At 41.2% G+C, this 71,303-nt stretch overlaps 5 protein-coding genes across 6 annotated transcripts; 2 read left to right on the top strand and 3 right to left on the bottom strand.

The window, feature by feature from the left end:
* Positions 1–1,015: 1,015 nt before the first annotated feature.
* On the bottom strand, positions 1,016–2,424 carry cskmt (citrate synthase lysine methyltransferase). Of its 2 annotated transcripts, none has more exons than XM_015940534.3 (2): positions 2,231–2,424; positions 1,016–1,740 (listed from the first exon to the last, which is right to left on the bottom strand). In XM_015940534.3, the coding sequence occupies exons 1-2, from the start codon at positions 2,346–2,348 to the stop codon at positions 1,064–1,066; spliced, it is 795 nt and encodes a 264-aa protein (XP_015796020.1). In that variant the 5' UTR covers positions 2,349–2,424; the 3' UTR covers positions 1,016–1,063. The 2 variants fall into 2 exon arrangements, with proteins under 2 accessions (XP_015796020.1, XP_015796021.1); XM_015940535.3 differs by lacking the exon at positions 2,231–2,424 and adding an exon at positions 2,062–2,202.
* A 16,994-nt stretch (positions 2,425–19,418) lies between these two features.
* Positions 19,419–37,825, top strand: LOC107372328 (V-set and immunoglobulin domain-containing protein 1). The gene is made up of 6 exons (XM_015940538.3): positions 19,419–20,588; positions 20,681–21,382; positions 21,977–22,093; positions 30,185–30,228; positions 30,313–37,620; positions 37,735–37,825. Exons 1-5 carry the CDS (start codon positions 20,534–20,536, stop codon positions 30,427–30,429), a joined length of 1,035 nt encoding a protein of 344 aa, XP_015796024.1. The 5' UTR covers positions 19,419–20,533; the 3' UTR covers positions 30,430–37,620; positions 37,735–37,825.
* LOC107372327 (uncharacterized) lies at positions 37,628–44,049 on the top strand. The gene is made up of 4 exons (XM_015940537.3): positions 37,628–38,430; positions 38,523–38,630; positions 38,702–38,739; positions 43,886–44,049. Exons 1-4 carry the CDS (start codon positions 37,893–37,895, stop codon positions 44,012–44,014), a joined length of 813 nt encoding a protein of 270 aa, XP_015796023.2. The 5' UTR covers positions 37,628–37,892; the 3' UTR covers positions 44,015–44,049.
* A 1,171-nt stretch (positions 44,050–45,220) lies between these two features.
* LOC107372326 (uncharacterized) lies at positions 45,221–48,656 on the bottom strand. The gene is made up of 3 exons (XM_015940536.3): positions 48,473–48,656; positions 48,033–48,386; positions 45,221–47,514 (listed from the first exon to the last, which is right to left on the bottom strand). The coding sequence occupies exons 1-3, from the start codon at positions 48,501–48,503 to the stop codon at positions 47,090–47,092; spliced, it is 810 nt and encodes a 269-aa protein (XP_015796022.1). The 5' UTR covers positions 48,504–48,656; the 3' UTR covers positions 45,221–47,089.
* A 6,871-nt stretch (positions 48,657–55,527) lies between these two features.
* On the bottom strand, positions 55,528–58,098 carry LOC107372329 (uncharacterized). Its single transcript, XM_070549806.1, has 5 exons — positions 58,054–58,098; positions 57,263–57,382; positions 56,684–56,696; positions 55,750–56,451; positions 55,528–55,667 (listed from the first exon to the last, which is right to left on the bottom strand). The coding sequence occupies exons 1-5, from the start codon at positions 58,096–58,098 to the stop codon at positions 55,528–55,530; spliced, it is 1,020 nt and encodes a 339-aa protein (XP_070405907.1).
* Between the last annotated feature and the right edge of the window lie 13,205 nt (positions 58,099–71,303).

The following is a 71,303-nucleotide window of genomic DNA, read 5'->3' as shown; positions in this document are numbered from 1 at the left end:
GTAAATGGCCTGTACTTGTATAGCACTTCTTAAGAGAACCAGTTCACTGAACTACCAACCAAACATGAGTCTTTGGGCTGAATATTCACTTTAAACACGCTGTAAGCAGTTTAAATCAGTAAATAATCATTTAGAGCTCAGTCTTCCTGCTGCTGCTCATCTTTTATTTTGATTAGAGACATGTTCTTTATCATTTTACTTTTACTGAAATGGTTTAAAGTGTATCCCTGGATCTGTGGCTTAAATCATTAAAGGTTAGAAACTGGAAACCATCCTGAGAAGACAGCCTGTTCACCGTTTGATCGCTGAAGAACTGGAAATAAAAAAATTCATTTCCTTTTCTTTGTTTTTAAATCTGATTTTATTCATGACTAATTAAACAGAGACTGATCTGTTTAATCTTCTAATCTGAAATAAGTCCAGAGAGAGAAAGTCCTGGCTGATCAGAAATCAGCTGTTGGCTCAAACTAGACAACTGTTGATAATCACTCAGACCTTTGATTTAATTTGTATCCCAACTCTTCCCGTGTGTTCCGACAAACTGAATAATACATTCTGATTGTAAGATTGTCTTGTTACTGATGTTAAATAATCGTTTTACACACAGGGTCGGCTCACGGCAGCGATGTAACAAAACCCAAAGTTTTAAATCACAGCAGGAAGTATAAACACGCTGGGGTCTAGTTCTGCTGTCACTTCTCTCTGAGCTTCTTAGGAATTTGTTTTTTAATCAACATATTTATTTTGGGTTTTTACTCTACAGAACAGCGACACCCAACTCTGGTCCTCATAGGCCACCATCCAGCCCGTTTTAGTTGTTTCTCTGCTCACGTACACCTGGCTGAATCACCTGTTCAGCAGCTGTGCAGAATCCTGTTATTTACCAATTGATTACAAACAGCTGTACTGCAGCAGAGGTAGCCCTGGAGGGACCAGTGAGCCCAGTAAGATGAAACACACCATCTGGCCACTAGGTGGCAGCAGATAGGCATTAATGAGACAGCACCACATCAGATTATTCATGAGAACCAATACCTTCTGTTTAATATCAATGACATTAATATCAATGCTGCCCAACAGGATGGGGGGTCACATGGTAGCAGTAGTAAAAAACTCCCCTGAGCTCTCCGACCTCCTGAAACCCGACAGCTGCTGCTCCCTGCTCCTTCACAGCTGCTTCAAGCCACAAAAGTCTGACATCTGGATCCTCATCTGAGAACTGGAGCAGAGATCCAGAACTCTGCAGCACCTTTAAACACTGCTTCAGGACCAGGGCAGCCTTCCCCTTTCCCTCCCTGGACCTCAACAAGGCGTCTGTGGTTCCCTTGTCAATGATGAGGTCCAGACTGTGAGAACCGAAGTACCTGTCCAGCTGTGTACAGTCAAGCTCCACGAACTCCACACGAGAAGAATGATGCCGAGCTTTGATGGCTTTATGTCGAATGTTCTCCTGCATCAGCTGCACAGCTACGGGGGACACGTCAGCACAGGTAACTCGGACTGGGACAGAGGACTCGCTGTAAACAGACAAGCCCAATGCAGACGTGCCACAGCCCAGATCAAGTACCTGGAGCAGAACATCTTGATGGTGCCCAGTCTGCAAAAGGGGCATGATGAAGTCCTTGACAGAATCAAAACCAAAGAACCACTCGAAGTTCTTAAAGGTGGAAGCTCTGTTGTTGTTCTCGGTGTAGAACCGGTCCCAGGTGGACTTCTGATCCATATTTTCCATCAGCTCAGCTAAACACAGATGAAATATGATCAGCAGACGAACAATCACGAGTGTCTTAAGAACTTTATATTAATCATTAATGATAAATGGCCCGCACTTGTATAGCGCCTCTCAGAGTAAGGACTCCAAAGCGCTTTACACTACAGTGAATCATTCATCCATTCACACACACATTGATGGTGATGAGCTACGATGTAGCCACAGCTGCCCTGGGGCGCGCAGACAGAGGCGATGATTTATAATAGTGATTTATAGACTTTTATTTTCAACTGAAAATTATTCTGTCAGGTTTAAACTTGCGAAGTTTAGAAATGCAAACATAGCCTCACCTTTTCTCATATTTTAGTGTGTCGTATTGTTATTTTATGCCTCTTTTCTTTTTGTGAACTGGACCAAGAGTCCGCAATAAATTCTTTCACTTGACTTTAGCTTGGTAGCCTACCTAGCTAGCTAGCTAGCTACTAGTGTGACAGAAACACATCCCAGCGTTAACCCTACTTGTTACAGATGAATGGCGTCTTGGACTACGGGCATTCAAAAAGCAATGTCTTTGCCCTAAACTCCCGGTAAACAATCTTCTTCCTGCCAGGATAAACGGGTTGGAAAGCGGAGACATGTCGGCTTGTTCGTGTTATTAAAAAAATCTTTATTGAAGAATAATCGGTTAACAAACCAGGCACCCAATAGTCGCTGCAGACCCGGAGGCGTCATTTGGAATTGTAGGATTTCCAAGGAAGGTCCCGCCTTTCTCGCCTCTGATTGGCTGGAAGGGCTCTTCTCTTCTACGATTGGTTATTTCGTGTAAGAGGAAATAGTTTTTTCCCTAGCTGCAGGTTTTTATGTTTACAGCAGATCTTGAGGAGTTTTATTTTGAAGAAAATGTGAACTCATCGCTATAATAAACATCCTTTCCTGTTTAGCAACAAACCAGGTTCAGTTTCTTTCATAAAAGAGCCTGAAAATCACCAAATGTGAACGTCTAATAATTCTTGTAGCATTTCACTGTAGACTGACTTAGTATCTGTTGGCTCTACTGGGGTTATCTCATTACTTCTTTATTAGGCTATCCTGCTTTACAAGGCTGTTTACAAGTTAGAGCACATCTCTCATCATCCGATTAAATGTAGCTCATCCCCACCAGTGTGTGAATGGGTGTGTGAATGGGTGAATGACTGGTTGTGTTGTAAAGTGCCTTGAGGGGTTCCAGGACTCTAGAAGACGCTATATCAAATACAGGCCATTTACAATTAGACTTCAAACTGAGACCAGACACCAGCAGCTGGCAGAGCGACCCACAGGAGGAGTCAGACCCTCACAGCTAAAGTGATGTCAGCACTTTATAATTCATCAATATCTGATTATCAATGAATTGTCTTCATACGTCAGTGGCCAAAGGGGTTTGAAATGATGCAAACTTCTTTGTAGTGTTACTCTCTAAAAAACCTTTGGCCTGAACATTTCTCTATTTTAATCCACTGATGCTTCGCAGTAAAACACAAAATGTGGTATTTGATTTGTCTATTTCAAAGCTTCCTTTTAAGTTTTAGTTCACCATCAGTGTACAATTTTATTGTCACGGGTGCCTTGAAAAGTGCTATATCGATTTATTATTAATGTTATTATCGTTGCTGTTGATATAAATATTCAGTGTTTCATAGCAATCTCAACTTGACTCGATTTGGATCAGAACAATCAGCTCTGTGCAGTTACATTTCTGGCCATCAGAGGGCAGCAGCAGACCGGACAGCATGAATCACCTCATGACCTTACAGGACCCCGAGATCTTTACTGAAATCCCCACACAACACTAAGATGTGGCCGTGTCCCCAAAGTAACGAGTGCACTAAGGCCCGTGATTTGAAACAAACATCACGCCGAGAGAAGACGTGAATCTAAACACTTCGAAGACCAAAGCTGGTCAGGTGCATCCTGTGTTGAGCTGATGAGGCCTTCTACAGGAGTTTCCCAACCCTGGGCCTCTGGGCACACTGTCTTGCATGCTTTCCATGTTGCCCTTAAGGCTAATTTTCATGCTGAGCTGGTTCTGTATCTTGGAGTGATGATGACAAAGTTTAGAATAAAAAGATAACAAGTTTGTTATAATCCAGTCCATGTCCGTAAAGATTCATTCATGCATCTGGAGGCGATCCCGGTCCAATCCGGTCTCCCGCCGACCAACGCCCAAAGCACACGTTTGTCCTCTGAGGAAACTGTCCCCTCCCATAAAGGGAGATGAGGAACTGCATCTCCTCAGAGTCGCTAACCAGTGGCTCGTGGTGTCATATTATCTTTAAGAACTGAGGCTCATTCGCTTCCATATAAGGTGAACTTCCTGCACGCGCCACGTCTTTCTGCATCATAGTTGCTGTGACAGCCAGAGCTGATCATCTGACCACGTAAACAGGTTCGGCATCTGCAGCATTTTATATACATTACATTTGGTTTGGAAAGCACCAGATGCTTGCTGTCTGCATGTGCCTCTGAGGTCAAAGGTTATCCTGAGAGGAAAACAATGTCCTCCTGTTGTCATACCAGACTGAAATACTTCATGTGTCTCACATTATCCTTGTAATTCTAAACTAAATACAGAAATACAATATCACACGATGTACTTTCGTAGATGCATTTTAAATTGTTTACAGCAGACACCACCTGTTTAAACACCAGTGTGTCTCTGCTGCCACACACCTGACTTCAGCGAGTGAGTGATTAACAGACATCTGCAGGACTTGATGTCCCCCTGAGGAGCCGGTGTAAATCAGGTGTGCTGAAGCAGAGACGTGGCAAACATGCAGGGCAGTGGTCCCTGAGGACCAGGGTTGGGAAACACTAGTGTTCAAGTGCTTGTGGTCAACTGACACAAAACGTTTGTCTCTGCTCAAGGGAACCAGAACTACATTAAAGGGGCAAATTATGACTTTTAATAGGGCTAAGGTCTATCCAAAACTGTTAATGTCACAGTCGTCGTGTCCTTGGCAAGACACTTCTCACTCCTTTCCTCATCACCATCAGAGTGTGAATGGGTGAATGACTGTTGTGTTGTAAATCACCCCAGGGAGTGGTGGTTCTGACTCTATAAAGCTTGGTTTATGTCCGCGAGGTTCGCACGGCAAAATTGCCTCATTTTAACAACCACGCCCCTCCACCGCACTTCCGCACGGCCCAAATTTTCCGCATCGCGCACCTAGGAAATTGTCTAACCACGCGGACGGTCTAACAGGGAAAAACATGGCGGACCGGCAAGAACTAGTATGGCAGAGGTTCGTAAATACAGACATTTGTATGATTCAGCTCTCAGAGATCACCGTGATCAACATGTTGTTAATAATTCTTGGAGCGAAATAGCTCGCACTGTCGGAAAAGACGAGGACGCTGTTAAAAATACCATAATGCCATGTTGTAAACAGTAATTTCTACTTCTACTATGGTGTAGTGTTGGATGCATGCCGTAGAGCTCCATGCTGCCCCCTACAGTTTGGGAGAATATTTGTTTACCAAGGTTTATGCTTGACACGTTTACTTTCCGCTTGGTGATGCGGCTCGCGGATGGAACGCGCTTCACAACTCGCAGCGTTTATGGTTCATGCGGCTTGTCTCTGGACAAGGCTGAAATAATACCTCAACTGAAGCCACAAATCCCAAATGAGCAAAAACGCAAGAAGCGTGGGTGCAGAGCGGGAGCAAAACGGAGACAGAGAAAGAGGAAATTCAAACCATCTCTTCCATCGATCATAACGGGCAATGTGAGATCACTGGCCAACAAGATGGAGGAACTCCAAGCCCTTTCAAGGACTCAGCCAGAGTTTCGGCAGTTTCAGAACCGCTGGAGGAGATGATGCAAAGAAGGATTCTCCAGAGAATCAAGAAAATGATGGACAACCCTGAGCATTCTCTTCACGAGACTGTCCGACAACGGAAGAGTGTCTTCAGTCAGAGGCTTCTTCAGTTTGGCTGCAACACTGACCGCTACTGGAGATCCTTCCTGCCAACAGCCATTGTAATATACAACACCTCTTTGATGACTTGATTATTATTATTATTCTGAGCTACTACAGCAATCAATTTCCCTCTGGGATTAATAAAGTATTTTTGAAGTGAATTGAATTGAATTGAATAAGCATACTGAGATGTTTTGGCCCACAGAGCAGAGAGATGTTTTTATGTGTGCAGCCGCCTGACTAATAAGAAAACAAGCAGTTCTCTCTGCTGAGTTCCTGTTCTGGTCAAGCTTGCTCACATCCACCTCAGCCTCCTGTGGCTCCGTCAGCACCTCCTCTCCTCTGTCATGACAGGATGTCTATGTGGTCGTTGCTCTGGTGATGGTCGTTTGTTCTTGTTGTTTCACAGTAACACCTCTGTCTTGTTATTCTTATATACACGCTACAGTTTTACTAACTAGATGCTATTACCCTCACATAAAACATCTGTGGTGGAGCTGTAATGATTTAAATTACATGTTATTTAATAAGCCGGATTCCATAGGATATATGAAATCACCCTTATGGATCTGTTGGGTTATTTTAAACCAGAAGATCGGAACTTTTTACTGCAGAGATTAGTTAACAGCTTCGTATTAATTCAGAGACAACAGAAGAGAGAGAGAGTCAAGTTTAAAAGTTTAAAGATTTATTACTAAACAAATTAAACTAGACTAACTTTAACACTAAATGTATGGTGTAACTAAGGTGAATGAGACAGAAAATGGTGTAGTGTGGAATGTTGTTCAGAACCAGCAAATCCGAAGAAGCGATTAGTTCTGATGGGAAATGAAGGTGATGTCTTCGCGCTAAGCTTTGATTTGGAGATTCATAAACACATTCAACGCCATTTGTCGGTCTGCATACCCTTAGCGGAAGTCCCCGTTAGATCAGGAGGTGTAAAGGTCCAGCTTGACCTTGTAGAGCCGGAGTCTGTAGAAGCAGCTGCGGCAGCCGACCACCAGTCTGTGAGATACTTCCGGATCACGACAATTTAGTTGGCATCTGGTGAGACCGAAAACTGGGTCGTGTGGTTCAGCTTTTATTCTGAAAGGAACCGTTGCAGCAGGTGGAACAGCAACAGATTTTATCCAGCGTGTCGTTGGTTCTTTCGGCTGAAGAGGAAAGTTACGGATTTGAACTGGTGTTAAAGATGACGTGGGCATAGTTTTATACTTCGGATGTTTTGGTTTATGGTCGAATGAAAAGATGACAGATTTACCAAACACCACCAAAACCACGCCTCCGTCAGATCTGGCAGATTCTGATTGGATCAGTGAAAGCAATGTGTCATGTCTTAACGCTACGTGAGATCAGTCCTAGTGGAAACATTTAAAGTCATATTACTTATTATATTCTATAGGATTATAATAAAGTAATTAATATTTTGATTTCACAGATTTGTTACATCTTATTATTGACTAACACTTTGTTTGATTAGCTTTATTAAAATAGAGTTATTTGATTTATTAAAAGGAGAGAGTCCATTCTTCATTCTTCTGTTGAACTGGAAAGAAGCAGTTCATAACAAATGCACGAGACCTTGAGACCATATCTCATGCAGACTAGTTCTGTGTCAGAGGAGAGGGGGAAATGACTTTTGGTGGAAAACAGTGATTTTGTTACAGAGCTGAGAACGGAAAGGAAAGAGAGGACCAGCTTCCCAAGTGTGACGTTGGTCTAACTTTACAGCACAGAACTATGTTTAAATGACCTGAATTCACCTCATTAAAAGTAGAAGCACAGTTTTAACTCTGTTCATTCAAGATGGAAGCTCTTCATGTTTTTAATTTATCTCCATAAAATGAAAGAAAGTGTCATAGATGCTAAAAGAACAGAGCAAAAGTTAAAAATCATAATGACGTTAGAGAAACCACTGCTAACTCTAGCCCTAACTATAACAAAACAACATAAAACCAAAATTACTGACAATAGTTTGTTTTAGTGTAAAAGTGCAGAGAAACATAGTGTGTAAAGAGTCTGCTTTTAAAGATCAGCTCAGGGTCCTTCGACTGCCGATGACATCAAAGTACGGCAAACCCACTCGGACAAAATACCCTACACATCTTTATACTGTTGGAAAGAATTTAGCAGTTTCATTATTAAAATAATGTTTCTTACGACGTAAGTTTGTGTTTATAATGATATTTGTAAAATAAAACACTATATTGTATTCATAATGTCGAACTCCTCTTTGAGCACATCCCTTGAAGGATCATAGGTATTAGCAACACCTGTGAAATTGTATTTGCAGGAAAGAAGTGTGTCCTGTTTATTGAAGTATTTTGTGTTTAGAGTTTTTGACGTCTTGTCCATGCGTAGTTCAGTTACGCTCATAGCTGCTAGCCAAAACTCTGGAGTTAAAAGTTTTCTGGCTTTACTAAAATACCTGTCTGTACTTATTTGATTGATGATAGTTTTACTTTCTATTAGACTCCAAATGTAATCATTTGGCACGTTTCTAATTCATAATTTGTAAGAATGTAATCGGTGATATTAGCATTAGCATTCCTATGGGTTTTTCCATGTATATTAGCATTGCGCTAACGACTCGCTGCCAAAATGCAGCCTTTGCGATTATAAAATCTCCTTTTGTCACATCGCAATTTAATTGCACATGCAGTTAATCGTTCAGCCCTAATATACATGCAGCTCTATGCTAAAAGTGTATTTTCAAAGAGATAATGATGGATTTCTTTGTAAAAGTTGTCCATCTTTCCAACAGAAAAATTTGCCTGGACCAACGTAACGTGATTACATAACTTCCGTAAGGTTCATGTTCAGCCAATCAACTACTTTGACGTCATCAGCCGTCGAAGGACCCCGAGCCGATCTTGCACCCGAGCAGATCCTGTACCGACACCGGCACAGTTTTTTTTTTTACACCAGACTGCTGTTTCTGAACATCTGTAGCTTTTATATCAATCAAATGTGAAAAAACAGTGTTTTTGTTTCACTTTAATTCAGTAAGACATGTTTACATTGTGTGAAAACAAAGTGAATGAGTTATGAAGTTAAACTCATTTAAATGAAAATTCTTATAAAACTTCAGAGAACATTACATTTGATTAAAGAGTGGCCAGCATTCACTAGCAGCTACAGATATTCGGGTTGTTTCTTTCGATTGTAAGTTGCAAGCAAATTTAATTTTAGAAGAACCCACTTGAAAACAAGAAGGTTCATCTGAAGTGGTTTCCATCCTCTGAAAATACACCGAACAAAAATATAAACACTTTTGTTTTTGCTGCCATTTTTCATTTCATCTGAAAATGTGTCTACATACGCAAAAGACCCACGATGGGCCACTCATTCCACAACCCTGACATCAGCAAACCGCTCTTTTCTCACTCCTCTGTTTAAGTGTATTAAAAGCCTAAAATTCTGTATAATTAATGAGCATCAGACCCCCGTGGACGCAGAGCTAGCTCCGGGGAAAGGCCTCGCCTGAAAACTTGCGCCATTTTCAGTCTCTCAACTTAGACCATTAGTTGTAGCGTTTGTGCGTTCTTTATGGATATTATTTGTGCAATTGTTGGACAAAATGACTTGCTGTGGCATTAATTGCACTAATAGAGCATCCAAGGAGTCTCCACTTCATTTTTTTCGGTAAGTAAAATTAAATTTAGGGATGAGCGAGTACACCACTATCTGTATCTGTATCTGTTCAACCAACTAAATTTTCTGTATCTGTACTCGGAATGGGCGTGGCATAACCCGGAAGTGGGCGTGGTTTAACCGGAAGTGGGTGTGGTTTACATCAATATATGATTTTTAGTCTGAAATTGATATGGAATGATCAGAAGTTGATATGTGTATTGTTTATTTGAAAACTATTTACAGAGCAGCCTCAGAATTAAGATTAAATATTTTTGATCACAATAGTAAAGAAATTATTACAGAACGAGTTTTTCAATAAAATCAGAACATTAATATTTGAGTGCATGAATTAATACATCTGAACTCATGCAGTAGGAACTAGGAAATATGAAATGCTAGAACCAGACACAACTTTATACATATTTTTTACTTTTAATTTGATTAAACAGATTTTTTTCTTAACGTTCTTGGCATTTTCCCACACAAAGTGAAACAAAACAATGTTGATTAATGTGTGTGTGTGTGTGTGTGTGTGTGTGTGTGTGTGTGAGAGATAGAGAGATAGAGAGGGAGAGAGGGAGTTCAAAAAAATAAAAAAAAAAACAACCGGAGCGGAGGTAGTGACTGACGCAGCACGTCAGCTCTGTCTTGTCAAATGCACCACGTAAGTTACGAAAAAAGTCACTTTAAATATTCAACCGAAAAAGAGGCGAGCTGAAGAAAACCTAGGGAAAACTGAAGAAACGTGAGCAACAGTGAAGCAATCACAGCGAGATCCGCTGTCTGTGTGTGTGTGCGTGGATGAACCGGACGCACTGCGCTCCCGGCCGGCTGCAGTTTTGTGTGTAGGGAGGGGCGGGCGCTCTATGTGACTGGCCAATCACAGAGCGTGAAGACAGTCAGTTAACCAATGAGGATTTTCCTTCAGCACGATTACAGATATTGACTCGTTTAACTCGTTTCATGCTCGCATTAGTCAAAAATGCTTTATCCGTGGCTCACCCCAATTATATTTATGTATTTTAGGTCACTGCCGAGCTGAGCTTAGATTTTAACATGTACTGTTTAACCATGAAATTTAAATGTAATAGGGTAAAACCCAGTGCATTTAACATAATGCTGCATTTTTGAAAATGGGTTGAAATATAACATGTTGGTGGAGCTGGGCTCCGACTACCGGTATGGTCCCCTCCTCTCAGTGGCAGCTCGGGCTGTGGAGCTCTCGGAGGGAAACCTCTGAGTTCCACCTGGTTCTCCCCAGCGGTCAGCCCGGCGCATCTCTGACCGCAATGCCTGTCTGCTGCGCGGGCTGACCGCTTGTGGAGCACTCGGACTCGGAGAGAGACCTGACCACAGAAATACTGCAGCTCGTTGGGTTGGTGCTTGATGTTAGTCTCCAGAAGTCTATATGCCATCAGATAAACTCACTAGTTTTTAAAAATGTGTGCATAATTGTAAAATAGTGGTGGTGTGGTGGTGGGGGGGGACTAATTTACTAATAACTAATTTGTCCACAAAGACTGGCCACCGGGTGCCGTGTTCTCATGAGAACTAGTGCTGTTTAATAAAATGGAACCTCCGTTAGCTTCGCGCCCACCTCCACGTTAGCTTTGGGTTAGCTTGTAGCAACATTGCTTCAGTTCGACGGTTGTCGTCATTTGATCCCAGCCTTTCAGCCCCACCAGTGGCAGCTCCAGAAATGTTTTTCTGCAGGTGATATGAAGGAGCTAGTCTTTTTATAGGGCAGCAGTAGCTCAACAGGTTGAGCGGGTTGTCCAGTAATCGGAAGCTTGCAGGTTCGATCCCGGCTCCGGACGGAGAATTCTGCTGTTGTGTCCTTGGGCCAGACAATTAACCCACCTTGCCTGCTGGTGGTGGTCGGAGGGTCCGGTGGCGCCTGTGCTCGGCAGTCTCGCCTCTCATCCCCACCAGTGTATGAATGTGTGTGTGAATGGATGAATGATACACTGTAGTGTAAAGCGCTTTGGAGTTCTTACTCTGAGAGGCGCTATACAAGTGCGGGTCATTTATCATTTATCATTTTTATTGAGGGTGCTATGAAGGAAGTGGTCATGCGTACCTATTGTTCTCTAAAACACCTTCAAAACTAGCAGATACACATGCGTGCACAAAACCTCAACAACACCTGAAACAATCATTAATATACATCATAAACATATAAACAATCGCTGACTTGTCCATGAAATCATAAACACATACAGCCACACAGAAAACCATCTATAGAGCTCCGGGAGTTGACGTCACTTCTCCCGGCATGCAACAGTTCAAATCGAAACAGCGCCATCTTGGCAGGCAGAAGCCCCCAGCTGGACTATTTGTTATTGTCAGAAAACTCAGTCAAACGGGAAATATGGTAGATTCCTGTTGTGCCCCAGGATGCCAAAACAGACGCGGATGACATAAGGAATGAGCCATCTACAGGATTCCCCAAGATCCGGAACGCCGCAAACTTTGGATCATTGTAATAAAACGCGCTAGTGACCGGGCTAAAATGAAACTGTGGGATCCCGAGAGTAAAGGTTTTCACTTATGCAGCGACCGCTTCATATCAGGTACTTAAATCAATGTTTCCTCAACTGTGTATGGTATTTATTTTAAATGCTTTTATTACGATTCTTAGTGGGCTTCCTAAACTTATTTTGGCGTGGCTTTTTCTGTCTTATTACTCATAGCAACGAGTAAACCTCACGTAAAACGTTGCCTCGTGATTTCTGCGTGCTGCCATTTACGTGTTTTATGATCACAGCAATCAACCGGCTAAGCTGTATTTAATTTTTAAGCAATTGGTTGATCAATTGTCAGATCACACATAAAAAGCACTTTGGATTGCTATTATCTGTCTCACCGAGACAGATCTCAGACAGATCCTGAGACGCTCCTGCCTGACATTTTTATTTTATTCACGGAACAAAATCAGACTAGTGATTTTTCTTGGCTTTCAGTTTATACATTCAAACAGCACAGCACTCTATTTAAACTACTTACATGTAAATCTATGTTATTTGTGTTTTTGTTAAATTAGTTTTATAAATTATAAATGTCAGGGCATCTCAAATCTGGTAGGAGGTCCGCTCCGACAGCTTCTGGCGTTTTTAAAAAGTATCCCAGGGACACGGTAAGGGTTGGAGATGTTTAGTCTATTTAATTTCTGACTATATAAAACGATTTCTTAGGTTTTAAAGTGTGAAGTAAACTCCGACAAAGTAAAATCCAAGCCGATCCCGTTCTTTTTGTTTACCTTTGTTGCCTGCCAACATGGCGTCTACTCGGAGAGTCACGTGACGTCCAGTCAGATTCTTTATTGTTTGAAATATTTAATGTAAAAATCAGGAACCCTTTTTGGAGACACAATTGTAAAAATGTCCCCGTGTAATAATGGAACAAATGGAATTGGATACTGTTGAGATGATTTAATGTTAACGGGTTTCCACGACCAACCAGTGAGTGGCTTTGTGATGAGTGCTTGGAGTAGATGGGTGTCATTGAGTTCTCCCTCTTCTCCATTTTCAAGAGAACACTTTTGTACCATCTAGATTTCTTTTATCACCTGCTTTATAAGGTACATTTCCCAATAAGTAGAAGCCACAATATACGTATGAGTCAAAACACAATGATTTGTTTGTTTTATTTGCATGCCACTGAAACAGCAACACAGCCTGGAAAGCTTGATATTTTTGTACGTACAAAAAGCAACCGAAGGCAAATATAGACACAGCAGCTTCATAAAAGTCCCCTTTCATTCTATTAATATCGTTGTCAGAGGAGCTCACATCTGCAGTGAACTTGACTGTTTATCCTTTGCTCGTGTGGTTATGGTGGTGTGAACTACACAGAAGTTTCCACTGGTGGAAACATACGGTACATTCTTGCTGAATTTAACACAGGAAGGCTTGCTCAAAGCCTGCAGCCACAGCAACTTGTACCTGATCAGACCATGGCCGTGCAGGACGTGCTGTTCACACACGCATGAAAAGCAAAGGCGGGGCTTGTCATGTCATTTTGAAACGTTTATTTCCTTCAAATATATCTGACGGAGTCTGACCTGAAACAAGTTCACTCTGGAATGGATCAACACCATCAGAATATGTTATGAGAAGGCTCAAAGCAAAATTAAGAATGAAAAATCAAGAAAAATGTTTAAAATCATTTTAAAAAATCGAATGAAAATGAATTCAAGAGCTTCTTCTGTTTCCAGACCAGTGCTTAACCAGCTTTATTCTGTAGTTCAAGCGCTGCTGATTAGGGAGGTTTTGAGGTAAAAACATTAAATTCCTAATGCAATATTTTCATGTAGCAGTTGCTGGGCAGATATTCCTCTAAGTGTTCAACAGAATTACAGCTTGAAGCTTCTTCTACTGTTCCAAGGGACCCTTCTACTATTTTACATTGGTAGCTTGTGCTAATCTTCAGAGACAGTGAAAATGGCCGCAGATTGATTTGACATTGTTTTGTGTTCCTGTGTCTGTTTCAAAATAAGGTCTCAACAAAGAAAATGGAACAAAGGTACACCAGAGTACATGTGGAGCTCTTCTAGCCACCCATTTGCTGGGAAAACACATCAACATGAATAAAGATGGATGAAGCATCTCACACTCCTTTCACTGTCAGCATCTGGTTTGCCGAAAATTTGTCATTTTTATTAAAACGTGAATATGTCAACTCATAGAAAAACAATAAGAATTATGAATCAGTGAGTCAAGATCCGAAAAAACAAACAAACAAACAAAAAACAAAAAATCTGAGGTGTATTTATGTTTTTAAAATTCCTTAAGGGGTGGTGCTTCAAACCTAAATGCAGCCAGCTTTGATTCCTGACCTCTTCCTATGTCTGGTCGTAAATGTTTATGGAGAGATCAACTCGTTAGTGCATGAAATCCCGTGCTCACGTAACTGTTACAGAAACAAAAACAGCAGAAATTACATTTTCATATGTTTGTTTATATGCAAATGACTAGGACATGATCATTTCAGCAAGAAACCACTACATGAAGATAAAAGAGCAGTTTTTCTAAACATGAGTCATTGCTTGAAATATTTTAAATATTAAAGATGACTTATTTTTTCTGAAACTATGACCTCTCTCAGAATTATTGATGACACGTGTCACTTTCGTTTTTGCTCCCAATTTTTAGGAGCGGAACTCAAAAATCTGAAACTTTTACTAAATACACAAAAGACCCATTACTGTCAAATATAGTTCACTAAGCACTAAGCTGTGAGTGAGCACTTCTCCTTTGATAATCCATCCCACTTGTGTGTGCGCGCGCGTGTGTGTGTGTATCCGGTGGTCATGTTGGTCCACTCCTCTTAATAATTGTGTGACGTTGGTGAATATTAGCAGGAACCGTCGTCTACGCCGAGCAACCCAATTCTGCTCAGCTTTTGAAGAGGAGTGGACCAACGTTCCACATCAACACCAGATCCACACCAGACTCTAGCTGGAGTTCTGATCATCTTTCATGTTTTAATGCAGATTTTTACATTCACACACACTATCAGTGTTGCATAAAATACTCAACAGTATCTTTGTGTCCTGTAACCACTAGGGTCGTCACGGTGTGAAAATTTAACCTCACAGTTATTGTGACCAAAATTATCACGTTTTCGGTATTATCGCGGTATTTTTTTAAACGTGTTACATTTTCAGACAACTAAATAAACTCTGTATATCAGGAAAAAATTGTCCTCAGTTTGTGTCTAGATTTTGCCTAAAATTTGTTATTTTGTAATTATGTTGTTTATTTGTTTACATTTTTCCCCTTTAGTCTTTAAAATACCAATATTTGCCCATAACTTCTTATTTTTTGTCTGTCTGATGTCATCATTTTAAAAATATTACATCAGATGACACTCAGTACTCAAGTAGCCTTCTAATCAGATACTTTTTTACCCTTACTTGAGTAATAAACCCTATATCAGGAAAATATCGTCCTCGGTTTGTGTCCTTCCTGTGAGCTTTGCAGATGTGGGAAAATGTCATCAGGCAGTAATCGTTGTTAAATTCATAATTATTCTCGGAGAGAGACCAACTCTTATCTGCCCCTGGGAGCCCCGTAATGCATAGCGTCATTTCAACATGGCGGTGTCCGCGACACGGTTTATATGCAGGTAGCGGCGCTGCGGCTGCTTTATATAGCGACTCGTTGCATTCTCCCTCAACCCAAATCCTCGGATCACGCATTTTAGCTAAAACGCTAATGCTAGCTTGCCTTGCGTTGACTGTAGAGTTGTGGGTGATGGTCACGCAGATGTGTCATGAGATTTGAAGCGTTGCTGCCTTTCACAGACACTTTTTCTGCACGTGCTGCAAACAGGATAGTCGTCTTCTATCAACTGTCCCTCGGCATTCTTCAGATATCCAAAAGATGCCCGTACTTCCCACTTTGTCTTCTTTGAGGGATAATAAATGTCCTGAGCGCTGCCGTCTCCTCCTTTGGCCATTATTTCAGCTTTAGCTTCAAGAAAGTTTTGGTTGTAAACAACAAAGTGCGCATGTGCCGCCGGCAACTTCAGCAGATGATACGGTGGCTGGTAAGGGTCACCGTGCCAACACCGCAGCCACGGTAATCCACCGAGATAATATATGTTTTTAAAAACAAGACGGTTATTATTATTGTCAACTTTTTTACCGGGGTTTACCGCTACACCGGTTACCGTGAGAACCCTAGTAACCACTAGGGGTCAGTGTATGGTTTCATAGAGAGAAGACGAAGGCCCAAGATGGATTCTGAATGCTTTCATGTGACTGTCCTATTGTAACAAAGTTCAGATTATAAAGTAAATGATCCTCCTAGCTACAAACCTCTTTCTCTCTCTCTCTCTCTCTCTCTCTCTCTCTCTCTCTCTCTCTCTCTCTCTCTCTCTCTCTCTCTCTCTCTCTCTCTCTCTCTCAAGATAGGGTTGCTTGCACAACAAAGTAAGTGAAGACTTCCTGATTGAAACCACACAAAGAGAGCAGAGCTTTGTCTATGATCGACGTAAAAGAACCATACAACCAAACAGAGATTTCATCTTTTGACCACAGGGGAACCTAAGAATAGCTTCTTGCATCACTGTGTTGGATGTGCATCACATAAAAGAACAAGTGGCTTATGTTGAATCACAGGATTTTCTTACAGCAAATTGGGATACATAGCAATGTACCTAATTTAGCTTGGCAAACATGTAATAACAACATTTGGAAAACAAACGTTTTGACCAGGTTAAAAAGGATGAAGTCACATTTAAAAACAAATAATTACGAACTGCTGTAAAATATCTCCCTATTAATTACTTTTTGAGCTTATATGTAAAATTTGTAATGATCAAATACTTTATAAAATATTCTGTTATATTCATATTGTATAAATGTAAAAATTAAGGATATAAAATCTGGATTTAGAGAAATAATTTGTGGAGTTCCACAAGGGTCAGTAATAGGTCCAAAATTATTTATTTTATATATAAATGACATATGTAATGTGACAGAATTTTTCAAATTTATAATGTTTGCAGATGATACAAATTTAGTTTGCTCAGGTAAAGATGTAAAATAAATTTTAAAGAAGGCCGAAAAATAGTTAAATGTCCTCAAATCTTGGTTAGATGTAAGTAAATTATCATTGAATATAAAAAAAACTAAATTTATGATATTTGGTAATAAGAAGGTAAAAAATGGGGACTTTAAATTAATAATTTCAAATACTAAAATTGAAAGAGTGTCTGAAATGAAATTTCTTGGCGTTGTGATTGACTAATTTATCCTGGAAACATCATTTAAATTATATAAAAGGAAAAATTGCAAAATCTTTGGGTCTATTATATAAAGTGAAAGACAGGCTAAACTATAAGGCCTTACGTTTAATTTACTGCTCACTAACACAACCTTACATGTCATATTGTATCAAAATATGGGGTTCAACTTTTAAAACACATGTAAATGAAATAAAAACTATACAAAAGAAAACTATTCGAGTTATAAACCAGAGCTATTATTATGCTCATACTGATCCGTTGTTTTAAAATCACAGATTAAAAATAGAAGATCTATATTATTATAAAATAATGCAATTTATGTTTGGAGCAAAATTAATGTTTCTGCCAGAAAATATACAGATGTTTTTTGAAAAGAGGGAAAGTAAAGATGATTTAAGAGGCATATGTATGTTTGTTGTACAAAAAGCTAAAAAGGGTATAAAAAGGAGATGCATCTCTTTAATGGGAGTAAAATTTTGGAATGAGGCTTAAATAGAATTAAATTAGCAACTTCACTTTCAGTTTTTAAAATACTGTAATGAGTGTTAATTACATTTAATTAAGGACCATGAGACATAAAAAATTCATATCGAGTATGAATTCCATCTTATGGACACTGAGTTATTTAAATCAGAAGATTGGATCTTTTTATTGCAGGGATTTAGATAACACTTTGTAATAACTTAGAGACAAGAGAAGAGAGAGAGACCTTCAAACGTTTAAGGAAATTTATTACTAAATAATTTTAAACAATTTAACAAGACTAACTCTCTAATGATGGATGCTCTGTTTGAATGAGGTGTGAGATGGATGGTGTGTACGAATGAGGGTTATTCAGAACCCTCGTATCCGGAGAAACAAAGTCTGAGTGGGAGATGATGTTTTGCTCCTAACTGATCAGAGTCTGAGACTCGTAGTCATAAACACATGAGACGCCATTTATGTCGCATCCACATACCCTCAGTGAGACCTCCAACGATGGATCCAGAATGCCAGGTCCTCGGACCTTCCTTCCGGTACTGGAGCCAATGGTACAGCGTCACAGCACGACAAACTAGTCCTTGGATAGTCTCCAGGTAAAAAGGGACAGGTGGTTCACAGCGTCAAAAAGGGGACCCTCCTTGGGTCAGTGAGTTCAGCTTTTATTCTGAAAGGAACCGTTGCTTGGTTGGTAAAAACAACAGAATTTTCCCAGCTTGAATGGCTCTCAGCTTAAAAAGAAAAGTACAGATGGCCGGTCTAATACTTTGCTTAGCATACGGTGAACTTCATGGGATCTTGAGAACTGAACTTAAGATGGCGTTGGAACTGTTTTATTAATCTGGATGTTTTTGATTCTGGACGAATCAAAGCTGGCAGATTTATAAACACTACAGAGACTCTGCCACGCTTCAGACTAGGAAGGTTCTGATTGGATCAGTACAGCAATGTGTCATGCGATTGTTTTCCTTACGTGTGTCAGTGTGTCTAGTGAACTAAATTAAGTCATATCACTTATTAAAACATATTAATCATAACATTGTGATTTCACAGATCGGTCACATTGTATTATTGACTAACAGTTGTTTTGATTAGCTTTATTAAAAATAGAGTTCTTTGATTTAATAAAAGAAAAGAGTCTCTTCATCTTCAGTCTTCATTGTTGGAAAGTAAACAGTTTAGAAGCAAATGCATGACCTTGAGGCTGTTTCATGCTCTCTGGCGCTGTGTCAAAAGGAACTGTGGAAAAGGTTAAATAACCCTGGAGGAATAGCTCCTTCATCACGATACAATACTTACCAGTAAAAATATTTTTGAAGAGTATTAATTTGATGTTGGTGGATGGGTTTGTGTTTTTCTTTTTGGTTATTGGCACATTGAGACAAATTGAAAAATTGATTTGTAAGTAGGTTAAGCAATTCTATAAGCTGCTGCGACTGCCTAAACCTGTTCAGTTACGAGATACTAAATAGATACTATTTACAAATATATGAATATATACGTTGTGGCGGAATGGAAAAATATTGTATGATGTGTTACTGTTTACATGAATAATTTTTATGATGACTGAATAAAATTGATCATTCATTCATAAATAAATTTGGTATATAGTGTGTCGATGCGTAGAACGCATCAGCTTCATCAAACTGCCTGCAGGTTCAGATCTCAGTGACCTTTTAAAATGTTGGAATCACAGTTTACACGTTGGGCTCAAATGAGGCTAAATGACAGAAAATATGAAAACATGAGCAATAACAGGACTAAATGTTCTATTATTGTTTATTTAGCACATCAGCTTTTCTCTAAACACCGTTAGAAACCTACAGCTGCATTCAAACGTCCGACCCGAGTTGTGGTTCACACAAAATGCTCTGCTTCAGTGTTTTAGATCCATTTGTCAGATGTTTTATGGTTACTGAAGTAGAAATGTAACGGTTTTATTGACTTTGTTAGTTTTTCTGGACAACTTGTGGTTTTTTTAATCCTGCTGCCTCTGCAAGGTTGACCACACATTCTCAATGGGATTAAGGGCTGGGGAGTCCTCACCCATGGTCCTGAGCTTTGGGTAATTATCAAAAGAACAAGAACATGAACACAAGTGGCTGAAATGAGTTTCCTTTGCAAGGAGGCCAAGCTCAGCCGTGAGCTGTTTTTACAGGACTGGCTGTCTCTCACCGTCCCCGTAAAAAGGCGACTAATCTGTTCGTCCGCTCGCACGGCCAAAAGCTCCATGGTCTCCGCGTCCGTCCAGTTTGCCATGTTGTTGGTGGTTGAAAGATACTAGTGAGAGGCCATGTTTATCTGTGTTTATATGCCTTCCGGCCGGCAGCATACGTCACCAACGCGACCACCCTCTTTTGCGGGGGAACCTCCCACAGTCGCTCCAAAGTGATTAGCGGGGCTGACAAGCATTTAGCCGTCAGAGGCGAGGGGTTGATGTGGCAAGATTACTACCAAGCGTGGCGGAACGAATGCCACGATATTTGCGCAACGCTATGCCGGCATGGCGCGTTTATAGACATACCATCGCGGTAATATTACGCTGATTTGCCGGCATGGCGTGTCCTATAAAAGCACCTTCGGAGTTAGGGTAAGGAGCTCAGACATCTCATAGAGGCTGGGTGCTGAGCCACTTCTCCTTTGACAGGAGCCAACTGAGGTGATTAGAGCACACACTGGTAAGAGCATCTACTCTTGCAAAAATATAACTTGTTGAAGGTTTTTTAGAACAAATAAACTGATGAAGAATCTTTGGATGTAAGGTTATTTATTCTTTGTTCACTTGATGGGACCACTCATCTAATTATTAGATTTGTCTAATCAGTGCTTTTAGGTGTGAGGGGTCTCAGAAGTTCAGTTTCTTCTCATATCAAACTCGTCTGTAGGTGGCTGTGATGAGGTCACGTTCCTCTGTAGCGAATAAGCACAGTCCTTTCCCTGCTTTGTTTCAAGATGCTTTCATGCTCTCATTCAACACAACCATTTCATCACAATGACACCTTCAAAGCCTTTTTTCTATTTAATGGGTGTGCTGCTCTGGAACCTGGGTGAGTCTAGATTTCAGCTGAACTTTTAGACTTGCTATTTATGAGGAATACAATTAAGGAATTAAAGTAACTACTTTTGTTTTTTACCTTAGCGGAGACGAATGATGTGGAACCAATAGTGCGTCGGGACTCTCCTGGCTTTCTAACGTCTCATATTGGTGGAGATGTGACTCTGAGCTGCACTCATCAAAGTGTTGCTGTTAGATATTACTGGTACAAACAAACTCTGGGACAAAAGCTGAAACTGGTCTCCATTAGCTATAAATATGATGAAAGTGGAACATTTTATGATGATTTCAAGGACAATCCCCACTTCAAACTGAAAACTGAACATGGGAAAAGCCAGTTACAAATATCTGACCTACGGCTTTCAGACACAGGGACTTACTTCTGTGCAAGCGGTCTGTCATTTATGTTTGAATTTGGAGAGGGGGCCACAGTCATAGTGAAAGATTCAGGTTTGGAGAACACAGCTTTGGTCCTTCAACCAGCATCTGAGACCGTCCAGTCAGGAGACTCTGTGACTCTGAACTGTTCAGTCCATACTGGGACCTGTGATGGAGAACACAGTGTTTACTGGTTCAAGGACTCTGAAGATTCTCATCCAGGACTTATTTACAGCCACGGAGGCAGGAATGATCAGTGTGAGAGGGAACCAAACACACTAACACACACCTGTGTGTACAACCTGCCTCTGAAGAACCTGAATGTGTCTGATGCTGGGATTTACTACTGTGCCGTGGCCTCATGTGGACACATACTGTTTGGAAACGGGACCAAGCTGGAAATGACGAGTGAGTTTTTCTTTTTGCTGATGTTAAAGACGAATTTCTGTCTAAAAAAAAATTAACAAATAAATAATAAATCTCTTTACAATGTTAGGAAAATAGAGATTAGCTCAAAGGACTAAATGCAGAAAGCTCACTGCTTTCTTAATCTCCATGGTTTTACAGCAATCATCTTAAACCACATTTTATAAATATTCATTTTCATAAACCTTGCATTAGGACAAAAAAGTGCAAAAAATATGACGGATTAGGAAATATTGCAAGCAAAACCAGGAGTGCAATAGTTTGCTAGATTCTATACAAATTTTTGCTGCGATTAACCACAGAATATTAAACAATTTAAACAAAAAATAAACAAGAAAAGAAAACGTTTAAGTATAAAGTTTTATTAAATCCTAAATACATTGCTATAATATTATTGAGATTAGAGGTTTTAAACTTTAACTTTGCACTAATAAACTGTTAGCTTGGCAATGAGCAGATACAATTTTAATTGTTTAAAACATTTTCTAAGAAATCCATGTTTGAACAACCACTTTAGTTTTTGCAGTTCATCTAAACTTTATTTTCAAAATCTCAGTGTTTCTCTTGTATTTGCAGGTGAGGTGTACTTGGTATACCTACTAAGTGGAGTGTTGATCTTCACCATCACCCTGAGTGCTTTATTGGCTGTTGTTCTGTACAAGCTGCAACAAAAGGGCCTGAGCCGAACCTCAGGTAACTGCTGCTCTACACAAGAATCACCCCCTTTTGAGACTTCATTCTTTTTGCTTTAAAGCCTCAAATGGAAACACAAACAAAAAGGATCTTTTAGCAGCTTACTTATCCAACACAACCATTCCTTGCAAAAGAAGAAGGTTAATTCAATTCAATTCAATTCAAGTTTATTTATATAGCGCCAAATCACGACAAGAGTCGTCTCAAGGCACTTCACATAATAAACATTCCAATTCAGGTCAGTTCATTAAGCCAATCAGAAATAATGTTTCCTATATAAGGAACCCAGCAAATTGCATCAAGTCACTGACTAGTGTCAGTGACTTTACAGCAATCCTCATTGTCAGAAAGGGTTATAGTTATGGCAGTTTTACAAGATCCATTTGTAAAGTTACCCCACTCTTATTTTGGTGGTCCAGTTTGTGACATCACTTCCTCTAGATAGTCACTTCCTGTAAAGCCGTTTCTACCATTTTGTCCAAGCTGTTGGTGATGGCAGACAGCCTCGTGTGCGTTCATGACTGATATACCACACGGAACCACAGAAATGTACAGATGTCCATACTTCAACTGTCATTAAATACGTAAAACTGTCTCTCCATGCCCTGCTCTCTGACCGGAGCCCTTATCTTGAAGATACTGTCAGATCAGCAAATAACTTCCAGAGTTCCCACTCTATCACATGTGGCGTTGTTGGCAGGATGGACAAATGGATCTTGTAAAACTGCCATAACTATAACCCTTTCTGACACTCATACTAGGCAAGCATAAAGCGACAGTGGAGAGGAAAACTCCCTTTTAACAGGAAGAAACCTCCAGAGAATCCCATCTCAGTATAAGCAGCCATCCTCCACGACTCACTGGGGATCGAGAAGAAAGAGCACACACACACACACACACACACACACACACACACACACACACACACACACACACACACACACACACACACACACACACACACACACACACACACACAAGTAATGTGTTTATAGTTTTATTGTGATGTCTTAGTAAATATTCTATTTGGCGAGAGATAAACTTTATTGTATTTATCCTAGTGGATCTATAATTAAACGGATAAACTAGTAGTAGCACATCCAACGTCAAGGAAAGCAAAAAGCCATTATCAGGAGAAGGAGAATGTTTAAGTGGTTAGCAGCAGTGTGTTAGACGATGGCCCCCTCCATGAGGCCACCACAGCTCAGCAGAACGTCATTGTAGCTTCTTCTGGGGAGAAAAACACTTAGAGAGAAAATAAAGTTAACAGCTGAAATAGCAGGAAATAATACAGTTAAAGAGCAGACTGTAGAAGAAAGCAGTAGAGTGTGAAAAGTGGTCAGTGTATCCTCCAGCAGTCTAAGCCTATAGCAGCATAACTACAGAGATAACTCTGGATAATCTATCCTATTTAGATGGAGGCATGTTGGAGGCAGGGCAAGGGAGAGCCGTCTTTACCGACTGTACACTCCACCTCCCTCTACTCCCCCACTAGTCCAGATTTAGGCTAACATCAGATTTTAACCATAGGCCCTATCAAATAAAAATGTTTTAAGCCTATTCTTAAAAGTAGACAAAGTGTCTGCCTCACGGACTAAAGCTGGGAGCTGGTTCCACAGGAGAGAAGCCTGATAACTAAAAGATCTGCCTCCCATCCTAATTTTAGATATTCTGGGAACCACCAGTAGACCTGCAGTCTGAGAGCGAAGTGCTCGGTTAGGAACGTATGGAACAATCAGATCACTGATGTATGATGGAGCTTGATTATTAAGAGCTTTATATGTGAGAAGAAGGATCTTAAAATCTATTCTGAATTTAACAGGTAGCCAATGTAGGGAAGCTAAGACAGGAGAGATATGATCTCTCTTTTTAATTCTCATCAGAAATCTAGCTGCAGCATTTTGGACAAGCTGAAGACTTTTAACTACATTCTGTGGACTTCCTGAGAGTAAGGAATTACAGTAATCCAGTCTTGATGTAATAAATGCATGAACTAGTTTTTCAGCATCACTCCTGGAAAGGATGCTTCTAATCTTAGCAATATTCCGAAGGTGGAAAAAGGAAATCCTACAAACTTGTGAAACCTGGGATTTGAATGACATGTCCTGGTCAAAGATAACACCAAGGTTCCTTACTTCGTTCTCGGAGATTAATGTAATGCCATTCAGGTCAGGAGATTGGCTAAGCAATTTCCTTTTCTGGATTTCTGGTCCAAAGATGAGAACTTCCGTCTTGTCTTGATTTAAAAGCAAAAAGTTTAGAGTCATCCAACTTTTTATATCCTCAAGACAAGCCTGTAATCTACCCAACCGATTAGGTTCATCGGGGTTAATGGATAAATATAACTGAGTATCGTCGGCATAACAGTGGAAGTTTATCCCATGCTGTCTAATGATTGCACCAATTGGGAGCATATATATAGTAAAAAGAATTGGTCCAAGCACTGAACCCTGTGGTACTCCGCAAGTAACCCTGGAGTATGAAGAAGATTTGTCATGTACATTTACAAAATGAAATCTGTCAGACAGGTAGATTTAAACCAGCCTAATGCTTTTCCTTTGATCCCTACAACATGTTCAAGTCTTTCTAAAAGAACATTGTGATCAGCTGTGTCAAAGGCAGCACTGAGATCTAACAAGACTAGAACAGACACAAGATTCTTATCTGAGGCCATGAGAATATCATTTGTAACTTTCACTTATGCAGTTTCAGTGCTGTGATACTCTCTAAAACCAGACTGAAATTCCTCAAACAGAGCATTGGTGTTTAAATGCTCACATACTTGGATGGCCACTATTTTCTCCAGGACTTTGGATAAAAATGGAAGGTTAGATATTGGTCTATAATTCATTGGGTCATCTGGATCCAGAGAAGGCTTCTTAAGTGAAGGTTTGATTACAGCAACCTTGAAATCTTGTGGTACATACCCATTTACTAAGGATATATTGATTATATCTAGAATGGGGGCAGTAACCAAAGGAAATGCATCTTTAAATAATTTGGTTGGGATTGGATCCAAAATGCAAGTTGAAGGTTTAGATGACGCTAATATTTTTGATAACTCTGAAAGCTCAACTGGATCAAAACGGTTCAAGCACAGATGAGGTTCTAAAGTCACCTCTGATGCTGCCTCACTTACTGAGGAAGAAGAAATCGCATTAGGGAGGATGCTAAAGATTTTGTTTCTAATAGAATTAATTTTACTTGTAAAAAATCCCACGAAGTCGTTGCTGCTGAGGGCTAAGGGAATAGATGGCTCAGAGCTATGATTCTGTGTAAGTTTAGCAACTGTACTGAAAAGAAATTTAGGATTATGCTTATTCTCCTCAATTAGTGCTGAAAAATAAGCAGTTCTAGTTTGTTGAAGCTTATTTTTATAAAGCACAAGACTATTTTTCCAGGATAGGTAGGCCTCCTCATGGTGCATAAAGCGCCATGTTCTCTCCAATTTCCTAGAGTTTTGTTTTAAAGCTCGTAAATGAGAATTAAACCAGGGAGCCAAATTCCTGTCCCTAATTACCTTCTTTTTTAAAGGGGCTACATCATCTAATGCCACACGTAAAGAGGAATTCACATGATGAACTAAGGCATGAATTTGTGAGGGGCTAGAACTGAAAATATTGCCCTCTGCTACGTTCCTCTGAGATGCTGAGGACAGTAAAGATGGAACAGTTGATTTAAAAGATGCAACTGCGTTGTCAGATAGAGACCGACTATAGTGAAATTCACTTTCATGTCTCGAGAACTCAGTTATAAAAAACTCAAAGGTTATCAGAAAGTGGTCCGAGAGGACTGGATTATGTGGAAAGATCGTTATTTCCTCACACTCTATGCCATAAGTCAGCACAAGGTCCAATGTATGATGGCAGGAGTGGGTGGAGCTATGTATTCTTTGAGTGAAACCAATTGAGTCTAAGATATTACTAAAGACTACATTGAGGCTATCATTTTTAATGTCCACATGAATATTAAAATCCCCCACTATATTTAGCACCAAATCAGATAAAAAATCAGAGATCTGATCCAAAAACTCAGAGTAAGGGCCTGGTGGACGATATAAAACTACAAACAAGAGTGGTTTTACAATTTTGCAATCTGGATTAGGAAAACTAAGAATAAGATGTTCAAACGAACTGTAGCTATTAATCTGTAAGGGACTGATTAATAAGTCCAAATGAAAAATAGTTGCCACTCCTCCTCCTCGCCCTGTACTTCGAGCAATATGATGATTTAAATAATTTGAAGGAGTTGACTCGTTTAAGCTAACATAGTCCTCTTGCTGCAGCCAGGATTCTGTGAGAGAGAGCAAAGAGATTTGATTATCGCAAATCAAGTCATTAACTAACAAAGTCTTAGAAAAAATGGATCTAATGTTCAACAACCCACATTTAATTTTTCTAGTTTTCTGCTCAGTTGAATTTGTTCTAATATTTATGAGATTTCCATGATTTGCTTTATTAAGCCTGATATTTAATCTGTGTGATTTTGGCCGTGGGCAGGACACTGTCTCTATGGGGTAGTGGGTGGGTAACAGTACAGAAGCTGCAGAGGGGTGGGTTAAACTACGTCTCTGCTTCCTGGTCTGGACCCTGGGTTGTCATGGAGGACTAATAAAACTGGCCATGTTCCTAGAAAGAAGAGCTGCTCCATCCAAAGAGGGATGGATGCCGTCTCTCCGCATCAGACCAGGTTTTCCCCAAAAAGTTTTCCAATTATCAATGTAGCCCACGTTGTTTTCAGGACACCACCTAGACAGCCAGCGGTTGAAGGACAGCACGCGGCTAAACATGTCGTCACTGGTCCGATCAGGCAGGGGGCCAGAGAAAATTACGGAGTCCGACATTGTTTTGGCAAACTTACACACCGAATTTTAGTGACCTCCGATTGGCGTAACCGGGTGTCGTTACCGCCAGCGTGAATAACAATCTTACTGTATTTACGCTTATCCTTAGCCAGCAGTTTCAGATAAGATTTAGTGTTGCCCGCTCTGGCCCCAGGTAAACATTTAACTATGGTTGCTGGAGTCTCTAATGCCACGTTTCTGACGTTTCTGTATTGGTAAACATTCCAATACAGGTAAGTTCATTAAGCCAATCAGTAAAACGTTTCCTATATAAGGAACCCAGCAAATTGCAAAGAGTCACTGACTAGAGTCAGAGTCCTTACAGAAATCCTCATACTAAGCAAGCATTTAGCGATAGTGGAGAGGAAAACTCCCTTTCAACATGTAGAAACCTCCAGAGGATCTTGGCTCAGTATAAGCAGCCATCCACCACGACTCACTGGGGATGGAGAAGACAGAGCACACACACACACACACGCACGCATGCACGCACTCACACACACACACACACACACACACACACGCACGCACGCACGCACTCACACACACACACACACACACACACACACACACACACACACACACACACACACACACACACACACACACACACACACACCAAGTAGTGTTTCTATGGTTACATTGTGATTTCTTAGTAAATATTCTGTTTGGCGAGAGATAAACTTTATTGTATTTATCCTAGTGAATCTATAATTAAACAGGTAAACTAGTAGTAGCACATCCAACGTCAAGGAAAATAAAAAGTTATTATAAGGAGAGGGAGAATGTTTAAGTGGTTAGCAGCAGTGTGCTAGACAATGACCCCCTCCATGAGGCCACCACAGCTCAGCAGAACGTCATTGTAGCTTCTTCTGGGGAGAAAAACACTTAGAGAGAAAATAAAGTTAACAGCCGAAATAGCAGGAAATAATACAGTTAAAGAGCAGATTGTAGAAGAAAGCAGTAGAGTGTGAAAAGTGGTCAGTGTATCCTCCAGCAGTCTAAGCCTATAGCAGCATAACTACAGAGATAACTCTGGATAACCTAGCCTTTTAGATGGAGGCATGTTGGAGGCAGGGCAAGGGAGAGCCGTCTTTACCGACTGTACACTCCACCTCTGTCTACTCCCCCACTTGTCCAGATCTAAGCTAACATCAGATTTTAACCATAGGCCCTATCAAATAAAAATGTTTTAAGCCTAGTCTTAAAAGTAGACAATGTGTCTGCCTCACAGTAAAGCTCGTGAGTTGGTTCCACAAGAGAGGAGCCTGATAGCTAAAAGTTCTGCCTCTCATCCTATTTTTAGATATTCTGGGAACCACCAGTAAACCTGCAGTCTGACTTTACAGACTATATATATATATATATATATATATATATATATATATATATATATATATATATATATATATATATATATATATATTATATATACACTCATCAAAGTAATAATTGCAACACCTTTGTTTCAGCTCCAATTTTTCATGAGATGGACTTAAAGATCTAAAATTCATTCCAGATACACAATATTATCATTTCTCTCAAACATTGTTCACAAATCAGTCTAAATGTGTGATAGTGAGCACTTTTACTTTGCTGAGTGTCACACCCTGTCCTGTCTCCCCATTTGGTTCAGCCTGCGTCTCTGTTAATTGCTCCCACCTGCCTCTCGTTTTCCACTCACCCAAGCTCCCAGCCCTCTTGTATTTAAACCCCTTCAGTTCTGTGTCTCTTTGTGGATCATTGTTTCATTGTCCAGTCATTAAATACTTTTACTCGTACTGGTTTGTCTGCCTGCCTGCTTCCCTCACCCGCATGTGGATCCTTGCATCTGCTTCACTCACCGCCACATGCTGACACTGAGATAATCAATCAATCAATCAATCAATCAATCAATCAATCCACCAATCAATCAATCAAATTTATTTATAAAGCGCTTTTCAAACAAAGTGTGATTCAAAGTGCTTTACAAAATGACCCCAGATTCCCATAACAGGTTAAAAACATTAACAGACATATGCAAGCACACACACACACACACACACACACACACACACACACACACACACACACACACACACACACACACACACACACAAGTAAAAATTATTTTAGGCTGAGTCCAGATGAGCCAAGTATGGTAATGCAAGGAAACGCCATCAGAGGAGCCGTCTGTCCCGGCAGCATCAGGTCTTCCACACTAAGTCAGGGTGCTCAGTGGAGGAGGAGCATAGCCCCCCACCTATAGAGTGCCCAGGAAGCTACAGTCGACCACCGCTCCCGGGGCAGAGGGCCCCTACAGAGGAAACACTGGATTAAAATGAGTAAAAATATAAAGAGCTAATATAAATGACAAAAATTAGAAAATAAGTAATAAATAAAATGATATAGACAGTAAAATAATAATTTAAATAATAAAACTGTGCTAAAATATAATCATATAGAACATGCTAAGCAAGTAATAAAATATAATCATGTTAAATGAGAAATAAAACTGTAGAAAATATTTAGATAAAAGCTAACCTAAAAAGATGGGTCTTGAGTCTTGACTTAAAAACATCCCACCTCACAGGTGTGCCACATCTAGATACTGATCTGACATCATGAGTAGTGCACAGGTGTACCTTATACTGCCCACAACAAAAGGCCACCCTGGAATGTGCAAGACTTTTAAACAGTCAGGGGAGGTAACTACCATTTCCTCAGCAGACCGTGGTTACTAGCTTCCACCTGTGATCAGTTGTAATCAATGTGATGAGTGGAGCATAAAAACAGTTGTTCCTGTCTGGAACGTTCTCTGGCTTGGTAGTGCTGTAGACGAACATTCACCATGGACAGGAGCTTCACCTTTCAACAAAACAATGATTCAAAGCACACCGCTGATCATGTGACCCAGTCCGAGTTCAGACCAACGCTTACCATCCAGTTTTACTAAAGAAGAGTGGGCAAATATTGCTCCATCTTGAACATGGAACACAGTACATTTATGAAGTATCCCAAGAAAGTCAAGGCTGGTAAAATTGACATTGGGTGTCCTCAGTATTTCTTGATATTTGTAAGTTTCTAAACCATAATTGTGACATTTTTCAGTTGGATGTTACAGGGTAAGTAAAGCTGCTAAATATGTTGTTTGTGTTTATTTAAAGAAGTAAAGGAAACAAAATTCAAGTGTTTCAAAAGGGGGTGATTTTTTTTCTAAACAGTTTAGTTGAAAAAAAAATGTTATTTCAAACTTTTGTTTTGAACAGAGTTTCAAATAAGATTTGCATCTCAACAAACAACTAATGAAGAGGTAATTATCAGCTTGTATTATAAACTTAACATTGAAGAGCACATCCTACTGAATGATTCATTCCCATCCTTTTTTCTTTGTAAGCACGGTAACCAGAACACAGACAACCTCCATTATGCTGCTGTGGGTGTTAACACCAGATCAACAAGTCGCAGGATGAGCTCACACACACAGTGTGTTTACTCCAGTGTGAAACAATAGATTTGACATGAATCAACTCCAGTATTTACAGTTTGTGTTCGATCACAAATGGTTTTAACTGCAGAAGTCCATTCAGCATTTTTATACCTGAACATCCTTGCTTATATTTTAGTATTCTCTTAAAATAAACCTATGTGGAACACCGTGTGTGTCTTTTCATTATCTCTCTCTCTCTCTCTCTCTCTCTCTCTCTCTCTCTCTCTCTCTCTCTCTCTCTGTGTGTGTGTGTGTGTGTGTGTGTGTGTGTGTGTAAGAACATTTCAGTGCACAAAGAATTAAGCAATCCTCACTCGTCAGTGGGATTTGATATTAACATTAACACTAGTACTAATACGTATTTCTCCTAGATATTTTTTACACACCAATGTTTCTGGGATGAATTGGATAAGATTTTAGAGCAAGCTACTTTGAAAGTGTCCCTATTTTTTTTAAATTTTATTTCATTTAGAATGATATTTTCTATAAATTAACAAGTCAGTGGCACATTTGTCAGATGTAAATGTTTTATAACAGTGAGTATAAAGATGTTTATGTCCAGCGTTGGGAGTAATGTGGTACAAAAGTAGTTAATTACTGTAATGCATTGCTTTTTGCTGTAATGTGGTAATGTAAGGCATTACAGGGAAAGAAAATGGTAATATTTACTCGGTACAATTGTCAGTAACGCGGTAATTACAATGCATTTTTAAACCCAGAATCAAGATGTGTTCCTTAAAAATTCAAATTGCGGGAAACCCGAAGAAAGATCCAGTATCTGCATATATGACATCATTTATGGACTCAGCTTTGTGGGCATGAGCAGAGAGGACGCAGCGGTAACGGCTCAAATACTCCAGCTGCGTCCTGCATGCGGCCGCTGCAACATTCACAAAATCGCTCCACTAAAACAAAATAATTCACTTGCGATCGTTCATATCAGCGCATATTCTCTGGTATTTTGTGCTTTTCTGACGTGCTTTTTCTCAGCTGAGTTCATAATCTGGGCCCCGGTGATTTCAACTCATTACTGCTGGAGCGCCGCGCATGTGAAGATCCCTCTGGCTGATAGAAAGTACGAAGTCTAGGAAACAGTTTTTTCTGGAAGACGGAGAAAACATGCAGCATGCAGGAAGGTTAGAGAGAGAAAGGGCAGGAAATTATTCAAATAAAATCAAGAAAACAAAACAAAGTGCTTGAAAAGAAAAAAAGTAGGTAGATTTATCCCCAATACACATTTTTACCAGTGAAAAGCAATAATATAAGCATTTAATATTTATACATGTGATAGAATCAGATCACCCCAGAAGTCAGTCCCACATCCAGGGCCGTATCAAGGCATTTGGGGACCAAGGCAAATATAGGCTTGGAGCCCCCACCACCTCACTCCCTGCTCAGTTAATATAAGATGGCAGCGTGCTGAGAGTACAGATTGTTGTTGCTTTTAGTAAATAAACAATCATTTTAAAGCACTGTTATTATATCTGACTGTTTTTAACAGCAATCCTAGCTCAGACACCACATCACCTTCCACATATATGTCATGAGCTCACTGAGCGTCAGATTACCAGATTCATGTTGAAGTTGTTTTAGTGAAAGTAACTTAAAGTAATGCAAAAGTAGTGTAATGCCTTACATTTTAAAATCAGTAATATTGTAATGTAATGAATTACTTTAAAATGAGGGTAACAAGTAATAAATAATGCATTACAGTTTTGAAGTAACTTGCCCAACACTGACACTTTCAAAGTTTAGAAAAATGGTCTCTTTTTGACTTTGGTTGAGAACAATAATAAAGTGTCATGGATTTTATCAGTATGTTAATCAATAACCCATTTCCTATAGTGAGGAGAGAAGGAGACAATGAGCAGACAAGTCAAACAGTTATAACTGTGGCAAAGTGCCTCGAACATCCGGTCACAGAGTTTAGTTATAGAGAGGTAGAGATTGTGTGTGTGTGGGAAGTCAAGAATGTGTGTGGGTGCGTCATGCAAAGAGGCATAGAGCAATACATTTACATTCAGTTGATTGAGTCCATGATCAGGAATTAATAAACATAAATTTTTCCATAACATTCCCGCCTGTTTATCCGAATAGAACAACCAAACAAAAGGAAGCAACAAAACAAAACAAAACCAAATAAGGAAAACAAAAATAAGTTAAATAATAAGTAATTTTATCCACTTCCACAACTTGTCACCATTAACTATGAAAGCTACATCAATCACGAATCAAGGCATAGAAAGGGGGTAAACCAGGAAAGGTGATCATCTCAGTAGTCGTAAGGGCCAATAGGGTCCAAACAAGTAACTCAAGACAAAAATGATAAGCATCAAAACAAAAATAATAAGTAAAGTAATAAACACTACAATCAGATATGAAAGGTTCAGAATCAACATGATGAAGTGGGAACACAGCACGAGGTGCTGCAATCATATGTCTATTGCGGATCGTAATCTCAATCCTGTTAACTTGTCCAAAGAATCATTCCATACAAGGTTCAATACAAAAATCAGCAAACTAATAAGAACAAATAAGGTAATAAACACAATCTGGCAATCGTCAGCATAGAGATGGAACGATAGGCCATGTTTACAAAAGATTGACCCCAGAAGAAGCAAATAAATTGCAAACAAAAGAGGACCAAGGATCGATCCCTGCGGGACCCCCCAGCGGAGCCCCTCCCAAGAAGAAAAAACATCACCCAGTTTAAGACAGAATGTCCTGTTGTGGAGATACGATCTAAAACAATCCAAAGCAGACCCTTTGATCCCAACCCTTCGTTCCAAGCGATCAAGTAGAATTGCGTGGTCATCTGTGTCAAAAGCTGCCGTCAGATCTAACAACAGAAGCACCACAGATGTACCGTGATCTAGTTATAGATAGATATCATTTAAGACCCTCAGTAGAGCTGACTCTGTACTGCGGCCCCCTGACTCTGGAACTCTCCCCCCCGATCCTGAGATCAGTGGACTCAGTGGTCTCCTTTAAGAAGCAGCTGAAGACTCACTTGTTCAGGCTTTGGCTGGACCTTCATCATCACCCCTTCCTTATTCTGCTCTTTCTACTTATTTTGCCTTTCCCCGGAATCCACTGATTTCCTTCTTTCCTATTAATTTTCTCTGTCCCTTTCCTTACATTGTTATTTTTTTCATCAACGGAGCTAAAAACGCCATTTTCTAATCCGCTTTGCTTTACGCCCTGGATCACACATATGTTGTGCAGCAATTTAAATTTAACTAATGGTGGGTGTTTCTACCACGCCAGTTTGAGATTTATCAGCTTGTAAAAGTTCATAATTAGCATGACTATGACATGGTTTTTGGGACGAGTTTAACCCAAGACATGCAGAATTCACCACTCACGAGTCAATTAGAAAAATTAAAGAATTTTATTTAAAAAAATCGGGAACTAAGGGCGCACTGGATAAGGTCCAGTGGGGATTGCAAATGAACCGCAGCGTCTGAGGAGGGGAGAGCAGAGGAACAGATGAGTCCAGGGAGGTAAGTCTAAACTGGGAAGGTGCAGAGTAAAGACCTACGGGAAGCTGGGGGCTGAGGAATTGGGGAGGGTAGGTGGAGTGCCGGGGTGAATCCAAGAGGGGGTGTCCAGGAGAGGGGGCGTGAGGAGAGTGGGCCGGCAGGGAGGAGAGGAGAATGGTGATTGCCGCGTCCAGGAGATTTATGGGGCACAGGTGAGTAATCCAGTGGGATCGTGGAAATGTCCAAGTAGTCAATCAGAGGAGCCACAGGAAAACCAGAGAAGCTCCAGAAGCTTCACAAATCCAAGGAGATCCTGAGGAGTCAAGGTAAGGTCCACAAATGATCCAAAAATCCTGGGAACAGGTAAGCACAAGTATATCCACAAGGGTTCCAAAATCCAAAAATCACTAGAGTTAACCAGAAGACGCAAAGGGCTGGAACTACCGAGTTGTAGTTAATCATTCGGCGTCGAGGTGTCTTCTCCTCCTCCTCTTATAGCTGGACCCGCTGATTGTTAATGAGCTGCAGCTGGAGCCTCCCTCTCCTGAAACACAGCAGTTCAAAGCTGGAACAAAAATGAGAGGAGCACTCACCGCGGCACATGACAGACTGTAAATTAGATGTCAGCACGTCGCATATGTGACGTCACCACAGAATCTCTTCTCCTCTAGCGTAGCTGCTACTTACTACATGGTTAGATTTATGGTGGTTTATTCCTCCTGAAGGAAGGATTTGATGTTAGCTAAACTTACAGTAATATTCCCTCTGTTTTTCTCCATGTCTGGTTCGATGATATCACTTTCATGATGTGTATTTTTAGTCCTGGACTTATTTTCACACAAAACCTAAAATAACGATTCCCCCCCCCCCGTTCGAAAATAATCGAGTTCTTGGTATCAACCAAGCCCCCACAATGCGGGTGAAAAATTGAAGCAAACGCGGAAATGTAATAAATTGCAGTTCCACCCTCATCCACTAGGGGCTGGTGTCAGAAGCGAGCAAATCCTCATTGACTCCCATGTTAAAAATACCAATTTCACAGCAGAAATAAACATGTTTACAGCCTGGTACCAAAACATGTTTTTGGTTTAAATGATCTAGTTTACACTCATGACAACTCTGAGGGGGGTGAATTTTTTTCTCACTCTTCTGTTTAAGTGTATTAAAAGCCTAAAATTCTGTATAATTAATGAGCATCAGACCCACGTGACCACAGAGCTAGCTCCTGGGAAAGGCCTCAGTAGAGCCTCGGTCTGGCCTGGAAACTGTTCGGTCATTTTCAGTCCCTCAACTTAGACCATTTGTTGTAGCGTTTGTGCGTTCTTTTTGGATATTTTTTGTGCAATTGTTGGACAAAATGACTTGCTGTGGCATTAATTGCACTAATAGAGCGTCCAAGGAGTCTCCACTTCATTTTTTTCAGTAAGTAAAATTATATTTATGTATTTTAGGTCACTGCCGAGCTGAGCTTAGATTTTAACATGTACTGTTTAACCATGAAATTTAAATGTAATAGGGTAAAACCCAGTGCATTTAACATGATGCTGCACTTTAGAAAATGGGTTGAAATATAACATGTTGGTGGAGCTGGGTTCCGACTATCGGCTTGTGGAGCTCTCGGGAGACCCATGTTTCCCACCCGGTTCTCCCCTCCCCACAGCTCGGCGCATCTCTGTCTGATCGCAGCTTCTGTCTCCTGCGCGGGCTGCCGGCTTGTGGAGCTCTGGGATGGAAACTTTTCCACCCGGTTCTCCCCAGCGGCAGCTCTGCGCATCTCAGATCGCAGCGGCGCTTGTCTGCTGTGCGGCTGCCGGCTTGTGGAGCTCTCTGAGACCTCTGTGTTCCACCTGGTTTTACCCAGCGGTCAGCCCGGCGTATCTCTGACTCTGAAGCTCTGGTGTTGTGCACAGTTAACTCCGGTTGTAGCTAGGTTGCTACCTCCGTTAGCTTAGCTCCCACCTCCGCAATAGCTTTGGGTTAGCTTCAGGTTAGCTTGTAGCTAGTTCGACCGGGTGTCGTCAGTTGATCCCAGCCTTACAGCCCCACCCTCAGCTCCACCTCTCTTCCCTTTTGTGGAATTGTCTGGGCTTGACGGAACCTGTGACTCGGTCAAAATGGCGGTGGTGGCCACCTCCCATTTCTCCTCAAAAACGTGTTATTGGACCCTATGGAAACCCATTGTTCAATATTTATATGTCGATGGTATCAACATGCATGAATCATATCATATGTGAAATCCATGGCACATAACAAGCGGAATTAGAAAATAGCGTATTTAGCCCTGTTGACTTTTATTTCGTTCTTTTGGGGACCCATGATGCGGAAGTAAATGGGCGTGACATGAGCTCCCTATTTTTAAGTACTTTTAAAAATCTTTTTAATACTTTGATTTTTATTAATTTTTTTTTGCGAAGCACCTTGTGATTTTTATCTTGAGAGGCGCATGTAAAAGATTGTTTTCTTTGTCATTAGAAAGGTTTTATTTTCTTAAAATGTATTGTTTGTACTTTTGTCAATGTACATGTCAGGTCATTTATTTATATTTTTCTTTTATTAAAATCCCTCTATGACTGTTATCTGGGACAAGTAATTTATCTATATGAAGAAAAAAAGTTAAGTAAAAGAAAATGACCCTTGCCGAATCCCCATTCTCTACTAGACTAATGTAGTAATGTTCCATTCCGGTTTCTGCCTGATTGCCTAAGCCCATAAAGGGATTTTTCCAGCTTGCAGACCAGTTTTTCATTGGTTTTTCCTGTCACTTCATAACCTTCTGGCTGCTCAACGTAAACTTCTGAATCTATCGGTGTATGCAGGTATGCAGCTTTTGGTGTAAAATTAGATTCTCTTGTATTGCACACTACATCAGTACTCTTATATTTGTAAGGTTTGTGGTTGGAGAAAAAGTTCCTTCATAGTCTACAGCGGGGTTCTGGTTGTAACCTTTGGCTACATACCTTGCTTTATATTTTACTGATCCATCACCATTGTTTTTCTTCACATACACCCCTCTACCCCCCAGTGCTTTCCTTCCCTCAGGTAAGTTGGTTAGGGTAAACGTGTTGTTTTCTTTTAAGGATTGCAACGGAATACTATTGCATATATACACATATATACATATATACGATGGCTTGCCAGGCTTTTTTAAAATGTCTTTCTTACTTTTGTAGTTTTTTATTTTTTATTGTCACCGTTGATCGTTTTCCCTCAGCTTCCCAGTTTACACGGACTACTACACACTTGCATCTCATTAGATTGGCCAAAAAGTTTACTATTCTTTGGGTTCTTTAGTTCGGTGTCACATCCTCCTTCATGTTCATTCAGGGTTTTGGGCATTCTTTAGTAAGTTTTGTGCTTTTAAAAAACCTGTTATTAAAAACTTTTGTTAATTCTCTGACTCTGTGTCCAAGCCTTCATCTTGGGCCAATTTTTATGGGATTTTATGACAATAAGATACTTATATTTTATTAAAAAGAAGAAAAAAAACCTTCACGTTTTACAGACTACTGTTGCTAATTTAGGCTAACCTTCTCAAGAACAAACATCACAGGTTGATGTGGTCATGTGATCATGTTTCCTGTCTTGCTGCTTGTTGCTGGCCAATCAAACGCAGTCACGTCTCTTAAGTGTAGTGAAAATACAAAGCTTCTTTCCACTCGACACGATAATCCGAACACGATGATCTCTACACATTTTATCTCCTGCTTGGCTTGTTTTCTTCTAGGAACGATGGGTGAGAAGATTCTATGAATAATTATTATTATTGTTATTATTATACAGAGTTTAACAGCAATGTAAAGAATTGGTTCATGTTTCTTAATCTTATCACTTGTTTTCTAATTTATAGTTCAGGAGACTCATCTGACCGCATCATCTGTTCATCAAGACAGCAGTTTGGTCTCAGCTGATGTTGGAGACAGTGTGACTTTACGATGTTCCTTTGAGGGGACTGAATCAGCGTGGGTTTATTGGTATAAACAAACTCTGGGGCAAAAACCAAAACTCATGTCTAGTTTCTTCATATATGGGTCAGAAATCACATTTTATGACGAGTTTAGGAATGATCGTTTTACTTTAATTAGAGAAAAGCAAACAAACAGTTTAACTATTTCAGATCTGAAGGCTTCTGACTCGGCTTCTTATTACTGTGGCATTATGCACACACAAGTTTTGACTTTTGCAGAAGGTGCTACCGTAAGTGTAAAGGACACGGGCATCCAGACTTTGGTTCATCAGTCAGCATCAGAGACCATCCGGTTAGAAGGTTCTGTGACTCTGAACTGTTCAGTCCAGACTGGGACCTGTGATGGAGAACACAGTGTTTACTGGTTCAAAGACTCTAAAGACTCTCGTCCAGGACTCATTTACAGCCGCAGAGGCAGGAATGATCAGTGTGAGAGGGAACCAAACACACAAACACACACCTGTGTGTACAACCTGCCTCTGAACAACCTGAATGCGTCTCATACTGGGACTTATTACTGTGCTGTGGCCTCATGTGGACACATACTGTTTGGTAACGGAACAACTTTGAATTTCTCACGTAAGTAAAAATTCAGTTTGTGGTTAAAAACACGTAATTGTGTGTTTTGCGCAGACAGCTAAGATCTGTTTCTGATACCTGGGCCTCTGTAGGTGAGCTGGACTTCTTGGTGTATTTCTTGGCTGGAACTCTGACCACCCTACTGGTTGTTCTACTGGTTTTCTTGCTGTATAGGATGAAGAAAAGAAACCAGGCAGCAGGTACATAATTGAAGTGTCATTTGTACATGTACAATAGAAATGTAAAAAACCAGTATTTGTTTTGCACCCAGAGCCAAGCGTTCCTGCTGACGCTACAACAAGGAGACAGGTAAGACTAACACTAACCCAGTCTAGCAGCTTCACCATCAGCGTGTCTTGTGCGGTAACATTTCAGCCTGGATATATTGCGTACAACGGTGCAACAGCGCCATACACAAGTCAGGCAGTTCTTCAGATGAGCTGAACAAAAAAGATTATCCTCACTTATGCTGGCAGGTTCTTCACTCATAATTTTTAAGAATTAATTTAATTGCAGTGGTCTCTAGTAGGAATGAATGCCTTTTAAGATGTACTGTAAAAAGCTCAGATGTGCTTTCAGGAATTAGAAGATTGGCATCAGAGGAGAGCTTCAGACAGCAGGATTTGTAGTCTGTCTTCCTGATATTTGGACTTCTCACCCTGGATTGCCTAGCAGCTACATGTCTGCTACTGACCATGTTGCTTTGCGATATTGATGATTTATACTCACAAATAAAACAAGCAGATGATTTCAGAGTATCTGCGGGTCCTTAAAAAGTCTTAAATTAGCTTTTCCAAATTTAAGGCCTTAAAAATCCTTAAAAATGACAAATAATCCTTAAATACAGTTTCCAAAGGTCTTAAATTACGAAAGACCCAATAAACAAGGTTCTTTTATTTCTATAAAATTTTTGTGAATTTCTAGTTAGTGTTCAGAATTTTTTGTGTACGATGTTGGCATAAGCGGAACTGTACACATTCAGTTGGTTGTGAAAGGGGGCTATTTTTAGATGAGCACATTAGCTGGTTAAGCTAGTGGGAGCTTGCGCCATGGGGAAGTGCAAGTTTAATGGTAACTGGATGGCTAATCCCACGTTCGCAATGTGGTTAGCACCGGTTCCAGGCAATAGCTTGGAATTATAGTTTAAATTTAATTGAAAAAAATAGCTTAAATTTGGTCAAAGTGGCCTTAGAAAAGGTCTTAGAAAGTCTTAAATGTGGCTTCCTTAAACCTGCAGATATCCTGTCATTTTCATAAATACGTAAACATGGTTTCTCAGTGAATTACCTCTTTAAAGAAGTAACGAAGTTGACAGCTAAAGAACAGAAAAAGTACAACTGATCTTTAAAGGCCTAAAGTGAAATGTTCATGCAACACATTGTCATTCCCAGCGCGTCAATAACAAACGCTTGGTCAGCCACCCTCCGCATCAGACCCCTGACGCCAAAAGTGCCCTTTTTCGTTACTTATGTGCGAAAAAGGGTTTTCCCTTTTCTGACTGCAGATCCCAATGCAGCGTAAAATTGACGTGATGAGATAGCTGCTGATGTGGCACCGAACCAGCTCATTTAACCGCACCTAAACCTTAATGTTTTGCTATTTTTAACCTTTCCCTCACCCTCATCCTAACCTTAACCCTCTTGCTACCTAAAACGTTACTCTCACTGTGATCAAGTGTCTGTTTCCCATGCATTCTGACTGAATTTTCGTATTTGCCGCCCAAGGGGAACGTTAGAACATACCATCTGGCGAGGGGGAGGTTACAAATACCCTCTACTTTTAACCTCCACCTTGGTAGTTGAAACCTCCCCCTCATGTTGCCTCGGTCCAAACCCGACCAATGACAAGGCGGCTCCCTCCGTTCACTTCATAGAGCCGGCTTTTAGAGTGACCAACACATCACTAACGTGTTCGCTAGCAAGATGGTTAAAGGGACTTTACGGAGTTTTGAATGTTTATGCTCGCGATTGCCCCCTCAGGCCAAAAGTGTAACGGCAGCTTCAATAGTAGGCTCGTGTACGAGGCGCGCATGCTGCACGTGCACACTCCTTAACGAAAATAACAGCTGAGACAGTCCCTTGTGTGTGTGTGTGTGTGTGGCCCGGAGGACAGAGGACAGGAGAACGCGCAGCTAATTAATTAAATAATTTGGTTCTGTACCTTTCTCTTCAGCACAGCCGACAAAGGTTTATGATGGGTCAGTCCTCCTGCATGCTCACATCATTCCCTTCCCTTGCTTGAAAAATTGTTCCAAAATGAAAGTTGAACCCACATCTTTTTATCTGTGAATTCAATGCCGTTCGGCGAGTCTCAAATAAAAATTTGGGCATCTTACTGTAAAAAAATATACCATTAATGTAAAAAGAAACTCTAAATGAACTATGTTCACATCCAGAATCAAACCCAGCTCCTCAGCACAAGAGTCCAACATCTTACTAGGTGAGCTAAAGCACCAGTGATGTCTTTCATACCTGTAACATTTATATCCTTGATGCAGTAGCGGTTTTAGGCACGGGCAGACAGGGCAGTTGCCCGGGGCGGCATTTTTTCATGACACAAAAGGGGCGCACAAGCGCGGAGTAAAAAAAAAAAAAGGAAATCTGCGCCGCACCGAGGTTTTCTATTATCTGTCATATGACAGTGTCTGGATTGGAAACAGCAAGTTGGCGCCCCCTGCAGCTGCAGGTGCTCCTGCTGACTGAGAACGTTCACGTGCTCTGTGTGTCTATGAAGAACAGGAAGGGGAGGGGTGCGGCGGGGGAATTCACCTCTGCGTCTTTCCCAAATGAAATGAGCGTGCAGGGGCTGAATACACTGTATTAACATGGCTAAAGTCAATCACATCTTAACGTTCTTCCATATTTCATTCATAATATCATAAATGCAGGCCTATCATTCTTTCAGGTTTCTCTGAATTGTGTGAAATGGCTGAATAAAAAAAGGAAAAACAAAACGGTTTTGTGGTCACCCCCCCATCAAGGTCAAATAGTTTAGTCCTGACTAAAGGAAACTTACTGAGTCAGGAGCCAAACAGAAGAGATGAACATAAAAAGGCTAAAACCACCAGGTGCCCCATTCAGGGGGAAAAAAAGAAAAAAAGAGCAGAAAGGTAAAGGTATGTAGCTCTCATGATGCATGTTTTCAATTTTTTGAACCAGTTAACTGCGATTTTAACGGTTAAATGCGGTCAACTAATTGCTAACAGAGCTAATAGGGCTGAAATATTTAAACAAATATTCAAATGGTTTGAAAAAAGTCCTTGAATCGGTTTTTACTGATTCAAACTAGGATTTGTTAAATGCTCACTGCAGCCTGTGGCCTGCCTGAACAACAACAAACACATGTTGATCATGTTCACATAATAATAAATAAAACAACTCTACAAGCAGAAGAAAACTCCCCAGTCACCACTAACTATCCTGTTTATTTATTGCAGATGGCTGCACTGATTATTTTTTACATGATTTGTTCTGTAAAAGGTGGCATTTTTGGTAGTCTACAGTTTTTTTATGTCAGTTTAAATTACAATTCCAGAGGCAAATCTAAAATATTATGGATCATGATAAAGATCTATTGGAGATCTACCCCAACTTTTGGACTGCTCTGCCAGTCACTGTGGCTCCAGCTGAGAGGAGCTTTTCAAAACTTGATCAAGTCATACCTGAGGTCAACTATGTTTCAGGGGCGGCTCACTAACCTGGCTCTGATTAGTATCAATCACTCAGTAGGGGAGCAGATTTCATGTGATGACATTATTGATGATGTTGCATCAAGGTTAGGTTTTAATTTTAGTTTGTGTTTTCTATTCTAAGTGCAATGCTGTAGTGATTATCTTTAGTTTGTTATGTGTGAAATATTTTTGCTATTTAGAATATTTATAATCTATTATGTTCATATATTCTTAATATTTAGTTATTGTTTGTTTTTGTATATTTGATTCGATATATTTTGATACAGTATATAATGTATAGTGATTTACATTCTGACAACTTCATAGTAATTAATGTAAATATGTGCAACTTAGAAAAATGAATGTTCAATAGTTGTTCTAGTAAAACATGCCTGTTTGTAGAAAACATGCATGTGTTCATGCAGGTGGGGTGGTGTGGTGGTGGTGGGGGGGGGGGGGGGGGCGGTTGGGGGGGCGCTCAAAGGGGGCCTCGCCCGGGGAGTAATTCGATGTAGAACCGCCACTGCCTTGATGACAGCTGAAACAACGTTCAAAGAACGGTTCGGAGTGAAAATGGCTATTTTGTTGCTAATTTGCAGGAAATATCTAGAAGAAAGTTCTACAGAAAGTAGCTAAGGGTCCTCAGAAATGTAGCTAGCTTTGTCACTAGGCGTTAGGAACAGCGACAAAGTGGCACTGCCTCTCTCTCTGCTGCTAAAGCTACGGATAGCAAATGCTACGGGCGATGCCTGAGCGTGAACGCGCATGAAGCAGCCTGCTCGACCCGAGCATCTCTCTTTTTCTGTGATTTTACAGAAAAACAGGCAATCACAGTAAAAATGCCAGGGCTCATTCTACAGGACCAGGGCATTGCAGGAGAACGTATGAAGAAGACATTTATTATTTCTATACATGTTTTGGCTGTCAGACTTCCATAATGCCCCTTTAAGGTTAGGATAGGGGTGAGGGGAAGGTTAGGGTGAGGTACAATGAGCTTGTTTGGTGCCCTGGCTGCGGACATCACATCGCAACAGTTTTACGCTGCATTGGGATCTGCAGTCATAAAAGGGAAAAACCCCTTTTCGCACATAAGTAACGAAAAAGGGCACATTTGGCGTCAGGGATGTGACGCAGAGGGTGGCTGACCAAGCGTTTGTTTTTGTCGCGCTGGGAGTGAGAATGTGTTGGTTCATGACACACATCTGGCTGTATTATCTCTGTGGTGTAAATATTAAAGATACCAGAAGGAATATATGAACCATTCAACAAAACAAAAGTTTTGTTTTGTTTTACATTTTGTAAAACAAAACAAAACAAAAACATTTATTTAGGATTATAAAGCACTTTAATTCTCAAACGCAGAGAAAAGTGATTCACAATCTCTTGCTTCTATTTTTAAGTTCTGAAACACCCAAAGGTGAAAGCATCCCATGAGGAAATCATCATGCTGGGGGACGGTGCTCACACTGAAACCGCCAAAAGGTTGACCTGAATGCAGGATTCTTATTAGAAGGAATTTAAAGAATTGTATAATGACATTAGTTAGTCAAAGCAAAGAGGCAAGAGTTTAAAAAAATACCACTTACGCTTTAGAGAATGTCCAGACACCCTTCTGTCAAATGTTTGATTCAAAATGTATAAAAAAATCAAAGTTTTAATTTGGTAAATCTTTTTTCTTTCAAATTTTACATTTTCCAGCTTCAGAAAGCATCTTGTCTCCCTTAGCTTCACACCTGCACCCAGTTTTTTCCTCTACTAACACTAAAACATCTGTTTGGTTTCCAGGCTAGCCATCACGATACATACAACCTCCACTATGCGTCTATAAATGTGCGGCAGTCCAAGAGGTCCAGACGACAGTCGGAGCACACCGAGACCAACTGTGTGTATTCCATTATAAAGCAGGATGAATAAACATTTTCACCCCTCTGGGAAAAGTCTCAGATAAACATGTTAGTGATTAATGTTTTCACTTGTTTATTTTATCTCTTTGCTTGTTTGATCAGTCTACTGTGCATTTACCTGTAGGAACTACAGGTTCCTACAGGTAAACTACCTGTCGGAACTAATTTCTATATAAATCTTTGCAAGTAGATTTTATATTTCAATAAGTAACACAGTCTGTGAGACCTTCAGCACATTGATTTTCCTTTGTGTACGAAACGTGCTGTATATAAATAAAGGAGCCTGGCCTCTTACTTCTATAGTAAGAATTATCGACATTAATATATGGACAATGGGTTTCCATAGGGTCCAATAACAAGTTTTTCTGCTAAAATGGGAGGTGGCCACCACCACCATTTTGACCGTGTCACAGGTTCCGTCAAGCCCAGACAATTCCACAAAAGGGAAGAGAGGTGGAGCTGAGGGTGGGGCTGTAAGGCTGGGATCAACTGACGACACCCGGTCGAACTAGCTACAAGCTTACCTGAAGCTAACCCAAAGCTAATGCGGAGGTGGGAGCTAAGCTAACTGAGGTAGCAACCTAGCTACAACCAGAGTTAACTGTGCACAACACCAGAGCTTCTGAGTCAGAGATACGCCGGGCTGACCGCTGGGTAAAACTGGGTGGAACACAGAGGTCTCCGAGACCTCCACAAGCCGGCAGCCCCACAGCACACAGAAGCCGCGATCAGACAGAGATGCGCCGAGCTGCGGGGAGGGGAGAACCGGGTGGAAAACATCGGTCTCCCGAGAGCTCCACAAGCCGATAGTGGGAACCCAGCTCCACCAACATGTTATATTTCAACCCATTTTCTAAAGTGCAGCATTATGTTAAATGCACTGGGTTTTACCCTATTACATTTAAATTTCATGGTTAAACAGTACATGTTAAAATCTAAGCTCAGCTCGGCAGTGACCTAAAATACATAAATATAATTTTACTTACCGAAAAAAATGAAGTGGAGACTCCTTGGACGCTCTATTAGTGCAATTAATACCACAGCAAGTCATTTTGTCCAACAATTGCACAAAAAATATCCAAGAAAGAATACACACACAGAGACTCAAAATCCCGGAACAGTTTCCAGGCCAGGCCGAGGCTCGAGGCCTTTCGCTGGAGCTAGCTCTGTGGTCACGTGGGTCTGATGCTCATTAATTATACAGAATTTTAGGCTTTTAATACACTTAAACCACATATGTCAGACTCAAGGCCCGCGGAGAATTTTCATGTGGCCTGTGAGATAAATATCAAAAATATATTAAAACTAGCCCGCTGGCCGATTTTACCGCAAAGACTTCAACTCCCATGATGCTTTGTGGCGTCAGCGCGGAGCCGACGCGCCCCCTCCTTTGTGTTTTTTCCAGCGTCTGCTGCCGGTGTCTGCAGCTCCGCTGTCTCGGACAAACTACACTCCTCTCACTCAGCACCGAGTTCACTCAGCTGTTTTCTGACGTTGAAGCCCAGAAACGGAGATTCTAGCCGCTTAGTAATGTGTTCACGACTGAAAGAGAAAGTTTTCCAACTAACGTCCAGACAGAGCCGATATAACTCCAGCGAACAGCGACACGCTCAAACCAGCATGACTCTGTGGCTGCTGTAGTTGTTATTTTCCTCCCCGACACACAACAACGTGGTCAAGCTGCTCAGACATGTTCATCAGCACAAACCTATGTGAGCACCTGTTGTCATCTAATGTTGTCATTATTATGATGAAGATGAACAAAACAACAGGAGTCTCCTCCTCAGCTCAGCTCAACCCCATGATGCAGGTATCTGGCTGGAACAGGTGAGCATCACAGTAAACCAGTGGAGCAAACTGAGCTTTAAATATGTTGGTTTTATGCTCTTTTTCTGCTCCAAAACATGAAAGTTAACAGGTGAGATGTTGCATTTTCATTTAAGATAAAATTACATTTTTATTTTGTTGTTGGCCCGTGAGAAAATATTTAACCTACAGTAAACAGGAAGTGGAAAGGCTGCAGATAGATGAATAGAATAGAAAATCCCTTTATTGTTCCTCAGTGGGGAAAACTAGAGGTCACAGCAGCGATGACACTTATTACAGGAGAAAAAAGGAGAATAAAAAATAAGAAAAATGAATAAACAAGAAAACATAAATCATGAATAGATTTTAAAAATGCTGAATATACCACAAGTAATGAATACCACTGATGCCTTTTAATTAAAACTGACTTGCTCGTGTGTCATTTGGTTATTCCACATTCAGTGTTAATGCAGAAATAAGTTTGTTTCCGAATTTAAAGATTCAAAATTGCATACATGTTGATAAAGAAAATGTGCAAATTTGCTGTCACTTTTTCAAAAAATATTAAGTTTGGCCCTCGACTCCGTCCCAGAGTTTTGTTTCGGCCCCTTGTGAGTTTGAGTTTGACACCCCTGACTTAAACAGAAGAGTCAGAAAAAAATTCACCCCCCTCAGAGTTGTCATGAGTGTAAACTAGATCATTTAAACCAAAAACATGTTTTGGAACCAGTCTGTAAACATGTTTATTTCTGCTGTGAAATAGGTATTTTTAAAATGGGAGTCAATGAGGATTTGCTCGCTTCTGACACCAGCCCCTAGTGGATGAGGGTGGAACTGCAATTTATGTCACTTCCGTGTTTGCTTAAATTTTTCACCTGCATTGTGGGGGCTTGGCTTGTACAGATGCTCAGCCGTCCAAGGCGTGACAATCTTAACTGACCACAAACTAACTTTTTGTTTTCCTTCAGACGTTTTGCCTTTCAGCCAAGAAGCTTCTTCAGCTTTTGAGTTGTGGTCTAAAACAAGCGATGGGGGGTAACCTATGAGCCTCCTCCTCCCAACCCAAGTTTAAGGAACTGAAGATGCTTCTTGGATGAGAGGACTTTGGTCCAAAATACCAAGGATAATTTAAATTCCTGTCCAGCCCAGCCACCCGTCCCTGTTTGATAGAACTGAATAAACTGAGCACAGCAAGTTAGTTTCACGTTTAATTAAGGATAGAGTAACATCCAAAATGCTGCTCCACCACGTTTTGGACATCATACAAGAATAAAAGTATTTATTTGATCTTTCTGACAAAAGCAAGGAGACTAAATGTAACACAAAGAAAGACAATCCCACCTCTAATAACAGAGAGCCAGAGAAAGACTTTCAATTGGACAGCTTGCTCTTCAGCATTTTGCCCGATTAGCAGCTTGCTTCCGTTTCCAGACAGCATCCTGCTGCAGGAGGCTACAGCACTGGAGTATGCACCAGCACGCACGGGGCCCAGGCTCTCGTTCTGCAGGTGGTAGACGCAACTCTGTGGAGGAGAGTCTTTAGCTGAGATGGACCGACGGTTATTCTTGTGAGTGTGGAGGACTCCCTGCTGAGATCCGTGTCTGAGCCACTGGGCGGTGAGCCCTTCCTCACAGGTTTTGGTCTGTATCATACAGCTGAAGGTCTCAGATACTGAATCCTGGATGTTTTCAGGGCTGTTTGATCCTGAAGAGAGTCAGCATCCAGAGATAAGATATTTGTCTTTTTTAGGTTGGTATAGACATTAATTATTTAAAGAGCAAGTCACCCCCAAATCAACTTATTTTTCTGATAAACTATATAAATGCGTGTTTCATCGTGCTGCAGACACGTGTCGTCAATAATTTGGTACTTCAGTGCATCTTAGTTAAAATTTAAATAATCTGCCTAAAACGGTCAGTGTTGCACCGTCGTCAGGTAAAAACTCAGCACTGCATTGGAATTTAAATCTGCCACCGCTATTGGCTAAGAGGTATGCTATGATGTAAACTGGTACATTATGATGTCACAATGCCGTTGTGAGCCTGTGTGTGTGTGTATTTTGTTAGCGGCTCCGCCCTCTCAGTCTCTTAGGCAACAGTATTTGTTGCATTTTTCAAACATGAAGAGGGAGTGAAGTAAATTTCTTGTACGGGGTGACTTGCTCTTTAATTAGTTCAACAACTCTTATTTTCCTAAGTCCCTGCCACTGAAAGGAGACGTACCTTGAACACTCAAAAACACGCCTTCTCCAAACTTCACTGTGTTGGAATGTGAGCTTCCACAATAGTACGTCGCTGCATCTGAGAGGTGAACATCAGATATGTGTAGATGATTTATGCCCTCCCGTGTCTGCACAGAGAAACGGGGGGTTTTCTCCAGCCGGCGAAGGGTTTTGGATGGAACGTCATATTTGTAAACCGTGGAGAGGAGCTTGGGCTTGCCTCCTAGCATCTGTTGGTACCAGGAGAAGTGCATTGCCGACTGGCTGTTGTAGAAGCAATGCAACGTAACATTTTCCCCAACGGTGGAAGGTCTCACGCCAGCGTCCTGTTTAACCGCCTCTGACTGGATCACAGCTGATAGATGAACCGTTTCAGGGAAACACGTCACAGAAATGTTACAGAACACTGATTCAGTTGGAATATATTTAATCCATACTTACAGACTCCAAAGAGGATCATATGCAGCTGCATCGTCTGCGGGGTTCATCAAGACTGACTTTGAGCCCAAAAAAAAAAAGCTTACAACAGTATTAACATCGAGTTGCTTTTGATTGGTTGTAAAGAGGGTCATAGTGTGTGACACTTAAAACCCCTAACCTGAGTAGGAAACCTATGATTGCCACAAGTCATGCTAAACACGTAGAAGACAGGATATGGAGCCGTTCTCTTGTCTGAACTGTCGGGTGGATCATCGCACTAGTGCTACATCAGCAAAGATGCTGCCGTTTACAATCACTTGTTTGGAGCAAGATTATTATTCTAATTTGTGACTTTCAACGGTTGATTGTCATTCCAGCGTCCCGCCCTTGTCACAAAACACATGCATGGAACCTGGACTTTAAGGGTAAACGGTTCTCTTTCTAACGGGGAATAACCCGTCTGCATTTTAACTGAATGACTGTTGAAAAACAATAACGTGTTTAACTTGATTTCCATGCACTGTCCACATAATAGATACGGTTTCAAATCTAAACTCGTTTCAGTTTAAATCTTTTGATAAGAGATGCTTAAGGTTCTAGACCAGTGTCTTTCAATAGGTGGCCTGCGGTCCAGAATTGGCCCGCAAAACTCCATTTTCCAGCCCTTAAGCAATCCTGTCACATCTACTGAGGCAGCGGTATTGTGCGTGCTCTATTTAAATAGCAGGAAGACCACACCCAGTGTCAGAGCAATGGTTCAGTCTCCTCCGTGTTAAAAACAGTCTGTCTCTCACACGCTATGCTGCTAATCTCATTATAACTCATCATAACTGGTCCCAAATCTCTCCTACCCTCAGTTTAAAAGATTTCTCTACAAACTGAAGGTCTCACAGTGACTCCCTCCTCTACAGTCCGTAATCTCAGCATCATCTTCGACTCCTCCCTTTCCTTCAAGTCCACCCAGAACACTTTCTCTCTCTGAAAGAAATCTTCTGAGATATCATTCACGCATCCAAACCTCGTATTTCATTTTAGCTTTCCATCCAGACACAGGTTTGCTTTTAATAACAAGTTTAATATCAAGCTGTTTCAAATTGTCCTTTTAAAAATTGTGAGTAATAAATTCTTAACTTTCTAAACCTGACTCTTCTTTGAATTTAAACACACAATGGTATGTCTGGTTACTGAATAAGCAAAGATTCCTTTAAGCTTCTGATTCAATAAATAAACTTCAGCTAAAATTTAATTATCTTAAATTAAAAATTAATTTTTGGATTAAAAATAGACCAAGCTCGTTGGCGTATGAACTTCTATCGAATATATTAATATCCTAGATATTTATACAGGATATGGTAGAAGCTTCATTTGCTAACTCGTTTGATCTTCTTCAGAATCTAACAAAGCTGATAGCAAACAGCGTTAATTCTAGTATGTAGATTGCCAACGCTACAGGATCAACCCAGCATCCCTCAGTCTATTTAATATGTTTCATTTTGTTTTATTATGTGCTGCTTTTTGCATTTTTTGTGAAGCGCCTTTGAGTGACTTAAAAAGCGCTATATAAGTTTGATGTATTATTATTATTAATCTGCTTGGGCGACACGCTTTACTTTCACTTTTGTAGCAACTCGTTCAATAGATTATTCCTTGGCAGGTTTTTGGATGGGACGGCTTTTAGATTTGAAGGAAAGCCGCGCCCGTTTTCTGTCATATCTCATCTAGACTTTGCATTTTGTGAAAGTAAAATGTGATCCGATTGCACAAATCAGTCGGCAAATGTGTTCAGGCCTACTGGAAATATGCAGATTCATTGCAGAGGTCCCCCCATCACGGACCCCCAGCTGGAGCAGGTGAATGATGACATGCTTGTAAAGAAAACGAGGTAACGTTGGTTATACACACCTGGTTTGGGTTTTGAGTCTGATGTTGACCAGAAAAATCCATCCTCAGTAAAATGTTCTGGGCAACAATAATGTCCGATCTGCATTAACAGCTCGTTAATGCAAATGACCTGAAATGTTGTTTGTTTATTGCCATGATGAGCAGACAAACTTCCATACTTGTCAGGTTTAAACACCGAAGACATCATAAAGCAAACACAAGGAAAGAGAGACAAAGTGAGAATTCTGTTTTGAGCTCGAGGAGAATGACAGAGTCAGCACCAGTACAGGTCACCACTGCACACGTGTAATCCCTTGCCCCTCTGTCAAACCACGGCGACTCATCAACCTGACCTCAACTATCTCTCACCTAATGTATCCTCTGTAATTTCCAACCTTGGAGTAAAAATGGACCAGGCTCTGAAGATGGATGTCCAGGTCAATAACACAGTTAAATCATGTTTTTACCAACTAAGACGCATCTCGAAACTAAAGCACATCCTGAGTGTCCGTCTTCTGAAATCTGTGGTCCACACTTTTATCACCTCAAGGCTGGATTACTCTAACTCCTGCTTATACGGCATCAGTAAAGCAGCTCTTTCTAGACTTCAGCTGGTCCAGAACTCAGCAGCTAGGTTGCTAACTGGAGCTGACAGAAGACAACACATGTCTCCAATTCTGAAATCTCTCCACTGGTTGCCCGTGCAGTTCAGGATAAACTTCAAAATGATGCTTCTCCCTTACAAATCCTTGAACCATCAAGCTCCTCCATATCTGTGTGAACTGGTCCATCACTACAACCCGCCGCGTGCTCTCAGGTCTGAAGATAAGCTCCTCCTAGCTGTTCCCAATGCTCGTTTAAAAAGCCGTGGAGAGAGGGCTTTCTCTGTCTGTGCACCCAAGCTGTGGAACGCATTACCACTGCTAGTGAGGCTAGCACCAACAGCTAGCATTTTTAAATCATGCTTGAAAACTCACTACTTCAACCTAGCTTATATAACATAATTATAGACCTCACTGACATCTGCACTGTTTAAAAATGGACTTTACAATATCAACTTCCGTACTATTGAAGTTCTTTTTTAAAATGTTTTTCTAATTTTTTTATTCTCCCTGTGTCTTACTGATTTTTAGCTGTTAGTTTTAGGAATTTTGTTGTATTTCCTTTTTATCCTTTATCTGTGTTCGACATGTTTGTATAACGCCGGTTTAATTAACTAACATTTTTAGTGTACAGCGCCTTGTTTGGTTGTAATGCCTTGTGAATGCGCTTTATAAATAAAATTGGATTGGATCCAAGTCCGAGCGTGTCTCTGTTATTACAAGCTGGACGTTCCCTAGTCACATGCCTGAGAGCTGAGCTAAAGGATGGGGGAAACGACAGCTCTCGGTTTCTCAGCAATTGTTGAAACATTTTCAAGTTTCTAATCATACAAAGAGCAACAGGCAGTTGCACGAGTCAGCAGACGTGTCCTCGGGTCACATTCTGTTCAACAAAGCACAACATTTTTTGTCTTCTCATAAGACTTTAAACAAAAAAGTAACTGTCAACATAAATGGTAAAATCTTTAAACATAATAAAAGCATAAAGCACGATAAAAGAAAACACATACTATTATTTTAACAATGCTCTCTGGACATCTCTTGTGGTTAAATTTCAACAAATTTCCCTCAACTGGTTCAGCTGATTATCCCATTTTAATAACTATAAGCCATCATTTTGTTGTACTGGGACACTGGTAACATGACAAATAAAACATCTTGATTCTTCATGCTAAGCACAAGTCTGACCCCCATGCAGAGGGTTAGGGTTAGGGTCACGTCATTCCCGCAGATCAGCTGATCCAGAGCAGACAAAAAGGATTACCTACACGTGTCCAAAGGATATAAATGTCTTCTAGCAAGAGTTACTCAAAACAAGTCAAATAGGACAAAGATGGACCTTTTTGGACACAATGACTTGATGTTTGAATCAAGATGAGCATTTCAGACCAAAGAACTGTAAACCAACGGTCATAAACGTATTCTACAGTAGCTAATAAACTGGTTGTGATGTAATTTCACGAGGCGTTGTGGAATAACCTAGTGAACTCGACCAAATTCTTGCTTTACAAAGTTTGTACCTAGTTACAGGAAGGCCTCCAAAGCTCCATCATCCACCAAGCTGTTTAAACGACCCACCATTCATTCCTCCACTGGCTACCATAAGAATCATGAAATCCGCCTTTGGTTCAGAGACGAGTAGATTCTCATCTCAGCTTGCTTCAGGTGGCCCAGGAACCACCTACACCCCGGACTCTTGCTCCACTCACTCTTCCCAGCCATTCAGCTCCACCTCAAACAACGTATCTACTCTAGCTTTACAAACCAATGTTGGGCATCTTACGTTAAAAGGTAATTAAAGAGCAAGTCACCCCCAAATAAACTTTTTTTTGCTGATAAACTAAATAAACGAGTGTCTAATCGTGCTGCAGACACGTGTCGTCAATAATTTGGCACTTCAGTGCATCTTAGTTAAAATTTAAATATTCTGCCTAAAACTGTCAGTGTTGTGCCGTTGTCAGATAAAAACTCTGCACTGTATTTTAATTTAAATCTGCCACCGCTATTGGCTAAGAAGTATGCTATGATGTAAACTGGTACATTATGATGTCACAATGCTGTCGTGAGCCTGAGTGTGTGTGTATTTGTTAGCGGCTCCGCCCTCTCGGTCTGCCAGGCAACAGTATTTGTTGCATTTTTCAAACAGGAAGTGTGAGTGGAGTTAGACTCTGGCAGGGGGTGACTTGCTCTTTAATTATAGTTACAAGATACTTTTCCCAAAAAGTAATTGAGTTAGTAACTCACATACACTCACTACATTTTAAAATGAATTAGTTACCCAACAAAGTAACTGTGGCGTTACTTTAAAGTTCTACAACGCAGTTACAGTCTGTAAAATCTATAACGTTAAAGATATTTTAACTGAAGGATTTTTACTATTTAGAATGAATATTTCAGATATCTGAATGTTCACAATGTTCTCATGAAGACCTGGAAGGGCTTAGGAACGACTTTAATATTGGGGGAGACACATTTTGGAAATCTAACAGATCTGTTGTAGGTCAATATATAGGAGCAGGAGGAAAAAGGCGAGCGAGAGAGAGGAGAATGCAACGAAGACGGTGGGAAAATGAGCGCCAGCGGTCGGAAAGTGGAGATTTCTTAAAGTGTTCAGTTATTAAATCCATAGAAATGATAAATATTTGATATATTGCATTTTTTTTACATTAGTAAATCATTTTACATATAGTTTTGCATTATTTTGGTGATAAATGTACTCTACGCAACAGAAAATCTGAGGAGCCACTTGGGAGCCGAAAGAGCCGGCTCTCTAAAAAGAGCTGGAATTCCCATCACTGATGACGACATTTCTAACGTCCGATTGAACTTATCACCTAAGTACAGCAGACAAAAGTGGGTCATTTTTATTTAACATCATTTCACATCATGCATTGCTGTTTTTAGTACTTCACACATTTCCGCTCTTTACTCTGGAGTACACACAAACATCGCCAGTGTCCTCACGATGGTGCCGTTCACTGCTTCTCCGGAAACTCGCAGCAGCGCAATGAAGGCTGTCGGCATCGTGTCCCTGCTAATAACAGATAGACATGAAATGAAAACTAAAAGCACATTTAATATAAACTCAGTACAAAAAGAATTTACATTTATGTGTATCTAAACATACTTTTGGAGAAAATAAAAGAAACAAATGTGCAAATATTGATATCAATTGTCAAACCTGCTTGAACGGCGAGAACAAAAAATACAAGTTGCCAACCATTTTTCCAGAATACCGACAAAATCACCTTCAGGTTTTAGTTTCACTGTAATGCATGTTGTTGATCTATTTGAATAACTTTGGTGTCTAAATGCCGGAGGATGGTGGACTCTTTTCCCTCCTGTCAGCAGAATAAATGCTAAACTGAGTGTGTGTGATATTTTGCACAGATCAGGTGATGAGTCGCTTTTGTAACGTGATGAAGGAGCCATTTCTCAGGGTTATTATCCTCTAACCACTGTTCCCTTTGACACAGCGTCAGAGTGCATGAAACAGCCTCAAGGTCATGCATTCGCTTCTAAACTGTTTACGTTCCAGCAATGAAGACAGAAGATGAAGACTCCTTTCTTTTCTTTTATTAAAAGCCAAAGAACTCTATTTTCAATAAAGCTAATCAAAACAACTGTTAGTCAATATAATAAGATGTGACCGACCTGTGAAATCAAAATCTTAATTACTTTATTATGATCCTATAGAATATAAAGGTACTGTGATTTTAAGTGTTCCAACAGGACTCATTTCACGTCGTGTTAAATGGACACGACACATTCCTTTCACTGATCCAATCAGAACCTTACAGATCTGACGGAGGCGTGCTTCTGACGGTGTTTGGTCATTTTCATTCGACAATAAACCAAAACATCCGAGGTACAAAACTACGCCACGTCAGCTCTAACGCCAGTTCAAAGCGTTCCAGAGAAAGTGACGGAGTGGCCAATCCTGACCTTTTACTCTTTAACCGAAAGAACCTCGACACGCTGAAAAATCCAGTCGCTATAACAACCAGCGGCAACAAATGCTCCTTTCAGAATAAAAGCTCCACCGACCCAAGCTTGGATCTGAACAGATGCCAATAAAGTGTCGTGTGCCGGAGGTAACTCGAGACGGGTCTGGTCGGAACCGTGGCTTCTTCTACCGGCTCGGTTTCCAGAGAGGGTTCACTGGACCTCGATATTCCTGATCTACAGAGGACTTCCACCGAAGGCAAAGGTAGACCGACATGATGGTGTCTCATGTTTTTCTGAAGCTAACCAAGGCTTAATTCAAAACAACGTCTTCAGTTCCCGTCAGAACTAATCGCTTCTTCGGATTTTCTGGTTCTGATTTACATGACACGTCATCCATTCACCGCCTCATCCATTTTTAGTTGCCTTGAGACGACTCTTGTCGTGATTTGGCGCTATATAAATAAACTTGAATTGAATTGAATTGGCTCATTAATTAAAAATGTAATAATCTCTCACTTCATTACACTTTAATCCACTCTACACAAGTATTAAACTTACCCCACAGTTTGAGGCTGCAGATTCAGAACTGGCCTCTGAAACGTTAAACATATAAATGACCTCAGTGATCAGTTTGATGCAATAAGTTTATAATGATTCTGGAAACTTACTTTTTGAGGCAAAGTGCAACTTTGATTTCATTTTGTATGTAAGGACAAACAAAACAAGGAGTACGATCAGGGAAACGACCAACAGCAGACTCAGGCAGAACACCAGTGAAGAGGAACCTAAAGTCAGGGAGAGAGGAAAGGTAACTTCCTGGTAAAATGATCAGTATGATGGCTGGACACAACAATGTTTATCACTTACCAACAATCTCGACCTTTATTCCGTTTCCAAAGGTAGTCTGCCCACAGGAGACCAGAACACAGTAATAAGTCCCAACATCAGAGGAGCTCAGCGATTTCAGTTCAAGGCTTAAAGTGCAGTTTGTCCAGTTTGGCTTCCTACTGGAGAGGCTAGTGCAGTGTTTGCCACTGGGGTGTGTGACTGCAGACTGAGAAACACCGTCTCTGAACCAGTAGAAGTTTTGCTCTTCTTCACATTGTTCAGCATACACAACACAGCTCAGATTCACAAAGCTTCCCAGTCGAAGTAGCTCCATCGCTGGCTGATGGACGACGGATGGTGGGCTTTGCAGAGATGTTTGGACATGAAGGAAAACTCCTTGTCCAAATTCAATGGCGTGCATGACGAAAATCCCACAATAATACGTACCTGAATCTGATGGCTCGAGATCTGAGATGACCAGATTGTTGGTGCTCTCTTGGGTTGGTGCAACAACTTGAAACCTTTTTCTGTATTCAGTGGGAATCTCAGCATGCGTGCTGTGCTTCATTCGACTTGATATGATGCGTGGTTTTCCTCCCAAGCTTTGTTTGTACCAAGAGAAAAAACTTGCACTTTGATTTCTACAAGAGCAGGACAGAGTCTCTGTCTCCCTGGCTTTAACGGTCCTAACACCTCTGTCCTGAATGATGTGTGAGTCCCCATAAGGAGAGAGCACCTCACCTGCAAATGAAGGCACAAAACAGTGTCATATTTCTCTTGAATAACTCCAAATGTCTCCATGACCTGTAACATTAAACATCCAGACTTCTCAATTGTTTAAATTGGCCTTGAGTAACAGTTCTCCACTTTCTGAGTAACTTTTCAAGTCTAGAACTCAGAAAACCTTTCTAATCACTTTTAATGCGTTTCAGAGAAAAAGCTTTTCAAAACCCTTATATGATCAGGTGACTACCTCTTGAAGCTCGCTGAGAGAACAGCAAGAGTGTGCAAAGCAGTAATCAGAGCAAAGGACGACTTTTCTGAAGAAAATGGAATATAAAACATGTTTTCAGTTATTTCACCTTTTCTGGTTAAGTCCATAACTCCTCATTGTTCATTCATAGTTTTGATGCCTTCAGTGAGAATCTACCAATGTAAATGGTCATGAAGATAAAGACAACACATTGAATTAGAAGGTGTGTCCACACCTTTGGCCTGGACTGTATATGAAAACAAACAAAATGAAAAGATGAGTTAGTTCATTTTGTTAAATGAACTTTCCGAACACTGGCTGTGCCCTGTTGAGTGCATGTGCCTAGTTTAGCTAAAACCCAAGCAGTGCTCGAGTGTTAAGCCTAATTTATGCTTCTCGGTCTGCTTCGGAACAGAGACATGCAGTTTAGAGGTGGTGAGCGCATGAAGAGGTGGAGGAGAATGAGCGACTAATTTGTCCGCGTTAAAAAGTCTCCACGTCCATCTGCTGCACCTAAAGGATCTTCTGACATCCTTTAACTCTGCAGTCAGAGATGCGAGGGTTTCCTATTTCTCCAACCTGGTGTCCCAGAGCAAAGGGAACCCCAAGGTGCTGTTTAACACCATCAGCAGCATCGTCTCTCCTGCTTCTCCTACAGCCTCCGTCCACTCTGCTAGACTGTGAGAACTTTCTGTCTTTCTTTGTGGACAAAGTCAATAAGGTTAGATCTAGCATCTCTCCTTCAGCCTTATCGCCGCCTCTCCCGACTCCAACCAGGCCCATCATCCTAGATAGCTTTGCTCCTGTTTCTTTGCCTGAGTTAACCAAACTAGTTAACTCTATGAAGACCTCTGCATGCCCCCTCCACATCTTACCCTCATCTTTGTTTAAAAGTGCTTTTCAGTCCATCGGTCCCAGCGTGCTCTCTATAATTAATGCTTCTCTGGTCTCTGGTCAGGTCCTGCTTACTTTAGGAACGCTGTAATCCACCCGCTTCTTAAAAAACCGAGTCCTGACCCTTCTCTCCATAGCAGCTTCAGACCCATCTCTAAACTTCCGTTCATCTCCAAGATCTTGGAAAAGGTTGTGGCTAAACAACTTACAGCTGCTCTTGATGAACATAACATCTATGATAGCTTCCAGTCAGGTTTTCGTAGAGCTCATTCTACTGAAACAGCTCTTCTTAGGGTCTCTAATGACCTTCTGACTCACAGTGATGCAGGGGACTGTTCTGTTCTGGTCCTGCTGGACCTGACTGCAGCCTTTGACACTGTTGACCATCACCTGCTACTGGAGAGGCTGAGAGACTGGGTAGGCCTATCAGGATTTGCTCTGGAGTGGTTCTCTTATCTCTCTAAGCGCTCCTTTACTGTGCCATCTCCAAGTTTAGGTCCTCCACCACCTCCCTTACCCATGGTGTCCCACAAGGTTCTGTGCTGGGGCCTCTGCTCTTCCTCCTCTATCTGCTTCCTCTTCAGCACATCCTGAGCTCCTTCAAAGGAATCTCCTACCATCTTTAAGCAGATGACATCCAACTGTACATCTCCTTTAAGCCCCATGAGATGTCTAAGCTGCAGCTGTTACACACCTGCTTAGACTCTATCAAAACCTGGATGGTGGGAGATTTCTTCAGCTGAATGAAGATAAGACTGAGATCCTCATCTGTGCCCCAGACAAGCTGGTTCCCAAAGTCAGAGACTCTCTTGGTCAGCTTGCTTCTCACACCAAACCTTCTGTCAGGAACCTTGGCGTGACCTTTGACCCAGCTCTCACCCTGGATTCTCATGTCAGTTCTCTTGTTCGCTCTTCCTTCTTCCATCTCAGGAACATTGCTAAGCTGAGTCCCATTCTGTCCCGCTCTGAACTTGAGACAGTTCTCCACACCTTCATCTCCTCATGCTTAGACTACTGTAACTCTCTTTTCACGTGTCTGAGCAGAACCTCCCTGAACCGTCTACAGGTGGTTCAGAATGCCTGAGCTCGGCTTCTGACCAAGTCCTCCAAACACACCCACATCACCCCACTTCTCCTCCAGCTTCACTGGCTGCCAGTCAACTTCAGGGTTCATTTCAAGATCCTGGTTCTGGTCTATAGGGCCTTACATGGACAAGCACCATCTTACATTGGTGATCTTCTTAGTCCCTACACCCCCAGCAGGTCCCTGAGGTCCAGTGATCAAAGCCTACTGGTTGTGCAGCACCAGGCTAAAGGTCAGAGGTGACAGATCATTTGCTGCTGTGGCCCCCAGACTCTGGACCTCTCTCCCCCTGAGCCTGAGATCAGTGGACTCAGTGGTCTCCTTTAAAAAGCAGCTGAAGACTCACTTGTTCAAGCTGGCTTTTGTATGACCTTCTTCACCTCTCTCTCTTTATTCTGCTCTCCCCACCTATTCCACCTTCCTCAGGATCCACTGATTTCCCTCTTTCCTGTTCACTCTCTCTCTTTCTTAACACTTTTTAATCACAACAGTCTATTTTTTGCTCATTTTAAATATATTTTTAACCATTTTTAAATTCTTTATTTTTTATTTTTACATTTTTTGTTTTTGTGAAGCACCTCGTGATTTTTATCTTGAGAGGCCCTATAGAAATGATATTTTCTTCTTCTTCTTCTAAAATACAAAAACATAATATAAACACCGTAGTAAATGCTCTGTCTTGGATCAGATACATGACTGTAATGGGGGCAGGATGCCCAAGAAAAAGTGATACGCCCTCTGTTGTCCTGGCAAGGAATCGCTTTGCAGCACTCCCCATGTGACGGAGAAGTCCAAAGGTATAACATCTCCACCAATGTGTGTGCGTCTTTTTCTTGTGGAGCTGATGGAGAATCAGAAATTAGGCTTCATAGGCTGTGCTCAGTAGAGAGGGGAGGGAGAGGAATACAGAGGGCCAGCAGTAGCTCAGGTGGTAGAGCGGGTTGACTCATGATTGGAGGGTCATGGGTTCGATTCCATCTCCCGCCAGGGGTATCCTGCTGTCGTGTCCTTGGGCAAGACACTTCACCCAACTTGCCTGTGTTAGTGGTGGTCAGAGGGGCCGACGGCGCCAAATGGCAGCCTCGCCTCTGTCAGACCTCCCCAGGGCGGCTGTGGCTACATGTAGCTTACCATCACTAGCAGTGTGTGAATGTGAGAGTGTGTGAAAGCGTCTTTGGGTGTCTAGAAAAGCGCTATATAAGTTCAATGCATTATTATTATTAGTAGTAGTAGTAAAGCCTGTGTGTGTGTGTGTGTGTGTGTGTGTGTGTGGTGGGAAGATGGTGGTGTTTGGAGGCATTGTGGAGTGGCCATAAGTCTAGAAACTAGTCCAGGGGGAGTGGCCTTAGGCTTAGAACAATCTCTAGGTGGGTGTGGCCTTACATTTAGAACAATCTCTAGGGGGAGTGGCCTTAAGTTTAGAACAATCTCTAGGGGGAGTGGCCTTAAGTCTAGAACAATCTCTAGGGGGAGTGGCCTTAGGTTTAGAACAATCTCTAGGGGGAGTGGCCTTAAGTTTAGAACAATCGCTAGGGGGAGTGGCCTTAGGTTTAGAACAATCTCTAGGGGGAGTGGCCTTAAGTTTAGAACAATCGCTAGGGGGAGTGGCCTTAGGTTTAGAACAATCTCTAGGGGGAGTGGCCTTAGGTTTAGAACAATCTCTAGGTGGGAGTGGCCTTACATTTAGAACAATCTCTAGGGGGAGTGGCCTTAAGTTTAGAACAATCTCTAGGGGTAGTGGCCTTACGTTAAGAACAATCTCTTGGGGAGTGGCCTTAGGCTTAGAACAATCTCTAGGTGGGAGTGCCCTTACATTTAGAACAATCTCTAGGGGGAGTGGCCTTACGTTTAGAACAATCTCTAGGGGGAGTGGACATATGTCTGTAAGGGTATTTAGGATTAGAAAAATGTTTAGGGGTTCTGAGTAGTGTTAGGGTTAGAACACCACTCAGAACCCCATCGCTGCACTGCTGCCCCACTTCAAAGCCTGTTCTCCGACCACCCAGTGCATCCTGGGATACTTCCTCTCCTACTGGCTGCTGTCTTGCACTGCATTGTAATTACTTGCCTTGGACTTGACTTTACATTTTACTTTGAGGATAAAATTAGACATTTCTGTGTAGAACTGGGCTAAATATGTCACATTATACGTAACGTACACAAAGCTCCTCACTAATAGAAATGTTTATGTTCCAATAACACTTGGACAACAAATTTAACATATTGTCATTGTGTATGTATTGTAGGAAAATCACTTGAAAAGCTGTTTCACGCATCCACTTTGCTTTGTCCAGTTCTACACAGAATGTCACAGCGAGATTTTATTTATTTATTTATTATTTTTATATGCAAGGTTGATTTGCATGTATTTTTATCTGTTGCATGTTTGCACTTGAACATTTTTTCAAATTGCTGAAATTTGGAAAAGCTTTAAATGATCTGGTCTAACTTACTGAACTGCATGTTTAAGAGAATTATTCAAAGATATTGACTTTTTAACTGAATGAAAAATAAACTTCTTCTAAAAAAATAAAAAAATAAAAAAAATAAATAAATAAATAAAAGATAAATGTTTAGGGGGAGTGGCCCTAAAGTGAAACAATTGAACAAGTAAAAATCCAACTGATGGTAAGTAAGAAAGAAGAAAGAAAACAATCATTTCTATTGCACCTCTCAAGATAAAAATCATGAGGTGCTTCACAAGAGCTAAAAATAAAGATTTTAAAAAATGATGAATTTTTTTTTCATAAAAATGAGAAAAATTACAAAAAAGTAAGAAAAGTTTAGATCAAGGTTGTGGCATGAACCCACATCTTAATGGGAGTTGCTCGGGTGTTTGATTCTGATGTTAGGGTTGGTGTTAGGGTTATTCACCTTTGTCCCTGCCAAAGAGAACCACTGTGTGGTGTCCCACAATCCTCTTCAAAGGAAAGTTAAAGGTTGTCTGCAAATTACTTGGAAATCAGGGTTCCAGAGCCCGAAAGAAGAGTGGAGTGACCCAGATCCATTCCAGAGTGAATTTTCCTCATTCAGTGATGATGTGGGACATGTTGGTCAAAGGTGTTTAATGATATTTAGTAATATTGCAGTTCTCTGAGACACTGAGGTTTGAGTTTTCTGTAAGCCATCATAAACCAACAAGAGCAAAAGGCTTGAAATATTTCACTGAATGAGCAATGAATCCAGATGAGGTTCATTTTTCTTTCTTACACTTAAAAGCACAAAAACATCTAGCATAACAATGCTCCTTGGTGTCCTCATCTCTGCTGACATCTCCTGGGCGGAAAACCTCTCAGCGGTCATCAGGAAGGCCCAACAGCGGCTGCACTTCCTGAGAGTCCTCGGGAAGTACAAGCTGAACTCTAACCTGCTGCTGACCTTCTACCGCTTGTCCATTGAGAGGCTGCTAACCTACTGCATCACGGTATGGTATGGCAGTTGCACCAAGGCGGATAGAGTGAGGCGCAAAGAGTGAGGCGGATAGAGTGAGGCTTCAGAGTGTGGTAGACAGCACAGAGGATCATCGGCTGTCCTCTCCCCTCCATGATGGACATGTATTCGTCCCGCTGCCTCAGTAGAGCAGCAAACATCATCAGGGATAGCTCCCACCCTGGCTTCAACATGTTCAGACTGCTTCCCTCAGGGAAGCGCCACAGGTGCATTAATGCAAAAACCCACAGACTCAAAAACTGTTTCTTCCCCAAAGCAATAACCACCCTGAACTCACACATGCACCGATAACACAGCCCCCCACTTCCCACTTCCTCTATTGACCACCACTATCTATTTATACCAATTCTATGTGCAATGACTGTATATACATAACACTATTACTGTCCATGTGTATATAGCGCTGCAGAACTGTACCCCCCCCCCCCCCCAGCAGGTTTTTTACACTGAGTAGGAGATGCTCTGTATCTCATTTTACAATTAGTGACAATAAAGGTATTCTATTCTATCCTATTCTATAAGCTGCCTAACATTTAGGTTTGGTGTGTTATAGAACTCAGTTTAGACTGCATTTCACTGTGACGCATCATTATCAGGTGTGGTTTAACATGTTACAGCATTATATCATTTTATTTATATTCAGGTCACAGTAACTAGGTTAAATGATTAGTTAAATCACAGTTACTGATCAAAATGAGCTTGAAAACTCTTGATAAATATGCTTTGTTTTTACTCTGAACCAATTTGCTGCCCTTCTCCATCGATGGTGTTGGAGGCAAGAGTGTGCCTTGCAACGTCAGTCTCAATTCAGCGTTAACGGCAGCAGCAAGAGAGTAAAAGTGAAGAGTAATGAAGCTCTTCAAGTGTTTGCTGAAGTTTTAACAGCAACTTTGCAAAGTGTTACCTGTAATGTGTTGTGAAAACACATTTGTAAATCTCCGTTCTTTAGATTTATACCGCATAATCAAGCTTGAAAGGCTTTGATTCCCACGGATCAGGCATCTGTACGTGCTACACGGTGTTCTGTTTGTATTTTCAGGCTTGCCTATTCGTTTTTGAATGTCAGATTTGTCGGACCTTTTATGCAAAACGTGCAAACGTAGAAATTTTCCAATTAATTAAGTGAAAAAAAAAAGAGTGAAGTGAACAAACGACAAATAAACCTAAAGTGCTGCATAAAGTCCCAGAACACCTTATTTAATATTAAAATAAAGTTTGGGTGTTTTGAATCAAACCAGAAATAAATAAGTGATTCCAGCAACTGTAGTTGACGTTGAAGTTTAAAAACTTCATTACATCTTTAAAGTCAGATTAGTGTATGCAGAAGTGTAAATATATATATATATATAAAGTATACTCACATGTTTTCTGTAAAAGTAAAAGGATAATGAAATGTCGCATCATCTCTGATGCTCTTCAGCCTCTGTGGTGTTTGCTGATGGATCCACCTAACTCTTTTAGGAGGCCGAGGTTGTTTGTGATTGGCTAGGCGTGTGAGATGTTCCATGAGTTGTTCTGGTCCAGAAGGTCTGCTCACTCTGGTGACAGGAGGCGCAGATTGGGTCGGTGCAGTTGCTGCAAAACTATTTAATTGTTTCTTTACACAATTATTGTGACAACATGAGCACCAGGACAGTCGGACCAAAGGAAAACTTTACATCTTAAAAATGTCAAAGCTGTTTTTCTTTACTTAATGCGAGTTTCATCTGATTCAGTCATTTTGTGCACACTATGCAGCATGTGAATAAAAGTCTGCACATACAAAATCTTAAATTTTAAGTTACTCTTAAAGACTGTGACAGGACAAAATGTGAAGACTTCATGTCTTAAGATACACACTGATACCAGTTGTGTGTGGAAATGGAGATTCCCCTGAGTTGGGCATGCTGGGTTGCAGCATCAAGCAGGAGAAGCTTCAGTTTCACACCACAAACGACCGCAAGCTGTAAAAAGCCAAAAAACAAACAAGGAAACGGAAAAACAACTGTGGTGTCAGAGTGGAGCTTCTCCTCGGGGAAGGTACAGCCCTTCGTGCTCATTTCACGGAAACAGGCAGGGTGTAAGTTGATGATGTGTGACCAAACACAGTTTTTCATTCACAGTTATTTTTAGACAGATGAGCCACAAGTAGACCAATTTGTCCCCAAACAAAGTCATCCGAGGATGTTCAGAGATGAGGTTTTTCATCAGCGATAGAAACTACACAACAGGCTTGTGTCATTTGTGGAGATGAAACATCAACGTTGCAAAGCGAATGGAGGCAGTGAAAGAGTTGAGTTGCTGTTAACCAATCAGAGGCAAGACGTTCAAGGATAATGAATATCATTTCTGCCCCTCGCCTCTGTGGCTAAATTCTGCCCTGCTCAACTGCATGCAACGCCTCCGACTGTAGCCCGATATAATCTGAGTTCTGGAGACTCCCAGAACAGCCAGTGTGCTCTAGGGTCGGTGTGTGCTCCGGTTCTTTGTTGACACACACACATGCATCCCTCAGAGATCGATGTTGGATGATTGAACAAACCGCAGCAACAGTCATTCCTCTTGGAGAAGTTAATACTGTGGGCACCTCTGGCAGGTGCGCGGTACGGAAAGTTTGGGCCGTGCAGAGGCGCGGTGGAGGGGCGTGGTTGTTAAAATTACGCAACTTTGCCCCACGGACCCGTGCGAACCTCGCGGAGGCGTCAAGCATAAACCAAGCTTAAGAAGGTCTTATACAAAAACAGGCCATTTACCATTGGTTCACCATCAGACTTTTCACACTTAAAGGGACTCTAAGGAAGTTTGGCAGCCAAAACATGTGTAGAAATAATAAATGTCTTCTTCATACATTCTCCTGCAATGCCCTGGTCCTGTAGAATGAGCCCTGGCATTTTTACTGTGATTGCCTGTTTTTCTGTAAAATCACAGAAAAAGAGAGATGCTCGGGTCGAGCAGGCTGCTTCATGCGCGTTCACGCTCAGGCATCGCCCTCCGAACCGTTCTTAAGTGGTACAGATACAAGTGACATCTCTGGCGCGTTAGCTCGCCTAGTAACACGTCGGGCTTTCGTGCAGAAGACCTGGGTTTGATTCTGGGTGTGAACATAGTTTATTTAGAGTATATTTTTTACATTAATGGTATTTTTTTTACAGTAAGATGCCCAAATTTTTATTTGAGACTCGCCGAACGGCATTGAATCCACAGATAAAAAAGATGTGGGTTCAACTTTCATTTTGGAACAATTTTTCAAGCAAGGGAAGGGAATGATCTGAGCATGCAGGAGGACTGACCCATCATAAACCTTTGTCGGCTGTGCTGAAGAGAAAGCTACAGAACCACATTATTTCATTAATTAGCTGCACGTTCTCCTGTTCTCTGTCCTCCGGGCCACACACACACACACACACACACACACACACACACACACACACACACACACACACACACACACACACACACACACACACACACACACACACACACACATACACACAGAGCTGACTGTCTCAGCTGTTATTTTCATTAAGGAGTGTGCACGTACAGCATGCGCGCCTCGTGCACGAGTCTACTATTGAAGCTGCTGTTACGCTTTTGGCCTGAGGGGGCAATCATGAGCATAAAAATTCAAAACTCCGTAAAGTCCCTTTTAAGTCAAAAGGGAGGGAACTTTGTTTCTGTTGCTTCCTTCTGGTAAGAGGTTGATGCCCATCAAAACCAAATCCTGGGAACAGACAGTTTTTCTCTCTCTTCTACTTACAACTCTGTCTATTGTTTGTCACTACACTAGGACCTAGGCCAGTGTGTTCACATGGTCGCAGTAGACTGCAAATCTTTTGGACAGCATTCCGTTTTCAAACATATTTAGAAAAAAAAGTTCTTTTCAGTTTGACACGTTATGTGAGAATCAAACTTTGAAACTTTTTAAAGTTTAGAGCGAAACAGAAAGAAAAGTGAGACTCCCAACAGCCTCAGCCGACAGGTCCACCATCTTCAAACTCTTTCTGATCTAATTAGCTTCAGATGCAGCGGTGATGTGAACCGACATTATGAAAACGTAAGATGGATTTGTGATGTTTTTATCTTGTGAATAAGATGTGACAGGTCAGAGGTGTTACTGGAAAACAGAAACAGAAAACCTGCATCACAAATACGACCACAGAGACATCCTGTCAGGGTGGAAAAGTGGTGCTGACGAAACCACAGGGGGGCTGAAGTAGATGTGAGCAAGCTTGACCAGAACAGGAACTTAGCAATATGAGACGTGTTTTTGTTCTCTCTACAAGCTGTTGCACTGTAAAAGATGATAGTACATTTTTACTGAGAAACAACTTCAAATTGCTCAATAATTAAAGGAAAAAATATTTTTGAGAAAGTCACAGATAAAAGGACAAGTGTCTGTTTGGTGATATAAGATGTCATGTCAACTATGAAAGACTATCAATCAATCAATCAAAATTTATTTATGAAGCGCTTTTCATGCAAATGCAGCTAAAAGCGCTTTACGATCTTAAAAACAACCAGACAGCAGTCGGTTTCCCACCCCTCCCACACAGATTCACATAAGATATCCCCTTTGTTTCTCCCTCCTCCCACCCTCAATCCCGTCCCAAGCAGATGCAAACTCCTGCACACACACACACACACACACACACACACACACACGCACGCATGCGCACGCACACACGCACACACACACGCACACACACACACACACACACGCACGCAGACACACACACACACGCAGACACACATACACACACACACAACACACACACACACACATACACACACACACACGCACGCACACACACACACACGCACACACACACACACACGCACGCAGACACACACACACACGCACACACATACGCACACACACACGCACGCACGCACACACACACACGCACACACACGCACGCACGCACGCACACACACACACGCACGCAGACACACACGCACACACACATACACGCACACACACACGCACGCACGCACACACACACACACGCACACACACACACACACACACACACACACCCACACACACACACACACACACACACGCACACACACATACACGCACACACACACACATGCACGCACACACACACACACGCACACACACACACACACACATGCACACACACACACACAAACACACAAACACACGCACACACACACACGTAATAGAGAAAGGGCAGCTGGCTGGGTGCAGATGTAGTAGATACAAAGAAGATGAAAACGCCATGAAAGGAACCAACTGCACCGGGAGCACCAAGACTGGCAGCAATAGCCTTGGCAAGAGTAGACATGGGAAGCACCCCGGCCGCCACAGCCCACTGCTGCCCCCGAGGCAGCCGGCCCCCACAGAGGAAACACTAGTTTACTAAGATAACAGTTAAGAAACAAATTACACATAAACAGCTGATAAATAAAAATCTAAATAAAACACAGTGATAAAAGATGACCAAGTAGAAACATATAATTACATTTATAAAATATTGTACCACAAAGTATTAAGACTGGTTAAAACTAATAATTATTACAAGTTAAAATAAATGTGTAAGAAAATATGTGTTATTTAATTAAGAGTAGTAAGTAATAAAACACTGATAAAATATATGTTAAAAATGAATAAATAAATAAATAAATAAATAAATAAAGAGGTAAAAACAGGCTAAAATAGATCAAAATCACTTAAAAGCTATACTAAAAAGGTGAGTCTTGAGCCTGGTCTTAAAAACAAGAACACTCTCTACAGCCCTGAGGTTCTCTGGCAGACTGTTCCAGAGGCGAGGGCCATAAAACTGGAAGGATGCCTCGCCTTGGGAATGTGTCCTGACTTTTGGAATGACGAGGAGATGGCTGCCAGAGGAGCGCAGGGACCGCGAAGGCTCGTATTTATGAAGCAGTTCTGAGAGATAAGAAGGCCCAAGACCATTAAGACATTTAAAAACCATTAAAAGAACCTTAAAATCAATCCTGAAATGTACAGGAAGCCAATGCAGCTTGTTTAAGAGTGGTGTAATGTGCTCCTGCCTCCTGGTCTTAGTCAGGACACGAGCTGCTGAATTTTGTAGGAAATTAGGAATTGTGTGGAATTAAGAGGCATTGTCCTGAGCCGTTTTGAATCATATTTGTTGAATGGGTGCGCGTCTATCAGTGTTGGTGACTTTGTTCCAAGTAGGCTCCTTAAATGTGGTGTTTCCCAGGGCTCAGTGCTTGGCCCTCTAACTGTTCTCTTTACATTTGCTTCTTCTGGGTGCTTATTTTGAGAAAATATGGAGTAATGTACCCCATCTGGTGGAAAATAGTAAAAACTACTATTTCGGTCTCGGACAGTTACGAAAACCCAAAATAAATTAAAGTATGCTAATATTTAAGCTAATTAGAAAAATATTGTTTACATGAGAGTCAATTGCACAAAATGCTTGGCAACAAAAATCTAAAAATAATTTTAAATTACCCATCTGAAATGTCCATCAGCATCATGTGGTCTCAATGGTTCATCATGGACTTCTACTTCAATATCGGTCTCTGGGTCCAGAGCGAGGCGTCGTGGTACTGTGGTCATTTACCTTTACTCAATACATGTGTAACAAATATGGCTTTATTACATGATAGGAAACAATCCCACAACCATACACAACAATAATACGCACATTTACATTTGACTTTCACACCCCCACCACCACCACCTTTTGTCATTTCCTTTCTCTTTCACCTCTGTCTCCGTGTCTGTTCGGAATTACAAAGCATTCAAAAACAACAACAATAAAGTTTTAAGTATCAGGCGTGACATTAAAAGCAGAAGCTTTGATGCTCCACCTGAGAGTAAATCTGTAAGGCTTGTTACCATCATTCAGACATCAATTCTGTTTGCTTCACAGCCAGACAGGACACGGTAAAAAAAAAAGAAAAAAAGAACTGGACATTAGTTTCATCGATCGTCTAGTTTAGAATACCTCAGTAAACTTAATAAAAGCATTCCTAATAACCCCAGGTGTTACAAAGCTATCGGAAAACATGGCTCACACCTTAGAAAAATGTAGGTTTACCTTAAACAACTTTTGTTTGTGTCAGCAGGGCACCACAGGGAATCGAACCCTGTCTCACTTCCAGCAGTGCCTTTAACTCCTTGTGTTGCTGAGGAGAGCAAAAGCTGTACCAAGACCTACAGAAAGAAAAATGTACCTTTTAGACCTGAATGAAGATGCATTACTTTATTTCTTCTAAAATTTTCTTTATTTGAAATAATTGAGGGTGTTTTTACTTCAAAAATTTGTTTTTTGTGTGTTTTTGTGTTATTTTCTTTTGCTTTCAGTTTATGAAGGACTGCTACATTTTAAGATTAATTAAGAGACCTGGGGCCTCGTTTATCAAGCTTAACGCACAAAACGGTGTCGGAAAACTGCATAAGCAACTTTCCACGCAAACTTTGGGATCTACGAAAGAAAACAGTGGAAAAATGTGCGCAACTTTAAGTTGACTAAAGCCTGGTTCATGCTTCTCCGTCAGCTCCGCAAGGGACAGACACTCACGGATTGATGGAAGCGTTTTGCTCTCATGCTTCTCCGTCTCCTGGAGAGTGTTGCAAAGCAATTGTCCGGCAGGACAACAGAGGGCGTAGCGCTGTTCTGTGGTATCCTGTCATGTATCGGTCCAAGATCGTGTGTTTGTATTATGTTTTTTTGTATATAAGAGACTTTTTAACACAGACAAATTTGTCTCTCACCCTCCTCCACCTCTTCATGCGCTCGCCACCTCTAAACCCACGTTTCCTGTCATTTCCGTCCACAAATAAAACGCTTGCTGCGTATCTTTTCACTCCTCCAGTCACGGGAGAATTAAACGTTCATGTTTTTAGAGTTTTTTTCGTGAGGTATTCTTCAAGCTGCTCCATGTCTGCCACTAGTTATCCTCGGCTGAGTAAACGACAGCGGCGTCCTGACCAATCACAAGCTTGCGTTGTCCGTCTCGACTGACGGATGATTAGAAAAGAGAGCTTGACTTCGTCCGTCCTTGCGGAGCTCTCCAGCAGGCACGCAAGGGCGTTGCGTGTCTCCGCACTGACGCAGATGGAGAAGCATGAATCAGGCTTAAGGACCCGGCTTATGCACATGTTGGACATGGAGAGCACCTGCAGTGCTGCTGCTGAGAAGGATACAATTATGAAATCCTGCAGCATTATCACTTGTACCGCTTTGTTTTCACACACAACATGACCCCCCCCCCCCCCCCCCCCCACACACACACACACACACACAGCCTGAAGCCAGAATACGGAATGCAGAATATCAGCAGGGGGACAGATTGAGACAGAACGTCATGCATCTGTGACAGTGTGTGTCCTGTCAGTGTGACCCGATTGATCATGCGCCCTGGCTACCTGGACAAGTGAGATCTCCGTTTGGGTGACGGGTTAGTGCGCGTGACTTTCGGCCGGGAGTCTGGGGATCGAATCCTGATTGGACCATTTTTTTTTATCCGCCACAGATCTCTCTGAAGAACTCAGCATTGACAGCTTCAGCAACGCTGTGCCACTCCGTGGATTTTCTCTTATTTGTTTTGCAAAAGTACTTCCTTTCATTTCTCCACCTCACCCACAGGTACCTCAACTTCTGCTTCTGTGAAATCGCGCTTCCTTGATCTGTTTTGATCTACGGTCACCATCGTCATTGGTGGAGCACTGCAACAGCCAGCTTATGTATATGCATGAGATCCACAAGGCACTTTGCATTGACCATTTATGGCAGTAAGTGGGCGTGGTGAGGGCGGGATGTGACTAAAATGCAGCTGAGAAACATTCTCGTTAGTCTCCGATTTATGAAGCGGAGATTACGTGCAGCTGTGCGTCCTCCATGTTTGATAGATCACAAACCTACTTGGCGTAAGTACATTTTTTTTTTTTTTGCTGAGCTTAAGTACGGTTTTAGTAAGGATTCTATGCCATCTTTGATAAATGAGACCCCAGGACATTAAAAGGAAGGATGTGCTTTCTTTATTATTCTTCCGCCAACGGCTCGAGCGGCATCAACACGAGCGGCCCGGCCATGGTGAGTGTGATATCATGATTTTGTAGGCGACGGTGGCACAGGAGTTAAGTGCTCGCCCCGTAATCGGAAGGTTGCAGGTTCGAGCCCCGCTCAGTCTGTCACTGTCGTTGTGTCCTTGGGCAAGACACTTAACCCACGTTGCCTGCTGGTGGTGGTC

Source organism: Nothobranchius furzeri, chromosome 3, assembly GCF_043380555.1.
Source record: "Nothobranchius furzeri strain GRZ-AD chromosome 3, NfurGRZ-RIMD1, whole genome shotgun sequence".
Lineage (NCBI taxonomy): Eukaryota > Metazoa > Chordata > Actinopteri > Cyprinodontiformes > Nothobranchiidae > Nothobranchius > Nothobranchius furzeri.
The sequence above is the reverse complement of the archived record's forward strand: the minus strand, read 5'-3'. Positions and strand labels throughout refer to the sequence as shown.

Coding starts and splice junctions, on each gene's coding strand:
- LOC107372329 (XM_070549806.1), bottom strand. CDS start 58,098: ATGGGTAAGGGAGGTGGTGGAGGACCTAAACTTGGAGATGGCACA. Junction 57,383..58,053: donor CTAAACTTGGAGATGGCACA/GTAAAGGAGCGC, acceptor TTGTCCACAAAG/AAAGACAGAAAGTTCTCACA. Junction 55,668..55,749: donor AATAAAGGTCGAGATTGTTG/GTAAGTGATAAA, acceptor CCCTGACTTTAG/GTTCCTCTTCACTGGTGTTC.
- cskmt (XM_015940534.3), bottom strand. CDS start 2,348: ATGTCTCCGCTTTCCAACCCGTTTATCCTGGCAGGAAGAAGATTGTTT. Junction 1,741..2,230: donor ACGCCATTCATCTGTAACAA/GTAGGGTTAACG, acceptor ATCTGTGTTTAG/CTGAGCTGATGGAAAATATG.
- LOC107372327 (XM_015940537.3), top strand. CDS start 37,893: ATGTCTAGTTTCTTCATATATGGGTCAGAAATCACATTTTATGACGAG. Junction 38,431..38,522: donor AACAACTTTGAATTTCTCAC/GTAAGTAAAAAT, acceptor GGGCCTCTGTAG/GTGAGCTGGACTTCTTGGTG. Junction 38,740..43,885: donor ACGCTACAACAAGGAGACAG/GTAAGACTAACA, acceptor TTTGGTTTCCAG/GCTAGCCATCACGATACATA.
- LOC107372328 (XM_015940538.3), top strand. CDS start 20,534: ATGACACCTTCAAAGCCTTTTTTCTATTTAATGGGTGTGCTGCTCTGG. Junction 20,589..20,680: donor TGTGCTGCTCTGGAACCTGG/GTGAGTCTAGAT, acceptor TTTTTACCTTAG/CGGAGACGAATGATGTGGAA. Junction 30,229..30,312: donor AACAAACAACTAATGAAGAG/GTAATTATCAGC, acceptor TTTCTTTGTAAG/CACGGTAACCAGAACACAGA.
- LOC107372326 (XM_015940536.3), bottom strand. CDS start 48,503: ATGCAGCTGCATATGATCCTCTTTGGAGTCT. Junction 48,387..48,472: donor TATGATCCTCTTTGGAGTCT/GTAAGTATGGAT, acceptor TTCATCTATCAG/CTGTGATCCAGTCAGAGGCG. Junction 47,515..48,032: donor CGTGTTTTTGAGTGTTCAAG/GTACGTCTCCTT, acceptor GACTCTCTTCAG/GATCAAACAGCCCTGAAAAC.